Raw genomic sequence first — 72,089 nt, 5'->3', positions numbered from 1 at the left:
CCCTTGTGTTCGAGTGGCGGCGGATTCGGGCTGTGCCGGCCGCCGGCGACGAGGCAAATGGGCCACCGCGCCGCGAGTCCCTCCCCTTTCTTTTCCAGTTGTCTTCTCATCCCCCACAACAATAGAGAGAGAGAGAGAGATCCAGAGACTTTCCGATGCGGCACCCCCGCTGACCCCTTTGCCGGCGTGCACAAGCACCTCGAAGGTGAACGCGGCACCGTCAAACGGCTTGGTGGTGGTGCCCTTTGCCCCGTGGGGTGGTTCTTCTTCCCGCATCCTCGGCATGCCGATGCGATTCGGGATCGAGAGGAACGGCACGGCAACGCCCTCGATGCGGCTATATCTCCCACGTGTCGAGGCACGACTTAGAGGCATAGCCGCATTGAAAGCAATGTCGCAAGTCGGGAAATCATCACACATCCCAAGTACATATATAACATAAAGGGGAATAATATAGTTGGCTTACACTCGCCACGTCACATCAAAGTACATAAATAACATCCATCATACAATCACTCATGGCCCGACTACGGCGCCAAAATAGAAAAGACCCCCAACAAGCGACAAGGCCCTGAATCTAACCCCGAATAGGCATCCCTACTGATCATCAGGAAAAGACACATAATAACGCTGAGAGTCCTCGTTGTACTCCCACTTTAGCTCGAGCGCGCCATCTGGAGCGGTATCATCTGTCCCTGCATCTGGTGTAATAGTAATCTGTGAGCCACAGGGACTCAGCAATCTCGCACCCTCGCGATCAAGACTATTTAAGCTTAATAGGTAGGAAAGGGGTAATGTAAAGTGGAGCTGCAACAAGCGACTAGCATATATGGTGGCTAACTTATTCGCAAAAGAGAGCGAGGAGAGGAGGCAAAGCACGAGCGGAATACTAGAGAGCAACCTGCGCAAACATAACGCCAACGCCGTGTCCACTTCCCAGACTCCGCCGAGGAGAGGCCATCACGGCAATACACTCAGTTGATTCACTTTAATTAATTAAGGTTCAAGTTATCTACAACCGGACATTAACAAATTCCCATCTGCCCATATCCGTGGGCACGGCTTTCGAAAGATCAATCCCTGCAGGGGGTCCCAACTTAGCACATAACAAGCTCTCACGGTCAACGAAGGAATATACCTCCACCCAGGACACACCGATCAGGCTCGGTATCCCGGTACAACAAGATGATTCGACAGGTTAAAACAAGTCCAGCAACACCGCCCGAATGTGCCGACAAATCCCGATAGGAGCTGCACATATCTCTTTCTCAGGGCACACTCAGATTGTCCTAGGTACGGGTAGGCCAGCCCAGAGTTGCCCCTGGTGGCCACCGGCAGCTGACAGTTGGACCAACACTCAGAGGAGCACTGGCCCGGGGGGGGGGGTTAAAATAAGATGACCCTCGGGCTCCGGAAACCCAAGGGAAAAAGAGGCTAGGTGGCAAATGGTAAAACCAATGTTGGGCATTGCTGGAAAAGCTTTAATCAAGGCGAACTATCAAGGGGTTCCCATTATAGCCCAACCGCGTAAGGGACGCAACAATCCGGGAACATAACACCGATATGACGGAAACTAGGGCGGCAAGAGTGGAACAAAACACTAGGCGAGAGGCCGAGCCTTCCACCCTTTACCAAGTATATAGATGAATAAGATAACATAGCAATATAATGATATCCCAACAAGTAAATAAATGTTCCAACAAGGAACGGCTCCAATCTTCACCTGCAACTAACAACGCTATAAGAAGGGCTGAGCAAAGCGGTAACATAGCCAATCAATGGTTTGCTAGGACAAAGGTGGGTTAGAGGCTCAATCATGGCAATTGGGAGGCTGACAAGCAAGTGGTAGGCATCGTAGCATTGGCAAAGCAAAAGAGCGAGCAAACTAGCATAGCAAAGATAGTAGTGATTTCGAGGGTATGGTCATCTTGCCTGCACAGTTGTCAGAGTTGACTGGATCCTCAAAAGCAAACTCAATGGGCTCCTCGTTAGCGAACTCGTCTCCCGGCTCTACCCAACAACACAAACAAGCAACAAGGATACAATCAACCACGTGCAAGGGCAACCGATAATATGCAAAGATGGTATGCTATGCGGGGTGCGATGCGGGATGCAAAATGCAAGACGTGACAGGAAATGCATGAACCTGGCCTCAACTTGGAAAACTAAGTGCGCCACTGGATAGAGGGGAAGAAATCCCCTGAAAACGATATAAAGATCAGGGGAATCGGAGCTACGGTTTGGAAATGGCAAGCGTTTTACGAAACGAGCCGATCTGCGATTTACAGCAAGTAGGCTCCTAAATGCAACGAAATGAACATGCTACGGCCGCCAAACATGAAAACAAATTGCATGGCAGGGATGTACACAAGAAGCTTAACAAATCACTAGGACTGAGACATAGGCAAATTCATACATTAAGGGGTTCAAACAAGCATGGCAAAACTGAATAAGCAAAACAGATTTCAGACTTAGCGAAATTAACGCTAGTCTGGAATTTCAGACCACGATGCTCTCTTCGGAGCAGCAAAACAACATGAAGCCTAACCTGAACATGACAAGTAAGACCATGGCATGGAGCTACTCAACAAGCTTAACAAAACACCCAAAATGACCTGGGGCCAAAAGGGTTCACAAAATACTCTAACAAGCACACGAACATCGATGAAACACAATCAGTTTTTACTTAGTGAAAACTGAGACATGCTGAAATTAAAACTCACGGAGGCATGTAAACGAGCTCGATGCACTCACTACGGTGCAAGTCATGGCAAGGCAAGCATATATCCATTAAGAAGGCACAAAATGCTAGCTAGACATGGCAAGAACAATGGCATAGCATGCATGGATCACTAGCAATAGCTCCGGCAAAATCGCAAAAGAGTTCACGATCTGCCCAAATTAACAACTATGCAAAAGTTGAGCTCGATTGAGTCAACCTAGGATGCTCCAACATAACAAGTAAAGACATGGATGGAGTAAGCAGAACAAGCATAAGAAATAACTCTTACTGATCATCCTCAAAAGAGGCACGGATCACTAGGAAACAAGCTGGACATATAGCATCATGAACTAAAACATCCCACACTTAGTGATTTTCACTAAGTCTCTGAAATCAGCAAACTCATGAACCCTTTTTGCAATCTTGCACAAGACAACACACACATCCTAAAAATGCATGGGTGGCACCTCTGGAAAGAAGACAAAATGCTTAACAATTCATCCCAAAGGGGCACCGGCATATCATGCACACAATAATCATGGCAAAAATGACAAAAGTCAATGTAGAGCTAACGGATCTGCAATTTAACTCACGGTGCCTCCTTATAACAGCATTTTGGGCACCAAGATGACCTCAAATGCAAATGATGCAATGGAATGAAATGATGTACTCGCCGAGACGAAGATTTTGATATATCATATGCCCAAAACGGAGCCACGGATGCGGAGATATGATGCGTCAAAGAATGCATAAAAATACTGAAATTAGGGTTTCGGGGAGAGGGGGTCAACCCCAGATCTAGATCCAGCCGCACTGTAGCAGTGGCGCGACTTCCGAGGATCGACGGCGCCGGAGCCGGTGGAGCTCGCCGGCGTGAGGGGGGAGGAGGCCGGAGTCGGCGGGGTGCGGTTCCCGGCGTGGAGGAGCGCGGTGGCGCCGGCGAGGGGCGCGGTGGCGCCGGGCGACGAGGGGCGGCGAGGGGCGGCGGAGCGTGCGCGGCGGGTGGCGGCCGGTGACATTCCGGCGATGGCTTGCGGCGGCCGGCGTTGACGGATCCGCCGGCTCGGGCAGGGACGAGCAGGCGCGGGCGGCGCGCTGGCAAGCGGGCGGGGCACGGAGGAGTGGGCCTCGGGGGCCGGCGTTGGGCTCCCGGGCCTCGGCGGTGGCTGGCGGCGGAAGCGCCACGTGGCAGGCGGCGATTGGCGGCGGCTGACGAGCGGACGCGTCCGGCCGGTGCGGCGGCGATTTTTAGGGTTTGAGACGAGGGGATCCGGGATTTCGGAAGGGGATCTATATATAGGCATAGAGGGAGCTAGGAGAGTCCAAATGAGGTGCGGTTTTTGCCCACACGATCGTGATCGAACGACCGAGATGATGGAGCAGAGTTTGGTGGGTTTTGGGCCAAATTGGAGGGGTGTTGGGCTGCAACACACACGAGGCCTTTTCGGTACCTCGGTTAACCGTTGGAGTATCAAACGAAGTCCAAATGACCCGAAACTTGACAGGCGGTCTACCGGTAGTAAACCAAGGCCGCATGGCAAGTCTCGGTCCAATCCGGAAATGCTTAATCCCCACCCACGAAAGAAAGCTAGAAATGGCCACCGGAGGAGAACGAAGCGCCGGAATGCAAAACGGACAACGGGGAAAATGCTCGAATGCATGAGATGAACATGTATGCAAATGCAATGCACGTGATGACATGATATGAGATGCACGAAAACGAAAACAACACACGGAGACAAAGACCCGAACCCGAGGAATAAATATAACTTAATGCCGGAAACGGCAAGAGTTGGAGTACAAATTGGGAAAGTTACATATGGGGCGTTACAACACTCCACCACTACGAAAAGATATCGTCCCGAGATCTAGGACTGAAAGAACTCTGGGTTCTTAGGACGGAGGTGATCCTCGCGTTCCCAGGTGGCTTCACGGTCGGAATGGTGTGACCACTTGACTTTGAGAAATTTGATTGACTTGTTGCGAGTTCTGCGTTCAGTCTCTTCAAGGATTGCAACTGGGTGCTCACGGTAGGAGAGATCTTCTTGGAGCTCAATGTCCTCGAAGTTGACGGTGCGCTCAGGCGTCTTGAAGCACTTTCGGAGTTGGGAGACATGGAACACATCATGAACATTGGCAAAGTTTGAAGGAAGCTCGAGTTGATAGGCGAGGTCGCCTCTCTTGCTGACAATCTTGAAAGGCCCGACGTATCTGGGGGCAAGCTTCCCTTTGATACCGAAGTGACGAGTCCCTTTCATAGGAGAGACACGGAGGTAAACATGATCTCCGATCTCGAAAGCCAAATCACGGTGCTTACTATCATAGTAGCTCTTCTGGCGGGATTGGGCTGCTTTGAGGTTATCACGAATGACCTTGCACATTTCCTCTGCCTCTGTGATTAGGTCATTACCCAGCAGATGACGTTCACCGGTTTCAGACTAGTTGAGAGGTGTACGGCACTTCCTACCATACAGAATTTCAAATGGGGCCTTGCCCGAACTTGCTTGAAAACTGTTGTTGTATGAGAATTCAGCATAAGGAAGACAATCCTCCCACTTCATGCCGAAGGAGATAACACAAGCCCTGAGCATATCTTCAAGAATCTGGTTGACATGCTCGACTTGACCGCTTGTTTGAGGATGGAAAGCAGTGCTGAAGCGAATGTTGGTGCCCATGGCCTTCTGAAAAGAATCCCAAAACTTGGAGGTAAAGATGCTGCCACGGTCTGAAGATATCACTTGAGGAATACCGTGCAGAGAGACAATTCGAGAGGTGTAGAGTTCCGCCAATTGAGCTGCAGTGATTGACTCTTTGATAGGCAGGAAATGAGCCACTTTGGTGAGCTTGTCGATGACAACGAATATAGCATCATTGCCACGCTTGGACTTTGGAAACCCAGTCACGAAGTCCATTTCAATGTGGTCAAACTTCCATTCTGGAATGGCAAGAGGTTGGAGGAGACCTGCTGGCCTTTGGTGTTCTGCCTTCACTCTTCTGCAGACATCACATTCATTCACGAATTGAGCGATCTCGCGCTTCATTCGAGTCCACCAATAAGTTTGCTTGAGATCCTGATACATCTTCGTGCTACCAGGGTGGATGGAGAGGAGAGAGTTGTGAGCTTCGTTCATGATCACTTTATGAAGTTCACCTTTGGGCACAAAAATTCGATCCTCAAAGAAGAGAGTGTCCTTGTCATCAAGTCGGTAGCACTTGTACTTGGACTGACTCTTTGCAATGCCAATCTTCACCTTTTTAACCATAGAATCAAGAAGCTGGGCTTGGCGAATCTGGTCTTCCAAGGTAGGAGAGACTTGAAGGTTGGCGAGGAATCCTTGAGGAACAACTTGCAGATTAAGTTTGCAGAAAGCTTCACAAAGCTCGGGTTGATAAGGCTTGAGAATCAGACTGTTGCAATATGCTTTTCTGCTCAAAGCGTCAGCAATCACATTAGCCTTTCCTGGAGTATACTCAATACTCGGATTGTACTCTTGAATCATTTTGACCCATCGAGTCTGCCGGAGGTTGAGATTAGGCTGAGTGAAGATGTACTTGAGACTCTTGTGATTAGTGAAAATGTCCACTTTTCTTCCCAAGAGAAGATGTCTCCAAGTCAACAAAGCGTGCACAACTGCCGCCAACTCGAGATCATGAGTGGGGTAGTTCTTCTCATTAGGCTTCAACTGGCGAGAGGTATAAGCAACAACTTTCTTCTCTTGCATTAGTACAGCACCTAGACCTTGGAGAGAGGCATCACAAAAGACCTCGTACGGCTTGGTTTTATCAGGCGGAGTTAGAACTGGAGCAGTGATCAATTTCTCTTTCAAAGCGTTGAAAGCAATATCACACTCCGGAGACCAAACGTACTTGACGTGCTTCTGAAGAAGATTTGAGAGAGGCTTCGCGATCTTGGAAAAGTTTTCAACGAATCTTCGGCAATAGCTTGCGAGACCAAGGAAACTACGGAGTTGCTTCACGTTCTGAGGAGGTTCCCAATTAACAATTGTAGACACCTTCTCAGGATCCACGGAAATGCCCTTGGCAGAGATGATATGGCCAAGATAAATGTAACGCCCCATATGTAACCTTCCCGTATTGTACTCCAACTCATGCCGTTTCCGGCATTAAGTTATATTTAATTCTCGGGTTCGGGTCTTTGCCTCCGTGTGTTGTTTTCGTTTTCGTGCATCTCATATCATGTCGTCACGTGCATTGCATTCGCATACATGTTCATCTTATGCATTCGAGCATTTTCCACGTTGTCCGTTTTGCATTCCGGCGCTTCGTTCTCCTCCGGTGGCCATTTCTAGCTTTCTTTCGTGTGTGGGGATTAAACATTTCCAGATTGGGCCGAGACTTGCCATGCGGCCTTGGTTTACTACCGGTAGACCGCCTGTCAAGTTTCGGGTCATTTGGACTTCGTTTGATACTCCAACGGTTAACCGAGGGACCGAAAAGGCCTCGTGTGTGTGCAGCCCAACACCCCTCCATGTTGGCCCAAAACCCACCAAACTCAGCTCCATCGTCTCGGTCGTTCGATCACAATCGTGTGGGCGAAAACCGCACCTCATTTGGACTCTCCTAGCTCCCTCTATGCCTATATATACACCCCCCTCCAAAATTTCGCGGATCCCCTTCTCAAACCCTAAAAAAATTGCCTCCGCCGCCATCGGACACGTCCGGACGGAGCCGGACGCGTCCGCCCGCCGCCGCCATCCACTCAGCCGCCGCCACGTGGCCCGGGGGACTGCTTCACCGCCGCCGGCCCGCAGGCCCACGCGGGGCCCCCCGAGGCCCATCGCCACCAACCGCGCCGCCCGGGCCTCCCGCTGCCCGCGCGCCGCCCGGTGCTCCATCGCCGCCACCACACGCCCTCGCCGGCCGGTGTGCCTCCCCGACACCGGCGGCCACCGCCTCTTCTCCCGGGTCGCCGACCTCCTCCTCCGCGCGGACGCAGCTCCGCCGCCGCCTCTTCGGGTCGGATCCGGCGGGGATCCGCGCCCCACCTCGCCGGACTTCGTCCCGGCGATCTCCCCGGCGAACCCCGGCTCCCTCCTTCCTCTCCGTCGTCGTTCGCGTCCGGCGAGCTACAGTGATCGGCGCGGTTGCTACAGTACCCCGAGATCTGGATCTAGATCTCGGTTGACTTTCCCTCCGAACCCTAATTTTTCTTGTTACTTTGACCGCTCATATCTCCTCATCCGTAGCTCCGTTTTGGGCGTATGATATGTCAAAATCTTCGTCTCGACGAGTACATCATTTCATTCCATTGCATCATTTGCATTTGAGGTCATCTTGTTGCCCAAAATGCTGTTGGAAGTAGGCATGTTGAGTTAAATTGCAGATCCGTTAGTTCAACATGCACTTTTGTCATTTTTGCCATGTTTAATCCGTGCATGATATGCCTGTGCCCCTTTGGGATGAATTGTTAAGCATGTTGTCTTCTTTCCAGAGGTGCCTTCCATGTATTTTTAGGATGTGTGTGTTGTCTTGTGCAAGCTTGCGAAGAGGGCTACCTGAGTTTACCGATTTCAGGGACTTAGTGATTTTCACAAAGTCTGGGCCGTTTTAGTTCACGATGCTATATGTCCGGCTTGTTTCCTAGTGATCCGTGCCTCTTTTGAGGATGATCAGTAAGAGTGGTTTGTTATGCTTGTTGTGCTTAATCCATCCATGTCTTTACTTGTTATGTTGGAGCACCATCGTTTGACTCAATCAAGCTCAACTTTTGGATAGTTGCTGTTTTGGGCAGATCGTGAACTCTTTTGCGATTTTGCCGGAGTGATTGCTAGTGTTCCATGCATGCTATGCCATTGTTCTTGCCATGTCTAGCTAGAATTTTGTGCCTTCTTAATGGATATATGCTTGCCTTGCCATGACTTGCAACGTAGTGAGAGCATCGAGCTCGTTTACATGCCTCCGTGAGTTATTATTTCAGCATGTCCCAGTTTTCACTAAGTCTGAAAACTGATTGTGTTTCATCAATGTTCGTGTGCTCGTTAGAGTATTTTGTGAACCCCTTTGGCCCCAGGTCATTTTGGGTGTTTTGATAATCTTGTTGAGTAGCTCCATGCCATGCTCTTACTTGCCATGTTCAGGTTTTCCTTCATGTTGTTTTGCTGCTCCGAAGAGAGCACCGTGGTCTGAAATTTCAGACTAGCGTTAATTTCGCTAAGTCTGAAATCTGTTTTGCTTATTCAGTTTTGCCATACTTGTTTGAAGCCCTTAATGGATGAATTTGCCTATGCCTCAGTCCTGGTGATTTGTTAAGCTTGATGAGTACATCACTGCCATGCAATTTTGTTTCATGTTGGGTGGCTGTAGCATGTTCATTTTGTTGCATTTAGGAGCCTACTTGCTGTAAATCGCAGATCGGTTCGTTTAGTAAAACGCTTGCCATTTCTAAACCGTAGCTCCGATTGCCATGATCTTTATATCGTTTTCAGGGGATTTCTTCCCCTCTATCCAGTGGCACACTTGGTTTTCCAAGTTGAGGCCAGGTTCATGCATTTCCTGTTACATCTTGCATTTTGCATCCCGCATCGCATCCCGCATAGCATATCATCTTTGCATCTTATTGGTTGCCTTTGCACGTGGTTGATTGTTCCTTGTTGCTTGTTTGTGTTGTTGGGTAGAGCCGGGAGACGAGTTCTCTAACGAGGAGCCCGTTGAGTTTGCTTTTGAGGATCCAGTCAATTCTGACAACTGTGCAGGCAAGAAGATCACACCCTTGAAATCACTACTATCTTTGCTATGCTAGTTTGCTCGCTCTTTTGCTTTGCCAATGCTACGATGCCTACCACTTGCTTGTCAGCCTCCCAATTGCCATGATTGAGCCTATAACCCACCTTTGTCCTAGCAAACCATTGATTGGCTATGTTACCGCTTTGCTCAGCCCTTCTTATAGCGTTGATAGTTGCAGGTGAAGATTGGAGCCGTTCCTTGTTGGAACATTTATTTACTTGTTGGGATATCATTATATTGCTATGTTATCTTTATTCATCTATATACTTGGTAAAGGGTGGAAGGCTCGGCCTCTCGCCTAGTGTTTTGTTCCACTCTTGCCGCCCTGGTTTCCGTCATATCGGTGTTATGTTCCCGGATTGTTGCGTCCCTTACGCGGTTGGGCTATAATGGGAACCCCTTGATAGTTCGCCTTGATTAAAGCTTTTCCAGCAATGCCCAACATTGGTTTTACCATTTGTCACCTACCCCCCTTTTTCCCTTGGGTTTCCGGAGCCCGAGGGTCATCTTTATTTTAGCCCCCCCACGGGCCAGTGCTCCTCTGAGTGTTGGTCCGAACCAGGCAGCCTGCAGGGCCACCTCGGGGAAACTCGAGGGTTGGTTTTACTCGTAGCTTGACCTATCCGAGCGTGCCCTGAGAAAGAGATATGTGCAGCTCCTATCGGGATTTGTCGGCACATTCGGGCAGTGTTGCTGGACTAGTTTTGACCTGTCGAATCATCTTGTTGTACCGGGATACCGAGTCTGATCGGTGGGTCCTGGGTGGAGGTCTATTCCTTCGTTGACCGTGAGAGCTTGTTATGGGCTAAGTTGGGACCCCCCTGCAGGGATTGATCTTTCGAAAGCCGTGCCCGCGGTTATGGGTAGATGGGAATTTGTTAATGTCCGGTTGTAGATAACTTGAACTTAAATAATTAAAATGAATCAACTGAGTGTGTTGTCGTGATGGCCTCTTCTCGGCAGAGTCCGGGAAATGGACACGGCGTTGGAGTTATGTTTGCGTAGGCTGCTCTACTTAGTTTTCCGCTCGTGCTTTGCCTTCTCTTCTCGCTCTCCTTTGCGAATAAGTTAGCCACCATATATGCTAGCCGCTTGCTGCAGCCCCACTTACATTACCCCTTTCCTACCTATTAAGCTTAAATAGTCTTGATCGCGAGGGTGCGAGATTGCTGAGTCCTTTGTGGCTCACAGATTACTATTACACCAGATGCAGGGACCGATGATACTCCTCCGGATGGCGCGTTCGAGCTGAAGTGGGAGTACGACGAGGACTCTCAGCGTTACTATGTTTCTTTTCCTGATGATCAGTAGTGGTGCCTATTCGGGGTTCGATTCAGGGTTTAGTCGCTTGTTGGGGGTCTTTTCTATTTTGGCGCCGTAGTCGGGCCATGAGTGTTTGTATGATGGATGTTATTTATGTACTCTGATGTGATGTGGCGAGTGTAAGCCAACTATTATTATGATCCCCCCTTTATATTATATATGTACTTGGGTTGTGTAATGATTCCCGACTTGCGACATTGCTTTCAATGCGCCTATGTCTCTAAGTAGTGCCTCGACACTTGGGAGGCATAGCCGCATCGAGGGCGTTACAATAAAGAACCTCATCGAGCCAAAATTCACACTTGGAGAACTTGGCGTAGAACTGATGTTCCCTGAGCTTGTCAAGAACCAAACGCAAGTGCTTGGCATGATCTTCCTTGTTCTTCGAGAAAACCAGAATGTCGTCGAGATAGACCAAAACGAAGTCATTGGTGTAGGGATTGAAGATGAAGTTCATCATGCAAGAGAACGTCGGAGGAGCGTTGGTGAGGCCAAAAGACATGACAGTGTATTCATATGACCCATAGCTTGTTCTGAACGCCGTCTTGGGAATATCTTGCTCACGAATGCGAATTTGATGATAACCCATACGGAGATCCAGCTTGGAGAATACTTGAGCACCCTTGAGTTGTTCAAACAGCTCATTAATGTTGGGAAGTGGGTATTTGTTCTTGATGGTCTTCTTGTTCAATGGACGATAATCAACACAAAGTCGGTCCGTTCCATCCTTCTTCTTCACAAAAAGAACACCACAACCCCACGGAGAAGTACTAGGCCGAATGAGACCCATTCTTTCTTGAACATCGAGTTGTTTCTTCAACTCCTCCAACTCTTCGGGGCCGAGCTTGTAGGGACGTTTGCACACAGGTTCCGTACCGGGCTCAAGTTCAATCACAAATTCAACCGGCCGGTTTGGAGGCATGCCTGGGAGTTCTTCTGGGAAGACGTCTTGATACTCACAAACAACCGGAATCTGCGAAATAGCATCCAATTCACCCTTCTCATTGAGAGAAAACAACCGGATAGTATTATCCCGAGCAGCAAAGACAATGACATCTTCAGATGAATGAGTCAGTTGAATCTGCCTGGCTGCACAATCAAGCTGAGCTTTATGCTTAGAGAGCCAGTCCATCCCAAGAATAAGATCGATATCAAAATCACCAAGAACCGTTGGAGAAGCCAAGAACTTATAATCGCCCAAAGTGATTGTAACATCCGGAACAATGGAGTTAGCCTGCATACGCTTACCAGGAGAAACAACTGCTAATGGGCTAGGCAGAACTTGTGAAACCAATTCATGCCTAGATGTAAATGGCCTTGAGATGAAACAATGCGAAGCACCCGTGTCAAAAAGAACTTTTGCAGGAATATCATTAACAGGAAGGTTACCCATGATCACATCTGACGAATCCTCTGCCTGAGCTACGTTCATCAAGTTGACCTTGGCGGACTTGGGGTTATGCTTGACCACTGCTGTACTTGCCGATCTGACAGGAGGAGGAGGAGGAAGACGCCTCTGGTTGAAACACTTGTTGGCGTAGTGACCCTTCTGTTGGCACTTGTTGCACATGACCTCTGAGAGCGGACGGTGGTACGGAGCACTCGATCTTGGAGCTTGAGACGAAGTCTTGTTCTGAAAGCCTGGATTGGGTGGGTGGGATGAACCACTGCCACCTTTGCTCTTCTGCTGATACGGCTGACGGAACGGAGGAGGAGGAAGCCAATACTTCTGCTGCTTGGACACTTGAGTAGAGGAAGAAGGCGTAGTGTCTCTGACTCGCTTCCTGGAAGCATCACACCTTAACTGAGCAGCCTCTTGCTTCAGTGCCATGTTGTAGAACTCATCGTATCTCCGCGGCTCGAAGAGGACAAGAGCGAGCTGAATTTCTTCACGGAGACCACCTCTGAACTGATAGATCATGCTCTTCTCATCAGGAACATCCTTCTTGGAAAAATGGGCGAGCTTCTGGAACAACTTGTTGTAGTCATAGACAGACAAAGAGCCTTGCTTCAGATTGCGGAATTCTTCATGTTTGCTTTCAGTCACACTTTGAGGGATGTGATGAGCTCGGAAATCGCGACGGAAATCATCCCAAGTGATCAAACGTCCACCTCTGGAATCCTTGTACTGCTGGAACCACTCTGCGGCCTGATCTTTGAGCTGGAAAGACGCGAACTTGACGAAATCTTCAGGTCTGACGTTGCTGCATTCAAAATGCTTGCCCAGATCGACTAACCAATCATCAACATCGGTAGCCTCAACGCAGTTGCTGAACGTCTTTGGACCATTTGCGAGGAGCTGGTTCAGAGTTGCAAAATGGTTCTGGTTTTTTCCTTGATTCCCTTGACTGCTTTGATTCCGCTCTTGGATGATTTGCATGATCAGCTGTGTATTTGCATTAGTAGCGGCCATCACAGCTTGCCATGCTTCCGGAGGAGGCGGAGGTGGTGGCGGATCTTGATTCTGGTTCTGACTGGTGCTCTTAGCGGGAGCCATCCTGAAGAGGTTGACCACCGTTAGCACATAGGCAGATAAATGAAGCTGAAACCAACGGAATGAAAAATTGCAACATAAAGTCTTCACATTCGAACAAAATGAATGAATGCACTTCTCTTGAAGTGGTCACATATTCCTAAATTGGGAATCCACGAAGAATCAAGTAGAAGAGGTACATCAACGAGGGATGGAATCAACATATGACGTCGAAGCAGAACGAATACCACAACTCGAAATAAAACCAAGGGTTGGCTTGCGGAATAAGCCGGAACAAACATATGATAGAAATTTCGTCCGAAGTTTTTCGTGGTAGGACCTACACGGGCTCGACCGTACAGCACCATCATGTACAAGGCAGTGCACATGACATACGAAGCGTCCCCGAGTCAGCATAGCCAAGGACTCTTTAAGACACAACGAGACCACTGTAAAATCGACCGTGAATAGGCGAACCACTAGACGTCGAACCCCAATTTCATATCACACATCTGTCGGAAGGATATCCTAAGAGCTACTTGAATTCCCACCTATGAAACTCCCGAAACTTTCCGGTTATGCAATCAGGTGTTGGGGATACAGGGGAAGCATAATATCTCACCCAAGCTAGCAAATCTTACATCCAGCTGCATCCATCCTTCAACACATAACCAAAAAACCTTCGGAAACCATCTATCTCAACCTTCGAAAAGCATCTGTTATACAAGTTATGGCGATACTCCCGAACTCCCGCCCCAGTACTGGGTGGCGTCGAGGTTATCTCACCAACGAACTACATAAAGGAGATTTTCGATTTCGCGCACATATCTCAAGTATGCCAGAATTGCAACGATAGAATTATGATGACAACACCTCAGAGCTCAACTCCCCGGGACACTTCCACTAAACCCCTGACAGGAGGCACCAAGACAGTATTCTCATCATAAGCCATCGGAACAAAACCAAGATACTCGCGTGATCCTAAAATAAAAAAAATTAGTGAAATTTGAGAAGAGAAGAGTCAAAACTCTACGTCAGGATGCCTTACCAGAGCGATGAGGAGACTGGGAAGTAAAAAGAATTCCTAAACTCTCCGATATATAATTCCTAAGGACTCAAAACATTTTTCTAGACACAACTCGGCTGCTAAAACGATCAAGCAATGGGGGCTCCTAAGGTCGGCGAAGGCTCTGATTACCAACTTGTAACGCCCTCGATGCGGCTATATCTCCCACGTGTCGAGGCACGACTTAGAGGCATAGCCGCATTGAAAGCAATGTCGCAAGTCGGGAAATCATCACACATCCCAAGTACATATATAACATAAAGGGGAATAATATAGTTGGCTTACACTCGCCACGTCACATCAAAGTACATAAATAACATCCATCATACAATCACTCATGGCCCGACTACGGCGCCAAAATAGAAAAGACCCCCCAACAAGCGACAAGGCCCTGAATCTAACCCCGAATAGGCATCCCTACTGATCATCAGGAAAAGACACATAGTAACACTGAGAGTCCTTGTCGTACTCCCACTTCGGCTCGAGCGCGCCATCTGGAGCGGTATCATCTGTCCCTGCATCTGGTGTAATAGTAATCTGTGAGCCACAGGGACTCGGCAATCTCGCACCCTCGCGATCAAGACTATTTAAGCTTAATAGGTAGGAAAGGGGTAATGTAAAGTGGAGCTGCGGCAAGCGACTAGCATATATGGTGGCTAACTTATTCGCAAAAGAGAGCGAGGAGAGGAGGCAAAGCACGAGCGGAATACTAGAGAGCAACCTGCGCAAACATAACTCCAACGCCGTGTCCACTTCCCGGACTCCGCCAAGGAGAGGCCGTCATGGCAATACACTCAGTTGATTCATTTTAATTAATTAAGGTTCAAATTATCTACAACCGGACATTAACAAATTCCCATCTGCCCATATCCGCGGGCACGGCTTTCGAAAGATCAATCCCTGCAGGGGGGTCCCAACTTAGCCCATAACAAGCTCTCACGGTCAACGAAGGAATAGACCTCCACCCAGGACACACCGATCAGGCTCTGTATCCCGGTACAACAAGATGATTCGACAGGTTAAAACAAGTCCAGCAACACCGCCCGAATGTGCCGACAAATCCCGATAGGAGCTGCACATATCTCTTTCTTAGGGCACACTCAGATTGTCCTAGGTACGGGTAGGCCAGCCCAGAGTTGCCCCTGGTGGCCACCGGCAGCTGACAGTTGGACCAACACTCAGAGGAGCACTGGCCCGGGGGGGTTAAAATAAGATGACCCTCGGGCTCCGGAAACCCAAGGGAAAAAGAGGCTAGGTGGCAAATGGTAAAACCAATGTTGGGCATTGCTGGAAAAGCTTTAATCAAGGCGAACTATCAAGGGGTTCCCATTATAGCCCAACCGCGTGAGGGACGCAACAATCCGGGAACATAACACCGATATGACGGAAACTAGGGGCGGTAAGAGTGGAACAAAACACTAGGCGAGAGGCCGAGCCTTCCACCCTTTACCAAGTATATAGATGAATAAAGATAGCATGGCAATATAATGGTATCCCAACAAGTAAATAAATGTTCCAACAAGGAACGGCTCCAATCTTCACCTGCAACTAACAACGCTATAAGAAGGGCTGAGCAAAGCGGTAACATAGCCAATCAATGGTTTGTTAGGACAAAGGTGGGTTAGAGGCTTAATCATGGCAATTGGGAGGCTGACAAGCAAGTGGTAGGCATCGTAGCATTGGCAAAGCAAAAGAGCGAGCAAACTAGCATAGCAAAGATAGTAGTGATTTCGAGGGTATGATCATCTTGCATGCACAGTTGTCAGAGTTGACTGGATCCTCAAAAGAAAACTCAACGGGCTCCTCGTTAGCGAACTCGTCTCCCGGCTCTACCCAACAACACAAACAAGCAACAAGGATACAATAAACCACGTGCAAGGGCAACCGATAATATGCAAAGATGGTATGCTATGCGGGGTGCGATGCGGGATGCAAAATGCAAGACGTGACAGGAAATGCATGAACCTGGCCTCAACTTGGAAAACCAAGTCTGCCACTGGATAGAGGGGAAGAAATCCCCTGAAAACGATATAAAGATCATGGAAATCGGAGCTACGGTTTGGAAATGGCAAGCGTTTTACGAAACGAGCCGATCTGCGATTTACAGCAAGTAGGCTCCTAAATGCAACGAAATGAACATGCTACAGCCACCAAACATGAAAACAAATTGCATGGCAGGTATGTACACAAGAAGCTTAACAAATCACTAGGACTGATACATAGGCAAATTCATCCATTAAGGGGTTCAAACAAGCATGGCAAAACTGAATAAGCAAAACAGATTTCAGACTTAGCGAAATTAACGCTAGTCTGGAATTTCAGACCACGATGCTCTCTTCGGAGCAGCAAAACAACATGAAGCCTAACCTGAACATGGCAAGTAAGATCATGGCATGGAGCTACTCAACAAGCTTAACAAAACACCCAAAATGACCTGGGGCCAAAAGGGTTCACAAAATACTCTAACAAGCACACGAACATCGATGAAACACAATCAGTTTTCAGACTTAGTGAAAACTGAGACATGCTGAAATTAAAACTCACGGAGGCATGTAAACGAGCTCGATGCACTCACTACGGTGCAAGTCATGGCAATGCAAGCATATATCCATTAAGAAGGCACAAAATGCTAGCTAGACATGGCAAGAACAATGGCATAGCATGCATGGATCACTAGCAATAGCTCCGGCAAAATCGCAAAAGAGTTCACGATCTTCCCAAATTAACAACTATGCAAAAGTTGAGCTCGAGTGAGTCAACCTAGGGTGCTCCAACATAACAAGTAAAGACATGAATGGATTAAGCACAACAAGAATAACAAACCACTCTTACTGATCATCCTCAAAAGAGGCACGGATCACTAGGAAACAAGCTGGACATATAGCATCATGAACTAAAACATCCCAGACTTTGTGATTTTCACTAAGTCCCTGAAATCAGCAAACTCAGGTACCCCTCTTTGCAAGCTTGCACGAGACAACACACATCTTAAAAATGCATGGGTGGCACCTCTGGAAAGAAGACAAAATGCTTAACAATTCATCCCAAAGGGGCACTGGCATATCATGCACACAATAATCATGGCAAAAATGACAAAAGTCAATGTAGAGCTAACGGATCTGCAATTTAACTCACGGTGCCTCCTTCTAACAGCATTTTGGGCACCAAGAGTACCTCAAATGCAAATGATACAATGGAATGAAATGATGTACTCGCTGATACGAAGATTTTGATATATCATATGCCCAAAACGAAGCCACAGATGTGGAGATATGATGCGTCAAAGAATGCATAAAAATACTGAAATTAGGGTTTCGGGGAGAGGGGGTCAACCCCAGATCTAGATCCAGCCGCACTGTAGCAGTGGCGCGACTTCCGAGGATCGACGGCGCCGGAGCCGGTGGAGCTCGCCGGCGTGAGGGGAGGAGGAGGCCGGAGTCGGCGGGGCGCGGTTCCCGGCGTGGAGGAGCGCGGTGGCCGCCGGCGAGGGGCGCGGTGGCGCCGGGCGACGAGGGGCGGCGAGGGGCGGCGGAGCATGCGCGGCGGGTGGCGGCCGGCGACGTTCCGGTGATGGCTTGCGGCGGCCGGCGTCGACGGATCCGCCGGCTCGGGCAGGGACGAGCAGGCGCGGGCGGCGCGCTGGCAAGCGGGTGGCGGCGCGGAGGAGTGGGCCTCGGGGGCCGGCGTTGGGCTCCCGGGCCTCGGCGGCGGCTGGCGGCGGAAGCGCCACATGGCGGGCCGCGATTGGCGGCGGCTGACGAGCGGACGCGTCCGGCCGGATTCGGACGTGTCCGGCCGGTGCGGGGGCGATTTTTAGGGTTTGAGACGAGGGGATCCGGGATTTCGGAAGGGGATCTATATATAGGCATAGAGGGAGCTAGGAGAGTCCAAATGAGGTGCGGTTTTCGCCCACACGATCGTGATCGAGCGACCGAGACGATGGAGCAGAGTTTGGTGGGTTTTGGGCCAAATTGGAGGGGTGTTGGGCTGCAACACACACGAGGCCTTTTCGGTCCCTCGGTTAACCGTTGGAGTATCAAACGAAGTCCAAATGACCCGAAACTTGATAGGCGGTCTACCGGTAGTAAACCAAGGCCGCATGGCAAGTCTCGGTCCAATCCGGAAATGTTTAATCCCCACCCACGAAAGAAAGCTAGAAATGGCCACCGGAGGAGAAGAAGCGCCGGAATGCAAAACGGACAACGGGGAAAATGCTCGAATGCATGAGATGAACATGTATGCAAATGCAATGCACGTGATGACATGATATGAGATGCACGAAAACGAAAACAACACACGAAGACAAAGACCCGAACCCGAGGAATAAATATAACTTAATGCCGGAAACGGCAAGAGTTGGAGTACAAATTGGGAAAGTTACATATAGGGCGTCACACATGTACGGCGGCGCAACATTTCTTTGCCCTGTCTAGGGTTCTAGGGGGAAGGAGGGATCTTTCTTTCTATGTTTGTTCTTTGTACCGAAAATCTTAGCCTAGCATGGCCTGATACCATTGATAGATTCTCTGGATCATGGTAGGCTAGAGACTCCGGTAGACCTACCTTCCTTGGGTGCGGAAGAGCTCGATCCAAAGCCGGCCATGGTGATGTAGAGGCCGGTGATCGCAGAGAGATCGAGAGGAGAGGTGGCAGTGGTGCAGCTTCCCGTGAGCACCGCGCTAACCCTAGATCGGAAGGGATTGTCGGTGAGGTTTGTGGCAGCGATTAACCTCGTAAGTTGTGCCCTGGCCCCCACCCCTATTTATATAGCGCGGGTCATAGGGGCCCATCAACCATGGTTTGGTTGGGCGCCCCCGATCAGGGCGCGAGTCAGGGGCCCGTTCGACCCGTTGGGTTCGAACGGGAAAGAGATCAACCTAACAGTTACAAGTTACAATTGCCAAGATGAATCCGGCCCTCCCCGCAAGTGTCCTCTGGCTTTATATAGGCAGACTAGATCGGCAAATAAGGAAATCTATCCTCCAAGTGCTCCCCACCGACCAGTCTGGTGCAGTTGCAAGACACATATCTCTCGTAATAGCCTATCCGGTATAGTGTGTCTATGTTCATCTCCTCCAAGTTTCTTCTTTGATGCTTAGTGGTGTGGGCCTGAAGGTCCATAGATGTTGTATCCATAAATCTAAGCAAGTCCACTCAGCCTGGTATAGCACTCAGATGTTGTATTCATAATCACTGATAGTTCTAGACACTATAGGACCTCCGATGAAAATTGGAATTTAGATGTGCATTTTCACAGAATTAGGACTAACATATATAGAACCTCTGAAATATGATTACGACCTCTAATTTGCTTTACTCAAATCTAAGCATATATATAAACAATAGAAACATAAATATAAATACAAGTGAGCAAATAAAACGAAAATGAACATATTCATGACTTCAAAAAAATTATGTATCGTAGAAAAAATGTTAATGCATATACCACAAATAAGAAATGTCCATGCACATTTAATAAAATATTGACCCTACACGTGCAAATGTTCCTATAGAGTCATGAACTATCCCGTGCCATAGATAAACATACCTTTTAGAGTAATACTTGGTGACTTTTTCATACATTTTAAAAAAAATATCCATGACTATCAAAAAAATGTTCTCACAAAATAAAAGTTCACATATTTGAAAAGAAGTGTTGACTGTCAAGAATATATTCATGTATTTACCATAAATAAATGGAAGAGTAAAAATGATAAATAGAGTCTTTAAAGATAAGTAAATAATTTAAAATCAAATAACAAACTAAAAAGGTGAAAGTGATAAAGCTTAAGGAAAATAAAATACAAAATAAATATACAAATAAGGTTAAAATAACATAAAAGTGGGAAAAGGAAATTGAAATATAAAACAAATAATGAAAACATAGAAAAAACTTAATAAAGTATAATAAAAAGGGGTGGAGAACTGGAAATAAAATGCGTTCAACCTGTTGAGTTGGGCCCATCATAACAAATGTGTACGTGGCAACTCCATGTTCCTCGCAATAAGCAGGGAATAGAAAAAAAATATTTTTCCTAAATAATAGATTCGTAGGTGCAGTTACATTTCAATAAGAAAAATACATTTACATCCTACAAGCAGTTTCACATATGTACCTAATAACCAATTAAAAGAGAAAATTCTACCGTGCGACATTCATTCACCCCATCCATGAGCATGTTGAGAGGAGCAACACACCATGTCCCCTTTTGCAGATTTTTAGGGACCACCATAATGAAATACCTGACACAGTGAAGGACACGTGCCCATATATCATCATCTATACGTCCAACTCATCGAAGAATTTTTTTTAATGGAGTCATCAAAGAATTCAAATTCAAACATTAGCCAACTCGCCAAAGCATTAATCATATCTGAAAAACGAATAAGAAAAGTAGCATTTCCACTGAGAATATGCAAAATTTGTTTTAAATAAAAGAGTATAGTTGCAAATTCAATTTATAGGAGATGTCTTTCCAGACAGATACTTCGCATATGCAGGCACTTAAAGTAGCAATTTTCCCTTAGGAAAATACACACGAGCTCTTGGGTGCTCCAACCCCCCCCCCCCCCCCCCACCCAATGAATATTAAAATTAAAAAATACCCCGACTTTTAAAAAATACTGAATTTTGGGGATATCAAACATGGTGCGAAAAATATCAGAAAACTTATCCGTGACTTCAAAAAATATCAGAAAACTTATCCGTGACTTCAAAAAAATTATGTATCGTAGAAAAATATCACAAAACTTATCCGTGACGAAAAAAAAGACAGTCTGACATACGATCCAACGAAACAATTTTCTCTATACATAAGATTTTTTTTGTCTTTTTACTGAGAATATATTTCCTGATATTCTTTTCACGAAACTTCACACGGGAGTAAATTAGGCACCCCGGTTTGATATTCCAAAATTTTAGATTTGGTTTGTTTTTTTTAATTAATACACATATCGGGGGTGGAGCACCTGAGTGCTTCAAATCCTCTCCCTTTGCCCTTACTACTACTAGACAACAAGTGATTAAGCATATATACACAATGCTCTTTATTTTTTGAGCGAGTCTTTTCATTGTTCGTTCATTGGCGATTCAACTACCGTTTTTTGTACTACCTTGAGAATGACTAGACGGAAGTTTTCTAGAAAAAAGCATATATACAAAAAAAAAACACTGGTATGTGCCATCCATATAAACAACATTGTATGGAAGCTGCATTCGGTTTTGTTTCTACATCAGCACAGGCAGCTTCAAAAACAGTGGCGGAGCTATGTTGGGGCCAGGGGGGGCTTGTGCTTGCATTGTTGTTTTGTAGATCGAGCTGACGTTGTGGCTTGTAACAATGAGTGCAAAAAGAGGTGGGGTGGCCATGGACACGCCAACTAACAAAGATTTGTAGAGCTTCTGCATCTTTAAATAAGTAATGAAGATTCGAAGAGCCGGTCGGTCATGGGATGGTATGATGTCACAAGAGGTCGAGCAATCTTGTGCCACAAGGAGGCTAATTTTTCAAGTGTGCACGGGTGGAAGCAGATTCTCTCCTTTTCTAGGCAAATTTCCATTTCGTCTGAAACAAATTTAAGTGTACAGGTTTTTTTTTGCTAGGATTAAATATACTTCAGTTCAGTTGTTTGTGCCGGCAGGAGGCTCATTTTTTCAGAGAGCACGCGATTTAGATGATTTGTGACAAGGGTTTGTGTAACATATGCCGGGATTTTGTCAGCAGCCTCCCCACACCTGGGCTGACGAAGGCCTGCGTGACGCCTGAGAGGCCCAAGAGAGAGAGAGAAGGCCATGCCACAGGTTCACTGGGCCTCAGTGGGCATCTTACATGTTCGGCCCAGGGGAACCCGCGAGTGACTGATATAAGCAAGCGTAGCGTGTGTGTTTAGTCATCCTGGCTTGGATCAGAATGAACCGGCAGCGGCTGTAGCGTGTATCTTTTCCCTCAGTACTTCTTCTCCTTTCTCGAGCTCTCCTGTAATCGCCACCATACTCAATTCCTCCATTGATGTATGAAAGAGTAGTAGTGGGTACCTAACACGTGGTATCAAACGCCAGCCTGCCCCTCTTCCCCGCGTTGGAGACGCGCAAGCAGGCAGCCGATTGTCTACGACTCCTGGCCGCCATGGATCCAGCGCTCAAGTCCTACCTCGACAAGATGGTGGAGAACTTGACCAAGGCGAGCGACGACACCCGCGCCGACATCAAGCAGCTCGCGGGCCGCATCGACACCCAGGCGGCGCAAGTCGAAGAGCTCTCCGCGTGGAAGCCCGATCTGGAGGACCGCAACTCCAAACTCCAGGAAGCGGTCGGGGCACTGCAAGCCAAGCGGCTACCGGCAGCAACAACATCCAGGGGTGGATCGCGCGCGGTGGATCTGTCCGATCGGATGCCCGGCGACGAGATCCACGGGCCCGATGGCCACGGCGGTCCTTATCAGCACCGGGGCGGTCCGTCGGCGGGTGGCACCCCGTCGGCGACCTCTCCGACCAATGGTACGCCACAATTCCTACCCCAAGCACGTCTACTTGAGTCAGCACTAGGCCCCTGCCTCGCCCAGGGACAGTGCATGGCGGGCTAGGCCATACAACTCCATCAGTCTCATTTCCCCAGTTCTTCGGCGAGAATCCCAAAATCTGGAGAACTATGTGCGAGCAGTACTTCACGATGTTCCAAGTCCAACCATTCTATTTCATTCCCATGTCTACTCTGCATTTCACTGGCCCCGCGGCGATTTGGTTGCAGTCGGTTCAGCCAAAGATCGGCGAGCTCGATTGGGATGCATTTTGCAATCTGCTTTGTTCTCGTTTTGGGCGAGATCGACATCAGCTGTTGATTGGGCAATTTTATGCGCTTCGCCAGACTAGTTCTGTTTCCGATTACATTGAGCAGTTTGAAAATTTAATGAATCACCTTATCTCTTATTCTGATGTTGTACATCCCTTGTATTTTCTGACGAGGTTCGTGGAGGGCCTGCGGGCAGATATCCGTGCCGTGGTTATGGTTCAGCATCCCAAGGATCTGGACACAGCTTGTGCACTGGCTGTCTTGCAAGAGGAAGTGGCTGAGGGCCACAAAGGGCCGTGGTACAGCCAGCTGGAAGGCTCTGGGTTACCTGGCCGCGCGCGGCAACCAACGCCATTACCGTTGCCGCCACCACCAGCGCGGGCACCAGCCGCACATACTGCAGCGGAGGATCGCCAGGGAACAGATGCAGCTCGAGCCAACAGTGACACGTCTAAACTCACTGCCCTTCACAACTTTGGTCATGCCAAGGGGCTCTGTTTCGAGTGTGGAGAGCGGTGGGGGCATGATCATGTGTGTCCCCCGACAGTCAAGCTGCACGTAATTGAGGAGATGCTCAGTTTGTTCAGCCTGGAGGCGTCCGATGAACATCTAGTTCCGCGTCTAGTAAATGAAGATCAGAACGATGCACAAGAGCAGGTTTGGCAACTGTCTTTGCAAGCAGTGTCGGGTACAGATGCGCCCACATGTCTCCAGCTGCACGGGTGGCTTCACGGGCAAGAAGTATTGATGTTAGTCGACTCGGGTAGCTCTGCATCATTCGTGTCCCAACGGTTGCAGTCCAAGCTGCGAGGAATTCAGGATATGCCGCGTCCCGTGAAAGTGGCAGTAGCAAATGGATCCGAGCTATGGTGCAGCCAAGAAGTGTTGGGGTGTTCTTGGTACTCACAGGGCAAGGTGTTTACCACCAATTTCAGGTTATTGCCATTGGGTTGTTACGATGTCATTTTGGGCATGGACTGGCTGGAATATCACAGCCCTATGCTCATTGACTGGCCAAGGCGTCGCATGCAAATTGAGCATGAAGGTTTTACGGTCATCCTGCAAGGAATCACCTCCTCGGTCAGCAAGTGTGATACATTGAACAACATTCAGCTTGTGAGCATGGAAAAACAATCAGTAGTCGCCTATGCAGTCCACCTCTGTTATGCCCAGGATTCGGAGAACATCACTGACATTCCAACTTTGGATTACGGTCCTTTGATTTGCTGGAAAATAGTGAAATGCTATTGGTCCCATTACGAATTATCCGTGCCAATGTCGATATTGCCCTCGGACCTCCAATATATAAGGGCCCTCACTCTAGCTGAATGGCAGAGCCACCAACCCACCACACACCACAGGAGTTCTCTTCTCCCGTACGATTGTGAGGCCAAGGAGATGGAGGCGAAGAAGAGAGCGGCCGCTGTTGCCACCCTGTGCATGCTCCTCCTCCTCATGCTCCTCCTCCTTACATTGATAGAATATGTTTTCTTTTCACAAAGGGAAAAGGAATCATCTGTTCTGATGATCTTGGCCCTTTTTGCAGATGCTGAGGCTTGTAAGCATTGGTGCTTGGGCGCCAACTAAGCTTGAAGAGCCAAGAGCCGGTCGGTCATGGGATCACAATCAGTCAATAAAATGGCTCTGATTTCTGCACCAGTCAATAAAATGTGTTTCGCTTTGGTGCATCACTTGTGAGAAAATTTGCAAATCTTAAAATAAAGACTGTTATCGATGCATGTGACTAATCCCTGCTAGTTTCATTCGCTACGATTTTTCCTTTATCTGTCCAGATGACAGTAGCAAACTATTTTATCTTCTTGTGATAGGTTAACACGTAAAAGAATACAAACATGAGCAAACTCATCCGATCCTTGACTGAATGTAAACGGAAGTAAAATAATTCGAAATTCATCACTGAGAACCAGAGATAAGCATTCACCAAGAACAAACACACAAAATGGGACATAAGTAGAAAAGTGACGCAGAATATTCCCCACGCCTGAAGCAAAAGAAAACAGTGAACAGATGAACACATACATAATTCAAGCAAGCAAGATCAATTGAAAGGTATTAATTAACTAACCGAAGCAAGCGAACAAGCCACTTCTGCATATCGCCACCAGACACAACTCTGGATACCTGCAAGGCAATCGTAGCGTCAGTCAAACCAATTTGTACAAGGCAGTTATGGAAATTGTTGAATTTAAATCTCAATATTTTGTATGGTTCAAACAGTAAACACTAGCTAAACCATATTGGAAATTGTGTGAGAAGCTCCAATGTGATTTCTCGAGAAAAAAACAATATGTGCATCAGCTTATTAACAGATAGACTTCCTTTAGACCAAACCAGATGTCATTTTTCACTCTACATAGCAAGAAAAAAAAACAATATGTTGACCACTACTTCTGGTTACAAGTAATATGTTGGTAAAAATTGCAATTTGTGATGAAGGCGGTATTAATGGTGAATTTAGTCATACCATTTTGATCATGTGTTTAATATGAAGTGCTACAAATCTACCATGACCAAAATTTAAACTGCCACAAAGCAAAGCTACATACAGTTTAGATCAGACAATGGCCAACGACATATGCAAGTTATAGGCACAATGAGAGATGTGCAAAGAAAATGTGTGAGCAAACTGCATAACACTAGATATATTCATATGTGTAGTGTAGTTACATTTCAGTATAAAAAATTACAACTTCAGTTAATTTCACCGTGTGAGATTCATTCACCACAATTACTAGGTATTTTCGGATGTTAAATTACAAGAAAAAAATATTTACATCTGGCAGTTTCACATAGCTACCAGACAAATCAAAAGAGAAGATTCCACCGTGCGAGATTCATTCACCACATTACCAACCATATCGACTGGAGCAACACAACATGTCCCTGTATCTTGCATAGATTTTTATGACGACCATACACACACACACCACACATTGAAGCACACACGCCCGCTTATACATCATCTGTATGTTTAACTAATCGTCTGTATGATATCTCAACGAAGAAGATGGCCAACTGTCCCAGTACTGTATCGTAGCAAGCTACTGAATAGATGCAAATTTTGTTAAAGGAAAAGAGAATTATGCAAATTCAGTCTATAGGAGATATTTCACATCTCCAGCCACTTAAAGTAGCAATCTGTCCCTTACTACTACTACTGAACAGCAAGTGATTAAATATATGTACAACAATTTCCAGTGGTACGTGTCATCCCATATAAACATCAATTTGTGAAAACCGCATTCGGTTTTCTTTCTAAAACAGCACAGGCAGCTTCAAAATGGCTTGTCTGGGCTTTTTTCTTCTTGCGTGGACTACTCCATTGTAATTACATTCAGAAGCTTGTAAGCTGCCAATGAACTCTGATTGATCTCCCTGCATGCAGCTGTATAGAATCGTATAAACAGGAACTTTGCACCGGTACGCTATCCCTTATATAAAACGCATTGTATAGAATTGCATTCAGTTTTCTTTCTGTATCAACACAGGCAGCTTCACAACTCATAAGGTGAGCACCATGTGGTTGTCTAACCAGTTTAAGATCCATGGTTATTATCAGGTGCACCACTATCACTAGGGGCTAGTAATTAAGTGACAGTAGGCAAAGTCCCATCTCATTCAGAGAAATGAATACTACGGCAAAATTGGCTACAGGACACTCCAACTTGAAACTGTGGTTATTTGATTTGCTGCAAAATAGTGAAATACTAATCTCGGCTCCATTACGAATTATCTGGTGAAATGTCAGTATTGCCCTCAGAACTCCAATATATAAGATCCCACACTCTGGCTGAATGACAGAGCCACCACTCACCACAGGAGTTCTCTTCTCTTCTACACTACGACAGTGAGTGTGAGGCCAAGGAGATGGAGGGGAAGAATAGAGCGGCCGCCATTGCCGCCCTGTGCATGCTCCTTCTCCTCGCGCAGCCAAAGCCATCCCATCAGCAGCCCTCTGGAGTCAACTGCATGTGCTACCAGCACTGCTACCCTGGGTGCAAGGATAGGATCTCGCCGTTGTTCTGCAAGGTCAAGTGTGCTGGTCGCTGCCCCGACGCCATTGATCGCCTTGCCTCCTGCTTGATCGCCTGCGACATGGACTCCATCTGTGACCAGCCAGGGCCGTCAGTCGGTAAGACACTAACCACCTGTCTTGCATCGATAGAATATGTGTTTTTTCACACAAACTGTATGGATGCGTTTGCACTGTTTATGTATGAATTATCATGTACAGTGGTAGAATATTTTCTTTTGTGGGGGATATATTGATAGAATGTGTTCTTTTCACTGAGGGAAAAGGAACCGCCTGTTCTGATGATCTTGGACTATTTTGCAGATGTTGAGGTTTGCAGGAATGTCTGCCACGATATGTGGGTGGCGGGTGGCGCCAACTAACCTTGAAGGGCTGCGAGCAGGTCGGTCATGGGATCATAAAAATATGATGTCGAACAGCTGTGGTTGCTGCATCAGTCAATAAAATGTGCTTCGCTTTGGTGCATCACTTGTGTGAAAATTTGCCAATCTTAAGATTATCGATGCATGTGCAAACCCTGCTTATTTTGATTCATCTACAATATTACTTTTCTCTGTCCAGATGGCAAGAGCAAACTATTTATCTTCTTATTAAGAGGAATAAGTGACATATAAGGTTAACACGTCAAAAAAATACAAACATTAGCAAACTCATTCAAGACTTGCCTGAATGTTAACGAAAGCAAATAATTCAAAATTCATCAGTGAAAACCAAATAAACAATCACCAAGAACAAACGCAGAAAACAGGGCCTAAATAGAAACCTGATGCAGAATAAAAGAAAACAGTGAAATGATGAACTCATACGTAATGAAGGCAAGCAAGATCAATTGAAAGGCACGGAGTACTAACTGATTAACAGAAGCAAGCAAACAAGCGACTTCTGCATCTTGAACACCGGAACGTAACTCTAGATACCTGCAGGGAAATCATGGCATCAGTCAAACCAATCTGTACAAGACATTCATGGAAAGCTGTTAAAGTCATATCTGTTTATTTGTATCGCCCAAACAGTAAAGATTAGCTAAACAATCTTGAAAATTGTGCCAAAAGCTCCGACGTGAAATCACCACAGAATTATAGGTAATCGGTAATAGGTAATTTGAGGCACACCTTTAACTTGGAAGTTTTTGGCAACATCTCGTGCCAATAGAGAGTAAACGATCAATAGGCATATAATGCGTTTATGGAGTAGGAAAGCAGAAAAATCTGGTTTCTAGCTCACCGGCAATACCTTTTAGAAATACACAAGATAGCAAGTTGCTACCAAGTCGAATTTAATACAATTCATACAAGTAGAAGCATCAACTACAGGATCAAAAACAATACTTTGACCACTACTTCCTTCGGTCCAAAACAGATGTCACTTGTTGCCCTACACAGCATCAAAAACAACACTTTGACCACTACTTCCAATGGTATGTAATACTATTTCCGTAAAAAGTATAATTCATGAAGAAAGCAATATTAACGGTGAATCAAAGTCCAATTTGATCATGTGTTAAATATTTAATGCTAAAAACCTACATACCAAAATTTGAGAAATTAGATTGTCACAAAGAAAGCTACATACAGTTTGGATTAAACAATAACCAATGCCATATGCTAGAAATGAGACTTAAGTTAAGAAAATATGAAGAAAACTGCCTAACACTAGATATATTCATTTGTAGTTACATTTCAGTAAAAAGAAATAGAACTTACAAGCAATTTCTCGTATCTACCAGACCAATCAAAAGAGAAGATTCCACTGGCGAGATTCATCCACCCCATTCCCGAGCATGTCGAGAGGAGCAACACAACATGTCCCGTAGCATACATAGTTTCTTAACGACGACAATATAGTCACACACCCAACACGCTGAAGCACACATGCCCGTGTATACATTTGTATGTTTAACTCATCAAAGAATTCAAATTCAAACATTAGCCAACTGAGAAAAGCCTTCAACATATTTCAAAAAAGAAATAAACTATCACAGTGGCATTGCTACTGAACGTATGCAAATTTTGTTGAAGAAAAAGAGAATTGTGCAAATTCAGTTCATAGGGGATGTCTTTCCAGGCACACAGTCCACATTTCCAGGCACTTAAAATAGCAAATCTCTCCCTCACTACTACTAAAGAGCATTGTATGAAAACACTCTTATATTATGGGATTGAGGGAGTAGGTCTACATCAGCACAATTAATCTAGAGGCTGAATTCCGTTTTCTGTCTACATCAAAAAAATCTCCACCTGACAGAGAGTTCACATATCCAGGCACTTAAAATAGCAATCTCTCCCTCACTACATCACTACTACTAATTGAGTCGGCAATTGTATGAAAACTGCTACTCACTGCATTCGGTTTTCTGTCTACATCAGCACAGGTCTCTTCACAGGGAAAATAGAAAGATGGGCAGCATGAGCTTGTCTAATCTGCTTAAGATCCAAGGTTATTTCAGGTGCTCCACTAGGGGCTAGTAATTGGCAGTAGGCACCATCTTGCTGAGGAAATTAAAACCATGGCAAAACTGGCTACAAAACAACCAGACCTGAAATTGTGGGTCATTTGATTTGCTGGAAAATACTAAAGTACTTTGTTGCGTTACACTACAATCTATCCAGGTCAAATGTCGATATTGCCCTCAGAACTCCAATATATAAGAGACTTGACACTCTTAACAGGTTAAGAGAACCACCACTCCACCAGTCACCTGAAAACTTCCACATCAGTTCCCTTTCTCTTCTCTGCTCGGCCGACGAAGGAGAGGAGATGGAGGCGAAGAAGAGGGCGGCCACCATTGCCGCCCTTTGCATGCTCCTCATCATGTCAGTGCCATCCCAGCAGAGGGTGGCCACCATGTCCTTCTGCGACTGTTACCGGCAGTGCTACCCCGGGTGCAGGCAGAGCGTCCCTTGGTGGCTCTGCAACGTCAACTGTGCTGGCAACTGCGACGTCGGCGACAGGGAGGACGCCCTTGCCGCGTGCATCATGGTCTGCAGCACGGACTCCGTCTGCGGCCCACCGGTGATGGCACCAACCTGTAAGACGACGGACCCCTTACTTGCATTGCATTTGCTTCGTTTATAGATGAATTTCTCATGACCATTGATGTCTGCTCTCTTTTTTCTGTTGACATGAAAAAAATCACCATCTGTTCTGATGATCTTGTGCTCGTCTTGATGATTTTGCAGATGCACAAGGTGTTGCGGATTGTATAGCGGAGTGCAACAAGAGGTGGGGGCAATAATTAACGCCAAGTAACCTTCAAAATAAAGAGCTGAAGAAACTGTGGATCATGGGATCATATGATGTTGAACGTCTGTCACAGCTGAACCAATCAATAAAATGTGTTCCCCGTGCGTCGGTGCCACTTGTCTGAATTTTTTTGCAAATCTCAAAGTGGCATATTTATTTCGTAAGAAGTTAACACATGCTACAAGAATTCAAACACGCATCCGAGCCGTCCCTGAATCCCAGTGAAAGCAAGCAACTCACAAAAATAAAAACGCAAGATGTGACATAAGCATAAATCTGACGGGGAATTCTCCCCACCAGATGCAACACAGAAACAGTGAAAATATGAACAGACACAGCATGCAGGCAAGCAAGATCAACCGAAAAGTACTGATTAATACAGCAAACTCATCCAAGCCTTGCCTGAATGTTAACGAAAGCAAAATAATTTGAAATTCATCAGTGAGAACCAGATAAACATTCACCAAGAACAAACGCAGAAAATGGGGCCTAAATAGAAATCCGATGCAGAATCAAAGAAAACAGTGAAAAGATGAACACATACATAATGAAAGCAAGCAAGATCAATTGAAAGGTACCAACTAATCGAAGCAGGCGAACAAGCCACTTCTGCATCTTGGCCGTAACTCTAGATACCTGGAGGGCAATCATGGCATCAGTCAACCAATTTGTACAACACATTCATGGATAGCCATTGAAGTCATATCTGTAGATTTTGAATGGCTCAAGCAGTAAACATTAGCTACACCATGTTGAAAATTGTGCCAAAAGTTCTGGCTTGAAATCACCAAAGTAATTAGACAAGACTCACATTAGAAACAGAGAACAAAGGTAATTTGAGGCACACCTTCAACTTGGGAGTTTTTGGCAATATCTGTTCCAATAGAGGCTAAATGATCAGTGGGCATATAATGCGCTCTTTGGAGTAGGAAAGAAGAAAAATCTGATTACACAATGACAATGTAAAAAAATAACAATGAGAGATATGCTAAGAAAATATGTAAGCAAACTCCCCAACACTAGATATATTCATATGTATAGTTACATTTCAGTAAAAAAAAATACAACTTACAGGCAGTTTCCATATCTACCAGACTAACCAAAAGAGAAGATTCTACTGTGCGAGATTCGTTCACCCCATCCCCATGTCAAGAGGAGCAAAACAACATGTCCCTGTATCATACTTAGTTTGTTAACGACAACGACAATCACACACCCAAGACCCAACACACTGAAGAACACACCCCCATGTATATATCATCTGTATATTTAACTCATCAAATAATTTAAATTCAAACATTAGCCAACACACCGAAGCCTTCACCATATCTCAAAAATTTAAAACTATCCCAGTGGCATTGCTACTGAATAGATGTATTTTTTGTTAAAGAAAAAGAGAATTGTGCAAATTCATATCAAAGGAGGTGTCTTTCCAGGCAAACAAGGAAAATATACAGATGAAAACTGCATTCAGTTTTCTTTCAACATCAACACAGGCCTCTTCACACGGAAAATAGAAAGATGAGTAGCATGCGCTTGTCTAATCGGTTTAAGATCCAAGGTTATTTTCAGGAAATTGAACAACCAAACATGGAAATTGATACAAAACAACCAAACCTGAAATTGTGGATCATTTGATGTGCTAGAAAATACTGAAATACTTTTTCGTGTTACACTAAAAATTATCCAGGTCAAATGTCAATATTGCCCTTGGAACTCCAATATGTAAGAGGCCACACTCTTGACTGAGTAGAAGAGCCACCAGTCACCTGAGAACTCCCACAGCAGTTCCCTTCCTCTTCTCTTGTCATAGCTTGTCCGAGGAAAGGAGAGGAGATGGAAGTGAAGAAGAGGGTGGCCACCATTGCCGCCCTGTGCATCAAGCTCCAGATCATGTCAGTGCCATCCAAGCAGCAGGTGGCCGCCATGTCCTTCTGCGACTGTTACAAGCAGTGCCATGATGGGTGCAGGCACAGCCTCTTGGTGGCTCTGCAACGTCGACTCCGCCGGCAACTGCGACGGCGTCGACAAGAAGGACGCCCACGCCGCATGCATCATGGTCTGCAGTACGGACTCCGTTTTGCGACCAGTCGGTGGGGCCGACCTATAAGACCAACAGACCACCTTACTTGTATAATTGCATTGCATTTGCTCTGTTTGTAGATGAATTTTCCTGAACATCGAGGCAATATGCTCTCTTTTTTCTATTGTTACACAGAAGGATCACCATCTGGTCTGAGGATCTTGTGCTCGTCTTGGCTATTTTGCAGATGCATAAAGTGTTGCGGATTGTATAGCTGAGTGCAATAAGAGGTGGGGCAATAACTAACGCCAAGTGACCTTCAAAATAAAGATCTGAACATGTAGATCATGGGATCATATGATGTTGAATGGCAGTGATTGCCGAAGCAATCAATAAAATGAGTTTCGCGTGTCGGCGCACCACTTGTGTGAAATTTTGCATATCTCAAAGTGGCATGTTTATTTCGTACTCCAAGCCTTAGCAATCTTATCCAAGCCTTTCCTGAATCTCAGGGAAAGCAAAAGAACTCAACACTCAGTAGTAGAACCAGGTAAAAAACAAACACACTAAATGGGGCATCTGACCTAATATAACATGGAACACAATCAAAAGATAACAGTGAAAATATGAGAACACACAAAATGCAAGCAAGATCAGATGAAAGGTACTAATTAATCATAGCAAGCTCATTATGTCTTCATGCCCAGTTGGCCAATTGACTACAGAAATTAGATATAAACCGGGTTGATCAAAATGAGCAACTAATTCCTACAAGTCCATTTCACAGCTGACTAGTGCATCCTAAATAGAGGGCAAATTTTCCTTGTGGGTCGCAGCAAACAAGCCCCTTGCCCCCTTCTGCATCTCAGCCACCAGAACGTAACTCTAGATACCAGCAGGGCAACGACTGCATCAATCAAACTAAATTTGTATCATGCATTCATGGAAAAGCCGTTAAAGTTTTATACCATTGAGCTGATTTTGTATGACTCCGATTGCATATGCAACTAACAATGAGAGGTGCTGAGACAATATTTAAGCAAACGGCCTAAAACTACAATAAGTGTCCACAAATCAGCAATACTTAACTGCAAGTAGAACGATAAACAGTGGTACAACATTTCACGAAGGCATGCTCTTCAAAATTTTGTTACAATAATTAGTTCACTAGGTATCACAATGATCCAAAATAAGCAGCAATATAATCTGAAATGGCATTGTGATAAGCTCATATAAATTTAGTATGCTCAGGTAAAGTTAGTTGTCAGTCACTGGCACGGAGAAGAACATATAAATCACACTACGACCTGATGGATCCATAACCACAAAAAAATAATCAAAGGCAATGTAGGAAGTGGCAAAATTATAACAAAAAGAAAAACATGAAACAGGATGTATTTCATTCTGCTACCACTTAACATGACACCACTATAATCTATGACCGAGTAGGAAAGAAATTTTGAACAGAAGGGGGAAAGGCATAAAGTCATCAGTCATCTGAGGAGCTAGGGGGAGAAAAACAGCACTACTAGAGGGGATTTGGGGAGTACCAAGGAGGAGGTAAACTGAAAGCAATGCAGCTGGATGGAAGGGAGAGGCGAGCGAAGAGCATATCCAGTGGAGGGGCTAAAACATCAGCAAATAAAAGAGAATGTAAGTGGCTGGAGGCATGAGGAAGAGAATGGAGAGCTGCTGAGGAAGGGGTGAGGAAGCAGGCCATGGAGAAAAGAAACACGACGCAGCCTGCCATGGAAGTGTTAAACGATAAGCTTAAGTTGTATTGTAACGTGACAATGTCACGATTGTGTTTGTGTGCGTGTGTATCATCTTGTAATCCAAGGCAGGTGGTTAGAGGCGAGCCTATCTCTTGTAGATAATGTGTATAGCTTGGATGAGGGGCCAAGCCTAAAACCACCTGCCGTATCTTGTACATTGTTGATTATATAAGCACGCACGCGTCCCTGCCAGGAGGCATACGCTTCACACCAAAACCTCTAGATTTTACATGGTAATCAGAGCCTACCTCGGATTCATCCATGGCGAGCTCATCCGCAAATACGTTCCCCTCATCTCCCTTTGCACACATCGCCACAGAGAAGCTCTCGAGAGGGAACAAAGCCCTCTGGCGCGCCACCGTCCTCTCTGCCATCAGGGGGGCGCAGATGGCGGGCTTCCTCGATCTGGAGCAGGAGGTGCCGCCCATGCAGATCGAGGTCACCAGCGACGACGGCAAGACCAAGTCGAAGGCCCCCAACCCTGAGTTCGGCACCTGGTACGCTCGCGATCAGCAGGTTTTCTCTTACCTGTTGACTACGCTACCACGTGAGATGGCTATTCAAGTGGCGACTTGCCACACCGCAGCAGAGTTGTGGAACACCGTGCAGGGGATGCTCACCTCGCATACCCGAGCGCGGTCTGTCAACGTCAGGATCGCACTGGCGAATCTTCAGAAGGGCAACTCCACCATTACAGAGTATGTTGGTAAGATCAGAACCCTTTGTGATGAGTTAGTTGCCTCGGGGAAAAAGGTGGACGAGGAAGATGTGGTTTCGCAGATCCTTGCTGGGCTGGAGGAGGAGTTTGACCCCGTGGTATCTGCCATGTGCTCACGGGTCGAACCTGTGACTGTCCCGGAGCTGTACTCACAGCTGCTGAGCTTCGAGACGCGTATGAATCTTCGCGGGGGAGCCTCCCAATCCTCCGCCAATGCTGTGTCACGTGGGCGCTTCAACAACTCCAACAACAAGCAGAACGGCAACGGCGGCGGCGGTGGTGACCGCGGTCGCGTCTTCAACAACAACAAGCAAGGCGGCGGCGGTGGTGACCGCGGCCGGAACTTCAACAACAAGCCCAACAGCGGTGGCGGCCGTGGCAACCCAGGAGGAAATGGCGGCGGCTTCAACAACAACTCCGCAAAGTTGGGCACGTGGCGTGGAAGTGCTGGAAGCGCTACGACTCCTCTTACCAGGGAGGGGAAGAGCGCTCGGCAAATATTGATGCTCCCCAGTACGGCATAGACACAAACTGGTATATGGACAGTGGTGCAACTGACCATATCACCGGTGACTTGGAGAAGCTCACGGTCCGGGAGAGGTACACCGGCAACGAGCAAATTCACACAGCCAACGGTTCAGGTATGGCGATTAATCATATTGGTCATACAACTATTTATACCCCAGATCGTGATCTTCACCTAAATGATGTTCTTCACGTTCCGGAGGCCACTAAAAGTTTGATCTCCGCAAGTAAACTTGCCCTTGATAATGACACTTTCGTTGAAATTCACCCTCATTTTTTTCTTGTCAAGGATCTGGAAACGAAGAGGGTTCTACTTCGCGGCAGGGGTAGGAGAGGTCTCTATCCTGTCAAACACATCGGGAGAAACGTCACGAAGCATGTGCTAAGTGTCACCAAGCCATCTTCGGACTGGTGGCACCTACGTTTAGGTCACCCATCTTCCACTGTTGTTAGGAAGATCATTAGTGAGAATAAGCTCCCGTGTGCTAGCAATGATGAAAATAAATTTGTATGTGACGCATGCCAAAAGGGCAAAAGTCACCAGCTACCATATCCTCAATCTATGAGTGAATCAAAATTTCCTTTAGAACTTATCTTTTCTGATGTGTGGGGTCCTGCCGTTGAAACTGTAGGAAGAAAGAAATACTATGTGAGTTTTATAGACGATTTCAGTAAATTCACATGGATCTACCTTATCAAACATAAGTCTGAAGTTTTTTAAAAATTTCATGACTTTCAAAATCTTGTTGAAAGACAATTTGATCGCAAAATCCTAGCTCTCCAAACAGATTGGGGAGGGGAGTACGAAAAGTTGAATTCCTTCTTTACCAAAATAGGAATTTCTCATCATGTCTCCTGCCCTCATGCTCATCAGCAAAACGGGTCAGCTGAACGTAAACACCGTCACATCGTTGAAGTTGGTCTATCCTTACTTGCTCAAGCCTCCATGCCCTTGAAATTTTGGGATGAGGCATTTATTGCTGCTACCTATTTAATCAATAGGATGCCAAGCAAAGTCATAAACTTTGAGACTCCACTCACTCGATTGTTTGGTGAAACACCAAATTATTCTTCTCTACGCATATTTGGTTGTGCTTGTTGGCCGAATCTTAGGCCCTACAATACACATAAGCTCCAATTTAGATCCAAACAGTGTGCTTTCCTAGGATACAGTAATCTTCACAAGGGGTACAAATGCCTAGATATATCTACCGGCAGAGTCTATATCTCCAGAGATGTGGTATTTGATGAAAACATCTTTCCCTTTTCCACCTTGCATCCTAATGCGGGTGCACGGTTGAGAGCCGAAATCCTCTTGTTATCACCGGAGCTTTTGAATCCTACTGATAGGGGGGTAATAGTGTTGATCATATGGTTAATGGTGCCACTAATCATATTCATGATGCTGCAGGAAACAGTGAAAAAAATGTGACAGAAAATGGCAATTTGCATCATGATTTTATGCAGCACATCAGTCCAAGTCTGACCAGCGCAGAACACGAGGACGATCTTGCTGCGGCTGCCGATCCCGAGAGATCTGGCGGCGCGGGATCCTGCGCCCCTGTGACAGCAGGCGCTGATTTGTGATCTTCCTCGGCTGGCAGGTCCACTGCTGGCGGCTCTGTGTGCCGCACGTGTCCTGGTGGGTCCGACACAGGTGTGTCGCCTAGCACCGCCGCATCTCCGCGTCATGATGACTCTGGCGGACGGGCCCATGGGCGTGTGTCGCCTGTCCACCAACCTACCTTGTCGCCCGAGCGGGTGCGCGATCCCACGCCCGATCGCACCACAGCCGAGGCGGATCGGTCTGTCTTGTCGCCTGCACAGGCGCGCGCCTCAGTCGAGGAGGATCGGCCCGCTCCCCCGCTTGGTGGATCGTCTGTGGCTGCTGCTCCTGTGCGCCCCAGTACATGGTCCCAAAAAGGTATTTTTAAGCCGTTGGTTCCCAAAGATGGGACGGCCAGGTATGATAAAAATTTTAAATTTGCAAATCTTGTTGTTGCTCAAGAACCTAGAAGTGTGACAGAAGCGCTAGGAGATAAAAAATGGCAGCGTGCTATGGAAATAGAGTATAATGCTCTTATGAACAATAGAACATGGCATTTAGTTTCTCCAAAGTCAGGGAGGAATATTATAGACTGTAAGTGGGTGTACAAAATTAAAAGACACTCGGATGGCACTTTGGATAGATACAAAGCTAGGCTAGTTGCAAAAGGCTTCAAGCAACGTTATGGCATTGATTATGAGGACACATTTAGTCCAGTTGTTAAAGCTGCCACCATTAGACTTGTTTTGTCTATTGCTGTCACCAGGGGATGGAGTCTTCGCCAACTGGATGTTCAGAATGCGTTCTTACATGGCGTTCTCGAGGAGGAGGTTTACATGAAGCAACCACCTAGTTTTGTCGATGAGACTAAACCTCAGTATGTTTGTAAGTTGGACAAAGCTTTGTATGGTCTGAAACAGGCACCCAGAGCTTGGTACTCCAGGTTGAGCACAAAGTTACAGCAACTTGGTTTTCGGCCCTCCAAAGGTGACACCTCCTTGTTCTTCTTTCAGAAAGGGAAGGTGATTATCTATATGCTCATTTATGTAGATGACATAATTGTTGCTAGCTCCTCACCAGAGGCCACCTCAGCTTTACTCAAAAATTTGAAAAATGATTTTGCACTTAAGGATTTGGGAGAGTTACATTATTTCTTAGGTATTGAGGTAAAAAAGATACCTAATGGGATTTTGTTGACTCAAGAGAAATATGCTAATGATATTCTGAGGCGTGTGGGCATGAAGGGGTGTAAACCTTGTAGCACTCCTTTGTCTACTACAGAAAAGTTGTCCTTACATGAAGGGGAACTGTTAAGTCCAGAAGAAGGAACTAAGTATAAAAGTGTTGTTTGGTGCACTTCAATATCTTACTTTGACAAGACCTGATATATCTTTCTCTGTCAATAAGGTCTGTCAATTTTTGCATGCTCCCACTTCCATGCACTGGACAGCTGTTAAAAGAATACTGCGCTATATCCAAGGAAGTGCTGGAATAGGACTGAAAATATGTAAGTCATCATCAACCACAGTAAGTGCCTTTTCTGATGCAGACTGGGCAGGATGTCCTGATGACAGGAGATCTACTGGTGGGTTTGCTGTTTTTCTTGGTTCTAATCTCGTATCTTGGAATGCCAAGAAACAAGCAACTGTTTCTAGATCCAGCACAGAGGCAGAATACAAGTCACTTGCAAATGCAACTGCTGAGGTAATGTGGGTAGAAACCCTACTTGATGAACTAGGAGTTGAAAGGTCACAAGTCTCTTGTCTATGGTGTGATAACCTTGGAGCAACATATCTTTCTGCGAATCCTGTGTTTCATGCAAGAACAAAACACATAGAAATTGACTTTCATTTTGTTCGAGAAAGAGTTGCAAGAAAGCTTTTGGAAATCAGGTTTATACCAACTGGAGATCAGGTTGCTGATGGTTTCACAAAGCCTTTACAAGCTCGACAACTACAAGCCTTCAAGAACAATCTTAACCTTGACATGTTTAGATTGAGGGAGGATGTTAAACGATAGGCTTAAGTTGTATTGTAACGTGACAATGTCACGATTGTGTTTGTGTGCGTGTGTATCACCTTGTAATCCAAGGCAGGTGGTTAGAGGCGAGCTTATCTCTTGTAGATAATGTGTATAGCTTGGATGAGGGGCCAAGCCTAAAACCACCTGCCGTATCTTGTACATTGTTGATTATATAAGCACGCACGCGTCCCTGCCAGGAGGCATACGCTTCACACCAAAACCTCTAGATTTTACAGGAAGCATGTTGGGAAGTGGCCAGGTGGGGAACAATTAAGCAAAAGATTGTAGAGAAAAGCTTACAACCCTCTCTTGCAATTTAGTACATGAGAAATGGCAGTAAAAAGGGGAAAAATACATGGTTTTGACAGAACAGTTCAGAACTTCAGATACCTCGGCATACATTCAGAAGATAAGCTTTCCTGCTCAACCAGTACATCATACTATCATATCTTGATCAGCTCCACCATGTCCACCACCAATGCTTGTTTCTGCAATTATAAGAAGTCAAACAACCAATAACATTCTAATGGAAAGCTAAATAGATACAACATTAGGAAGATATTTACATAACTCACAACTGTAATCTGGAACAAGAAAAACCCAGTTCTGATACAGCATTAGGAAGACAAACAAAACCAAACAGCCAGTCAAATTTAGAGAATATTCACATGCGGTTGTTTTCACCATGACAAAAACCTGCACCACAGCACTACCAATATACAATTCTTGAATATGTCAAAAGGCAAACAATGAAATTTAGTTCAACTGTTACATAACCAGTAACAGATGTAAATCCAGATCATAACCATCAAATAAAGCTACCACGCAAGCATCACAACAGAAGAACTGCAGAACTAATTGAGGTTCTGGTGAATATCTAGAGTTAACATCATATAACCCAATTGAGACATTGTAGAATAGGCTAAGCTTCTTTTAATATCTCTCTGAGCAAGAGCTAAAGTAGCTCCTAAGAATAGTGTTATTGTACCTACTAAAGAAATAAAACTCATTATCAAAGGTAAAGATATGAAAAGAGGAAGAAGTCGAGCTAGAAGAAAAATTCCTGCGCTATATGTTGAAGAGGTCATCAAGCAGCAAAAGAAACAAGTAATATGACGCTACTTAAGATGTTTAGCTTAACACAAAAGGATGTGAACGGCATATTCCATCAATAATTATCGAAAATCAACATAGATTTGTTATAACCAGAGTTTGAAGACATAGTTTTACCTGCAGCATAGACACTTTCTAATGGATAACAGATAGCACAGTTGTTGTTTTCAGGAAGTTTACTGAACTGCAATGACTCAAGCTGGACCATGAAGATACCGGAAACTGTCCGCAAGAAAGCCACATTATTTTCCTCGGCATACGCTATCCTCTGTATGTGCTTTATCTCTAAATTCAGGGAAAGTAGCTTGTCCAGTCTAATAGTTCTTCCCAGCACCCACGAAGCAACACCATCACAACCAGCATTCCTCTTCCATAATTTGGCGGTGAAGCCTTTCTTGCAGAGTAAACCCAGCCCGCCACCCTCTGCTCGCATAAGTGTCAGAAAGTCCCTGTAATGACCATAGGCAAGCATACACAGTGGCACCTGTATCAAAGCTAGGCTCTGCCTATTCAAATCAACCTCAAGAATTACAGTTATACCACCGTCAGAGAGCAGCAAGTAAAGGGAATCCCCGATCAACACAGCAGGCATGCCTTGACAACCCACGGCCGCGCGTTGAACTGATTGTCAGAAGCCACTGCATGGTCAACCCACGTAGCTCACTCGGAACGTGCTCTAGCGCACGATCCCTCCTCCAGCGCACGATCGCCTTGTACAAACCGTGCACTCTCATGCACCTGTAACTCATATATACGAGTCCAATACAGCAGCAGGACGGCAAGGTGCCTAGTTCATTCTTCCTCCTTATCAGACGCCGGTTCCATCCCCTGTCTGTAACCACGAAATTCCGGAAAAATATCGCACGAAATTTCAAATCAAATTTTGAATTCAAATTTTTTTGAAGTAGATATAGATAGGTTTATCAGTCCTAAATATCACTAATGCTTCTCTTGCCTAGTGGCTATTCGGCAGCAGCTACCACCTGTGTAGAAGTCCCGAGTTCGAACCCTGGTCGCCCCACAATTTAGCAATGTTTTTTAACTTTTGCATCCTCAAAAAGAAAAATAAAAAGCGTATGGCCGGATTCGAACTCGCGTCTAGCAGCTTACAAAAGGTTGGCTTTACCACTAGGCCGCGAGTAGCTCTACGGTTGGATAAGAGATGGCCTGTATTTAACTATGCTGTGAGCGTTTGAATTCAAAATTTTCAAATTATTCGAGATTTTTTGCTCGGTATGCGTAGTTCTCGAGGGGGGCGGTAAACGCGCGAGATCTCGGAATTTCGCTCGGTACCCCCCTCGCCGGCGTCTACATCAACCAGCATGTGCCCATCACACTCACCCTCAACCCCCCCCCCCAACTTCTCTCAGTGGCGAACTCTCTTCGAGGTCATGTTCCAGAAGTACGCAATCACCGACCACATCACCGGCCCGGCTCGCCCCGGCGACGCCGCCTGGGTACAGGACTCAAGATGGCAATGGGGCCCCGAAACCCGCGTCCCCGTGGGTTTTTACCCTATTAAGGGACGGGGATGGGCATCTTTTCATCCCCGCGAGGCTGTTGTTGGGCACATTATACAACCCGACACGTTTCGTGGGTTTACACCCATTTCGATAGTCCCCGAACCCGAAACCCGGCAATACCCGCGAAATTACATTATTTTTTTTACCACCGTAGTCATCTTACCCCTGAAATCTTAGAGGCGCTGATGTGTTCACAAGATTGGATAAGAAACAAATATAAAGGTGTGTCTTTCTTTACATATCAACATAAAGTTTATCATTATCATGCTGCAATATTTCATAAGATGTTCATTACTACTTATTTGATTCTCATAGATGCTGACAATGAATAAGGACAACGCTTTTGGAGTTTTCTTCAAGACATTCAAGAGGGAATGCAGGTGAAGTACAGGTACTTGCAAATTTCATATACTAATCTGCATATTTTTCTCATGTTTAACTTTAGCTTGAGCGAATTTTGATCTTCCCTAGGACTTGGCACTTTGATTTTGCATTGGAAGATTTGAAGATGGTCGTTTGGAGGCTTGGAGATGTGAAAGATGCCATGATGATTCCAACTTTAAAGTGATTTGTGAACTATAAGTTCTATTTTAGAGCTTATATAGCTGTTGAACCATCTACTATTGTTTTTTGTTGAAATTTACTCAAGTTAGGCAGCTGAAATGTTCTTGTTTTGCTTTTGAAATGTTATTCTTTGTTGCCACTATGTTTGTTTAAATATTTTGATTTTATTGCGGGTTCCCCGTGGGTTCCCCGAAACCCGATGGGTTTAGGGGACGGGCAAAAAACTAGCCCCGCACACGGTGATGGGGATGGGGACGGGTTTGCAATTTTCTCGTGGGGATGGGTTTGGGAAGGCAAAACCCGATGGGTTTCGTCCCCGTTGCCATCTTGATACAGGACGACGCCCACATCCTCTCCTGGCTGTACATGCGCGTGAGCCCGGAGATCTTCCGCCTCGTTCACCAGCGCGGCGCCACGGCCGCGGAGATATGGGGTGCGGTCCTCTCGCTGTTCATGGAGAACGCAGAGCACCAAGTCGTCCTCCTCGCCACGGAGTTCCGACGCATCGAGCAGGGCGGCGCGTCTGTCATTGACTACTTCGGGCGCCTCAAGGAGTGCGCCGACCGGCTCGCTGACCTCGGCGAGATCGTGCCGGACCGCGACCAAGTTCTCAACATGTTTCGCGGCCTTCACCCTCGTCTCCGGTACGCCATCCCCATCCTCACGATGCAGACGCCATTCCCTACCTTCCTCCGCTGCCGCGCCTTTCTGCTTCTAGAAGAGAGCCTCCTGAACCCCGACTTCACCCACGAGACGGCGCTTCACACCGCTCGCGCTCCTCCTCCACCGAGCTCCAACATCAGCAACAACAACCGCCGCAACGGCTCCAGCGGGGGTGGCGGCCGCAACCGCGGCAAAGGGAAGGCGGTGGACAACTCCGGTGGCTCGCCGCACGGCGGGGCATCCTCTATCCGCGCAGGGGCGGAGCTAGGGGGGACGACCAGGGGCCTGCCCCCCCCCCCCCAATGATCAACAATTTTAGTAGAAGCAACTAGTAATTATCAACAAGATTCGATCAATATAAGTACTCGGCCCCCCTATACTCGAATCCTGGCTCCGCCACTGCATCCGCGGCCCCGCGCCGCCTGCACCGGTCAGCACCACGCCCTGGACCGGCATGGTGCACGCCTGGCCGATGTCGTGGCGTCCTCATGCACCGGGCGCTGGTGTCCTTGGGCCGCGGCCAGGCGGGCCCGCGCCATTCACCGGTGCCGCCACACACTACGGCGCGCCCTACCCCGTTGCCGCTGGCGCCCCTCCGTCACAGTGGCACCCTGGCGCCATCCCTGTCCCCGTCCACCCGCCATACAGTGCACCGATCGGGCCCGGCGCGGCCGCGCCCAGCCCAGCTTGGGATCAGTCCGCTCTGGTGCATGCCCTCAACAACCTGCACGTCCAGCAACAGCAGCCGCCCGCGCCATCCGTCGAATGGTACCTGGACTCGGGCGCATCCACACACATGGCCTTCTCCTCTGGTATGCTCTCCTCATCTCACCCTTACACCTCCTCTGGCATTTTAGTTGGTGATGGAACCTCGCTTGCAGTTACGCACACAAGCCAAGCCACACTTCCCACCACCACAGCTCCCTTAGCTCTCAATGACATTCTCGTTTCCCCTCACCTAATCAAAAACCTCATATCTGTCAAGAAACTTGCTCGTGAAAACCCTGTTAACGTCGAGTTTGACGATTTTGGTTGTTCTGTCAAGGATCGAAGGATGAGGCGGGTGATCCTCCGATGTAACGACTCCGGCGACGAGTTCTACCCCGTGTCCCAGCCCACCCAGCACCATGCTCTCACCGCGGTCACCACTGACGTCTGGCACCAGCGGCTTGGTCATCCGGGGCACGACTCCCTCGCCCATCTGCTTCGCTCCTCGGCCATCGCAGCTCATGGCGCTCCATCGTCCTCCTGTAAAGCTTGTCAATTAGGAAAACACGTTCGTTTCCCGTTTAGCAGCTCCGATCATGTTTCGTACTTTCCATTTCAATTAGTGCATTGTGATGTATGGACTTCTCCTGTAATCAGCATGTCAGGCTATCAGTATTACCTTGTGCTTCTCATCATGATTACAGCCACTTTGCCTGGACCTTTCCCCTACGACACAAATCTGACGTTCTGCTCACCATCAAACACTTACACACGTTTGTACGATGCCATTTCCACCTAAACATCCTGACTATGCAAACAGATAATGGGCGTGAGTTTGACAACAACGCATCCCGCGCCTTCTTTTTCTCCGAAGGCATTCAGCTCCGCCTATCTTGCCCATACACCTCGCCACAGAATGGCCGAGCGGAACGTATACTACGTACACTCAACGACATCATTCGCTCCCTCCTCGTCCATGCGTCTATGCCGTACACCTTCTGGGTCGAGGCCCTCAACACAGCCACCTTTCTCTTAAACCGTCGCCCCTGCCGCGCACGGCATAACCACACACCCTTCTACCTGCTCTATGGCGTGCTTCCCGCGTACTCCGCCGTTCGGGTGTTCGGCTGTCTCTGCTACCCAAACCTTACCGCCACCAGCACTCACAAGCTCATGCCACGCTCTCATCCATGCGTGTTCCTCGGTTACTCTCTGGAGCATAAAGGCTACCGCTGCTTAAACCGCAGCACTGGCCGTGTCATCGTCTCCCGGCACGTGGTGTTCGACGAAACCCTCTTCCCTTTCTCAGACGATGGCGTGCCATGCACGCCCCCGTCCTCCGCCGTCGACGATGTTGGGAACGTAGTAATTTCAAAAAAATTCCTACGCACACGCAAGATCATGGTGATGCATAGCAACGAGAGGGGAGAGTGTTGTCTATGTACCCTCGTAGACCGAAGCGGAAGCGTTGACGCAACGTAGAGGAAGTAGTCGTATGTCTTCCCGATCCGACTGATCCAAGCACAGTTACTCCGGCACCTCCGAGTTCTTAGCACACGTACAGCTCGATGACGCTCCCCGGGATCCGATCCAGCAAAGCTTCGGGGATGAGTTCCGTCAGCACAACGGCGTGGTGACGATGATGATGTTCTACCGACGCAGGGCTTCGCCTAAGCACTACAACGATATGACCGAGGTGGAATATGGTGGAAGGGGGCACCGCACATGGCTAAGGAACGATCACGAGGATCAACTTGTGTGTCCTAGGGTGCCCCCTTGCCTCCGTATATAAAGGATCCAAGGGGGGGTTGCGGCCGGCCCTATGGAGGCGCGCAGGAGGAGTCCTACTCCTACCGGGAGTAGGACTCCCCTCCCTATTCCCTGTCCAATTAGGAGAGGTGGGGGAAGAGAAGGAAAGAGGGGGGCGCCGCCCCTCCCTCCTTGTCCAATTCGGACTAGGGGGAGAGGGGGCGCGCGGCCTGCCCTGGCAGCCCCTTCCTCTTCTCCACTTTAGGCCCATGAGGCCCATTAACCCCCCGGGGGGTTCCGGTAACCCCCCGGTGCTCCGGTTTTATCCGAAACTTCACCGGAACGCTTCCGGTGTCCGAATATAGTCATCCAACATATCAATCTTTATGTCTCGACCATTTCGAGACTCCTCGTCATGTCCGTGATCACATCCGGGACTCCGAACTAACTTCGGTACATCAAAATGTATAAACTCATAATAACTGTCATCGTAACGTTAAGCGTGCGGACCCTACGGTTCGAGAACAATGTAGACATGACCGAGACAAATCTCCGGTCAATAACCAATAGCGGGACCTGGATGCCCATATTGGCTCCTACATATTCTACGAAGATCTTTATCGGTCAGACCGCATAACAACATACGTTGTTCCCTTTGTCATCGGTATGTTACTTGCCCGAGATTCGATCGTCGGTATCCAATACCTAGTTCAATCTCGTTACCGGCAAGTCTCTTTACTCGTTCCGTAATACATCATCTCGCAACTAACTCATTAGTTGTAATGCTTGCAAGGCTTATGTGATGTGCATTACCGAGAGGGCCCAGAGATACCTCTCCGACAATCGGAGTGACAAATCCTAATCTCGAAATACGCCAACCCAACATCTACCTTTGGAGACATCTGTAGAGCACCTTTATAATCACCCATTTACGTTGTGACGTTTGGTAGCACACAAAGTGTTCCTCCGGCAAACGGGAGTTGCATAATCTCATAGTCATAGGAACATGTATAAGTCATGAAGAAAGCAATAGCAACATACTAAACGATCGGGTGCTAAGCTAATGGAATGGGTCATGTCAATCAGATCATTCAACTAATGATGTGATCTCATTAATCAAATAACAACTCTTTGTTCATGGTTAGGAAACATAACCATCTTTGATTAACGAGCTAGTCAAGTAGAGGCATACTAGTGACACTCTGTTTGTCTATGTATTCACACATGTATTATGTTTCCGGTTAATACAATTCTAGCATGAATAATAAACATTTATCATGATGTAAGGAAATAAATAATAACTTTATTATTGCCTCTAGGGCATATTTCCTTCAGTCTCCCACTTGCACTAGAGTCAATAATCTAGATTACACTATAATGATTCTAACACCCATGGAGCCTTGGTGCTGATCATGTTTTGCTCGTGGAAGAGGCTTAGTCAATGGGTCTGCAACATTCAGATCCGTATGTATCTTGCAAATCTCTATGTCTCCCACCTGGACTAGATCCCGGATGGAATTGAAGCGTCTCTTGATGTGCTTGGTTCTCTTGTGAAATCTGGATTCCTTTGCCAAGGCAATTGCACCAGTATTGTCACAAAAGATTTTCATTGGACCCGATGCACTAGGTATGACACCTAGATCGGATATGAACTCCTTCATCCAGACTCCTTCGTTTGCTGCTTCCGAAGTAGCTATGTACTCCGCTTCACATGTAGATCCCGCCACAACGCTTTGTTTAGAACTGCACCAACTGACAGCTCCACCGTTTAATGTAAACACGTATCCGGTTTGCGATTTAGAATCGTCCGGATCAGTGTCAAAGCTTGCATCAACGTAACCGTTTACGATGAGCTCTTTGTCACCTCCATATACGAGAAACATATCCTTAGTCCTTTTCAGGTACTTCAGGATGTTCTTGACCGCTGTCCAGTGATCCACTCCTGGATTACTTTGGTACCTCCCTGCTAGACTTATAGCAAGGCACACATCAGGTCTGGTACACAGCATTGCATACATGATAGAGCCTATGGCTGAAGCATAGGGAACATCTTTCATTTTCTCTCTATCTTCTGCAGTGGTCGGGCATTGAGTCTGACTCAACTTCACACCTTGTAACACAGGCAAGAACCCTTTCTTTGCTTGATCCATTTTGAACTTCTTCAAAATCTTGTCAAGGTATGTGCTTTGTGAAAGTCCAATTAAGCGTCTTGATCTATCTCTATAGATCTTTATGCCTAATATGTAAGCAGCTTCACCGAGGTCTTTCATTGAAAAACTCTTATTCAAGTATCCCTTTATGCTATCCAGAAATTCTATATCATTTCCAATCAGTAATATGTCATCCACATATAATATCAGAAATGCTACAGAGCTCCCACTCACTTTCTTGTAAATACAGGCTTCTCCGAAAGTCTGTATAAAACCAAATGCTTTGATCACACTATCAAAGCGTTTATTCCAACTCCGAGAGGCTTGCACCAGTCCATAAATGGATCGCTGGAGCTTGCACACTTTGTTAGCTCCCTTTGGATCGACAAAACCTTCCGGTTGCATCATATACAACTCTTCTTCCAGAAATCCATTCAGGAATGCAGTTTTGACATCCATCTGCCAAATTTCATAATCATAAAATGCGGCAATTGCTAACATGATTCGGACAGACTTAAGCATCGCTACGGGTGAGAAGGTCTCATCGTAGTCAACCCCTTGAACTTGTCGAAAACCTTTTGCGACAAGTCGAGCTTTGTAGACAGTAACATTACCGTCAGCGTCAGTCTTCTTCTTGAAGATCCATTTATTCTCAATTGCTTGCCGACCATCGGGCAAGTCAACCAAAGTCCAGACTTTGTTCTCATACATGGATCCCATCTCAGATTTCATGGCTTCAAGCCATTTTGCGGAATCTGGGCTCACCATCGCTTCTTCATAGTTCGTAGGTTCATCATGATCTAGTAGCATGACTTCCAGAACAGGATTACCGTACCACTCTGGCGCGGATCTCACTCTGGTTGATCTACGAGGTTCAGTAGTATCTTGTTCTGAAGTTTCATGATCATTATCATTAGCTTCCTCACTAATTGGTGTAGGTGTCGCAGAAACAGGTTTCTGTGATGTACTACTTTCCAATAAGGGAGCAGGTACAGTTACCTCGTCAAGTTCTACTTTCCTCCCACTCACTTCTTTCGAGAGAAACTCCTTCTCTAGAAAGGATCCATTCTTAGCAACGAATGTCTTGCCTTCGGATCTGTGATAGAAGGTGTACCCAACAGTCTCCTTTGGGTATCCTATGAAGACACATTTCTCCGATTTGGGTTCGAGCTTATCAGGTTGAAGCTTTTTCACATAAGCATCGCAGCCCCAAACTTTAAGAAATGATAACTTTGGTTTCTTGCCAAACCATAGTTCATAAGGCGTCGTCTCAACGGATTTTGATGGTGCCCTATTTAACGTGAATGCGGCCGTCTCTAAAGCATAACCCCAAAACGATAGCGGTAAATCAGTAAGAGACATCATAGATCGCACCATATCTAGTAAAGTACGATTACGACGTTCGGACACACCATTACGCTGTGGTGTTCCGGGTGGCGTGAGTTGCGAAACTATTCCGCATTGTTTCAAATGTACACCAAACTCGTAACTCAAATATTCTCCTCCACGATCAGATCGTAGAAACTTTATTTTCTTGTTACGATGATTTTCAACTTCACTCTGAAATTCTTTGAACTTTTCAAATGTTTCAGACTTGTGTTTCATTAAGTAGATATACCCATATCTGCTTAAGTCATCTGTGAAGGTGAGAAAATAACGATATCCGCCACGAGCCTCAATATTCATCGGACCACATACATCGGTATGTATGATTTCCAACAAATCTGTTGCTCTCTCCATAGTACCGGAGAACGGTGTTTTAGTCATCTTGCCCATGAGGCACGGTTCGCAAGTACCAAGTGATTCATAATCAAGTGGTTCCAAAAGTCCATCAGTATGGAGTTTCTTCATGCGTTTTATACCGATATGACCTAAACGGCAGTGCCACAAATAAGTTGCACTATCATTATCAACTCTGCATCTTTTGGCTTCAACATTATGAATATGTGTGTTACTACTATCGAGATTCATCAAAAATAGACCACTCTTCAAAGGTGCATGACCATAAAAGATATTACTCATATAAATAGAACAACCATTATTCTCTGATTTAAATGAATAACCGTCTCGCATCAAACAAGATCCAGATATAATGTTCATGCTCAACGCTGGCACCAAATAACAATTATTTAGGTCTAATACTAATCCCGAAGGTAGATGTAGAGGTAGCGTGCCGACCGCGATCACATCGACTTTGGAACCATTTCCCACGCGCATCGTCACCTCGTCCTTTGCCAGTGTTCGCTTAATCCGTAGTCCCTGTTTCGAGTTGCAAATATTAGCAACAGAACCAGTATCAAATACCCAGGTGCTACTGCGAGCTCTAGTAAGGTACACATCAATAACATGTATATCACATATACCTTTGTTCACCTTGCCATCCTTCTTATCCGCCAAATACTTGGGGCAGTTCCGCTTCCAGTGACCAGTCTGCTTGCAGTAGAAGCACTCAGTTTCAGGCTTAGGTCCAGACTTGGGTTTCTTCTCTTGAGCAGCAACTTGCTTGCCGTTCTTCTTGAAGTTCCCCTTCTTCTTCCCTTTGCCCTTTTTCTTGAAACTAGTGGTCTTGTTGACCATCAACACTTGATGCTCCTTTTGATTTCTACCTCCGCAGCTTTCAGCATTGCGAAGAGCTCGGGAATAGTCTTATTCATCCCTTGCATATTATAGTTCATCACGAAGCTCTTGTAGCTTGGTGGCAGTGATTGGAGAATTCTGTCAATGACGCAATCATCTGGAAGATTAACTCCCATCTGAATCAAGTGATTATTATACCCAGACATTTTGAGTATATGCTCACTGACAGAACTGTTCTCCTCCATCTTGCAGCTATAGAACTTATTGGAGACTTCATATCTCTCAATCCGGGCATTTGCTTGAAATATTAACTTCAACTCCTGGAACATCTCATATGCTCCATGACGTTCAAAACGTCGTTGAAGTCCCGATTCTAAGCCGTAAAGCATGGCACACTGAACTATCGAGTAGTCATCAGCTTTGCTCTGCCAGACGTTCATAACATCTGGTGTTGCTCCAGCAGCAGGCCTGGCACCCAGCGGTGCTTCCAGGACGTAATTCTTCTGTGCAGCAATGAGGATAATCCTCAAGTTACGGACCCAGTCCGTGTAATCGCTACCATCATCTTTCAACTTTGCTTTCTCAAGGAACACATTAAAATTCAACGGAACAACAGCACGGGCCATCTATCTACAATCAAACATACATAAGCAAGATACTATCAGGTACTAAGTTCATGATAAATTTAAGTTCAATTAATCAAATTACTTAAGAACTCCCACTTAGATAGACATCCCTCTAATCCTCTAAGTGATCACGTGATCCAAATCAACTAAACCATAACCGATCATCACGTGAAATGGAGTAGTTTTCAATGGTGAACATCGCTATGTTGATCATATCTACTATATGATTCACGCTCGATCTTTCGATCTCAGTGTTCCGAGGCCATATCTGCATATGCTAGGCTCGTCAAGTTTAACCTGAGTATTCTGCGTGTGCAAAACTGGCTTGCACCCGTTGTAGATGGACGTAGAGCTTATCACACCCGATCATCACGTGGTGTCTGGGCACGACGAACTTTGGCAACGGTGCATACTCAGGGAGAACACTTTTATCTTGATAATTTAGTGAGAGATCATCTTATAATGCTACCGTCAATCAAAGCAAGATAAGATGCATAAAAGATAAACATCACATGAGATCAATATAAGTGATATGATATGGCCATCATCATCTTGTGCTTGTGATCTCCATCTCCGAAGCACCGTCATGATCACCATCGTCACCGGCGCGACACCTTGATCTCCATCGTAGCATCGTTGTCGTCTCGCCAATCTTATGCTTCCACGACTATTGCTACCGCTTAGTGATAAAGTAAAGCATTACAGCGCGATTGCATTGCATACGATAAAGCGACAACCATATGGCTCCTGCCAGTTGCCAATAACTTGGTTACAAAAGATGATCATCTCATACAATAAAATTTAGCATCATGTCTTGACCATATCACATCACAACATGCCCTTTAAAAACAAGTTAGACGTCCTCTACTTTGTTGTTGCATGTTTTACGTGGCTGCTACGGGCTTAAGCAAGAACCAATCTTACCTACGCATCAAAACCACAACGATAGTTTGTCAAGTTGATGCCGTTTTAACCTTCACAAGGACCGGGCGTAGCCACACTCGGTTCAACTAAAGTTGGAGAAACGGTCACCCGCAAGCCACCTTTGTGCAAAGCACATCGGGAGAACCGGTCTCGCGTAAGCGTACGCGTAATGTCGGTCCGGGCCGCTTCATCCAACAATACCGCCGAACCAAAGTATGACATGCTGGTAGGCAGTATGACTTATATCGCCCACAACTCACTTGTGTTCTACTCGTGCATATAACATCAAACCATAAAACCTAGGCTCTGATACCACTGTTGGGGAACGTAGTAATTTCAAAAAAATTCCTACGCACACGCAAGATTATGGTGATGCATAGCAACGAGAGGGGAGATTATTGTCTACGTACCCTCGTAGACCAAAGCGGAAGCGTTGACGCAATGTAGAGGAAGTAGTCGTACGTCTTCCCGATCCGACCAATCCAAGCACCGTTACTCCGGCACCTCCGAGTTCTTAGCACACGTACAGCTCGATGACGCTCCCCGGGCTCCGATCCAGCAAAGCTTCGGGGATGAGTTCCGTCAGCACAACAGCGTGGTGACGATGATGATGTTCTACCGACGCAGGGCTTCGTCTAAGCACTACAACGATATGACCGAGGTGGAATATGGTGGAAGGGGGCACCGCACACGGCTAAGGAACGATCACGAGGATCAACTTGTGTGTCCTAGGGTGCCCCCTTGCCTCCGTATATAAATGATCCATGGTGGGGGGGGGGTTGCGGCTGGCCCTATGGAGGCGCGCAGGAGGAGTCCTACTCCTACCGGGAGTAGGACTCCCCTCCCTATTCCTTGTCCAATTAGGAGAGGTGGGAGAAGAGAAGGAAAGAGGGGGGCGCCGCCCCTCCCTCCTTGTCCAATTCGGACTAGGGGTTGAGGGGGCGCGCGGCCTGCCCTGGCAGCCCCTTCCTCTTCTCCACTTTAGGCCCATGAGGCCCATTAACCCCCCGGGGGGTTCCGGTAACCCCCCGGTGCTCCGGTTTTATCCGAAACTTCACCGGAACACTTCTGGTGTCCGAATATAGTCATCCAATATATCAATCTTTATGTCTCGACCATTTCGAGACTCCTCGTCATGTCCGTGATCACATCCGGGACTCCGAACTAACTTCGGTACATCAAAATGTATAAACTCATAATAACTGTCATCGTAACGTTAAGCGTGCGGACCCTATGGTTCGAGAACAATGTAGACATGACCGAGACACGTCTCCGGTTAATAACCAATAGCGGGACCTGGATGCCCATATTGGCTCCTACATATTCTACGAAGATCTTTATCGGTTAGACTGCATAACAACATACGTTGTTCCCTTTGTCATTGGTATGTTACTTGCCCGAGATTCGATCGTCGGTATCCAATACCTAGTTCAATCTCGTTACCGGCAAGTCTCTTTACTCGTTCCGTAATACATCATCTCGCAACTAACTCATTAGTTGTAATGCTTGCAAGGCTTATGTGATGTGCATTACCAAGAGGGCCCAGAGATACCTCTCCAACAATCGGAGTGACAAATTCTAATCTCGAAATACGCCAACCCAACATCTACCTTTGGAGACACCTGTAGAGCACCTTTCTAATCACCCATTTACGTTGTGACGTTTGGTAGCACACAAAGTGTTCCTCCGGCAAACGGGAGTTGCATAATCTCATAGTCATAGGAACATGTATAAGTCATGAAGAAAGCAATAGCAACATACTAAACGATCGGGTGCTAAGCTAATGGAATGGGTCATGTCAATCAGATCATTCAACTAATGATGTGATCTCGTTAATCAAATAACAACTCTTTGTTCATGGTTAGGAAACATAACCATCTTTGATTAACAAGCTAGTCAAGTAGAGGCATACTAGTGACACTCTGTTTGTCTATGTATTCACACATGTATTATGTTTCCGGTTAATACAATTCTAGCATGAATAATAAACATTTATCATGATGTAAGGAAATAAATAATAACTTTATTATTGCCTCTAGGGCATATTTCCTTCAGACGATGACCATTCATCGCCGTACCCCTTCCCTGCCTACATCCTGTGCCAGCCCCGTTCCACTCGGCCGCATCCTCCCAACGCCGCGTCCACCCTCGATGCAACACGCCCTGCCCCTACTCCTATAGACGACCCGCCAAACCCTAGCCCGTCTACCCCCACTCGTCAACCACCTACACCTCCCGTCACCACACCTCCACCCTCCTCCCCGCGCCAACCCCTCGCTGCTCCACCTGCAGCTCCGGCCAGTCGCTCCACCCGCAGCGTCGTCCCCACGCATCCCATGGTTACTCGTGGCAAACTCGGCAAATTCCACCCTAACCCTAAATATACCGATGCAAACCTCGCTACGACCACCACCAACACAGACATCTCACCACTACCTAAGAGTGTGCATGCTGCGATGCGGGATCCACACTGGCTTAATGCTATGCAGGAGGAGTACAGGGCGTTGATGGCGAACCAGACGTGGTCTCTCGTGCCCCGATCGCCGGGCACCAACATCGTCTCCGGCAAATGGCTCTTCCACCACAAGTTTAAGTCCAACGGCTCGCTGGAACAGTACAAAGCATGCTAGGTGGTGCGCGGCTTCTCGCAGCGCCCCGGCGTCGACTTCGATGACACCTTCTCACCGGTGGTTAAGTCCGCCACCATCCGCGTCGTGCTCGCCCTTGCCGCCGCCGGGGATTGGCCCGTCCATCAAATGGACGTGAACAACGCATTCCTTCAAGGCTAACTCACCGAATGCGTCTACTGCCAGCAACCTGTTGGCTTTGTCGACGCGAGCCGACCTGATCATGTTTGCCTGCTCGACCGGTCGCTCTACGGCCTGCGGCAGGCGCCCCGCGCTTGGTTCGACCAATTCGCCGCTTTCCTCCGGACGATCGGGTTCGTGGCAGCTCGGGTGGATCCCTCCCTCTTCGTGCTACATCATGGTGATCAGGTGGCGTATCTTCTTCTGTACGTGGACGACATTGTTCTCACGGCCTCGACGTCCGCACTGCTGCAACGCCTTCAGCGCCAGCGCTTCGCCGAGTTCTCCATGAAAGATCTCGGGCCTCTCCAGTTCTTCCTCGGCATCCAGGTCACCCGCGACCACACAGGCTTCTTCCTCTTCTAGAGCAAGTATGCCGTCGAGCTGCTCGACCGCGCCAACATGACGGCATGCAAGCCCGTGAGCACGCCCACAGCAAGCTCTCTGGCGATGCCGGACCACCGGTGAACGACCCCTCCGACTACCGCAACATAGTGGGGGTGTTGTAGTACCTGGCACTGGTCAAGCGCATCCTGCGCTACGTCCGCAGCTCCTCCACGCATGGGCTGCACATCAGTCGCTCGTCCGCTCTCGACCTGGTCGCCTACTCCGACGCCGACTGGGCCGGGTGCCCGGACACGCGGCGCTCGATGTCGGGCTACGCTATCTTCCTCGGCGACTCCCTCATCTCTTGGTCGTCGAAACGACAGCCCGCCGTCTCACGGTCCAGCGCGGAGGCAGAGTACCGCGCCGTCGCCAATGCTGTCGCGGAATGCTGCTGGCTTCGTCAACTCCTCGGTGAACTCCACGCCCCATTGCACAAAGCCACCATGGTCTACTATGATAACATCTCCTCGGTCTACATGGCGGGTAACCCGGTTCACCACCGACGCGCAAAACACATTGAGCTCGACATACATTTTGTGCGTGAGAAGGTTGCCCTGGGCGAGCTGCATGTTCTTCATGTCCCAACGACACAGCAATTAGCGGACGTCATGACGAAAGGTCTGCCAACACCGGCATTCCAAGAGTTTCGATCCAGCTTGTGCATCCGCCCTCCGGACGCTTCAGCTGCGGCGGGGTGTCAGAAGCCACTGCATGGTCAACCCACGTAGCTCACTCGGGACGTGCTCTAGCGCACGATCGCCGTGTACAAACCACGCACTCTCATGCGCCTGTAACTCATATATACGAGTCCAATACAGCAGCAGGACGGCAAGGTGCCTAGCTCATTCTTCCTCCTCTCGCTTACACTGATGTTGGCATGAGATCACTCCATACACCAGTCTCCGAGGAGTAAATACAGGCGACCACTTATTTCTGTTGGTAGCTTACCAATACCACCTGGAAGTGGTGGGCGTCTCCAGTAGCCCGGGGCACCGCCCCGTCCACCTGAGCTGTGTAGGTGTCGAACACCGGTGGCGCGACAAGCCTGTGATGGTCGCGGGTGACGGGGTTCCACACCAGGAACTTGGTTCGCGATGAGCGGGCACGAGCAGGAGTCCATGGCGGCAGCTGAGGATTCTGGCACGGCTGTCATACAGATGCAAGGAGAAGCGTCCGGCGGGGATACGATTGGGGGCCGCCATGGTAGGCATGTAGGTGAGGTCTGGAAGCTCATCGCGCAAGAAATCGAGGAGGGGAGGGCTGCGGCGGTGGTGTCGGCGGTAGCGGCGGAGGAAGCCGCGGTCGGAGATGAGGCGGCGCCAGCACTTGCAGACGGCGGAGGCGTGGGGGAGGAAGGACGGCTGCGGCGGGAGGCGGAGGAGGATCTCGGAGAGCAGATCCTCGTCTTCCAGAGGCGGGCGGGAGCGGGGGCGGCGGTGGATGGCGGCCGCCATGGCGGTGGCGCTCATGGAGGCGGCGGCGGCGACGGAGTCTAGGGTGGGGTGCGGCTGTCGTGATTCTAACTCTGACAGTGATGTAGGGGGGTATGTATGGAGAGGCTAGATCTTAGCTATGGAGGAGTTGTAAGCACACGAGGATTACGAGTTCAGGTCCTTTTCGGAGGAAGTAGCAGCCCTACGTCTTGGTGCCCGGAGGCGGTCGACTGAATTATGTGTGTGTGTATAACAGGGGTGCCAACCCTTGATACTGAGGAGGGGGTGGCTTATATAGAGTTCGCCAGGCCCCTCCAGCCCTCAGTAATGCAGGGTTTAAAGTACATTAAGAATGGGATTTACTGGTAACGCCCCTAATAAAGTGCTATGATGACCATAAAAGCTACTTAATGACCGACCGTTTGCGTGCGGAGTGACTTTAGATCTCCTGGCAGTCGAGTGGTTGGCTTTGTGGTCGAGTGATAGCTTCGTCATCGAGTGTCTTGAATCCGTCGAGTGGGATACCTCCAAGTTGATTGAAAGGTGACTTCTTCTAGGGATGTCCTTGAGTAGGGCACTTAGGACAGGTCCATGCCCCTACCCTAGGTACGTAGCTTCATCATTAGCCCCCGAATTGATCAAGGTTTGAGTGGGGAAGGAGTTGGGGATCTTTCCGACTGGTTCTTCATGTTATATGAACGTCTTGTTTTGGATCAATTGTCATGGATGACGTCGTCAACTTCTTTCAGTCGCCTTGATCCATTCTTGGCCTCTTGTCGGGTGAATTTCTTTACTTGTGAAGTTCCGAGTGATGGTGCGAAAGGGATCTTCTGTTTGACGAGTTGTTCTGCGGCCCGCGGATTTTGCGGGATTTGAATTTCGGGAAGCGCGCGGGACGGGGGCGGCCGCAGTAATCGGATGGGATAGGACGGAAGCTCCTCGCTCCCCACGCCACCTTTTTCGCCACGTACCGCGCGCACGCCTGTTGCGGGATTTGATGGGATTGCCTGGGCCTACCAGTCAGCCACTCGGAGGCGACCTCTTATAAGTTGCCGGCTCGGGGCCCTTGAATAGTGCACCTCCACTTTTCCCTCTTCCTTCACAAGATCCTCCGCCACCTCCGCTCTCACCTTGGTGCCGTAGGCCTGTTCGAGCTTCGCCGGCGACGATGGTGAAGGAGAAGACGTCAGCTCTGGAGCGCGCGAAGAAGGCGGCGGTGCAGGGGAAGGGGAAGAAGTCCGCTCGGGGCGGATCTTCCTCGAGGACTGCTCTGCCCAAGGATTGGATCCAGGGCGACTGGATGCCATCAGCGATTCGGCAGGATGATCTTGATGATCTGGTCAAGGGGGGTTCATTCCCCATGAATCTGCGCGTCTTCCGGGGAAAGAAGTCGAACCCCAGCCTCGTGATGGTGAGTGCGTCCTCCTCACCACCCATATCGATCGCGGATTCTCTCTGCCTCCTCATCCTTTTTTCCGAAGCTTCTTGAACTTCTTCGGAGCGCAGCTCCATCACTTTACTCCCAATTCTATTGTGTATCTTGCTGCTTTCGTTTCCTTGTGTGAAAACTTCTTGGGTTGCCGCCCCCATTGGGGACTCTTCAAGCACATCTTCACTTGCCGCTCTCAGTCGGTCAAGAAGGCCAAGTCGAGTGACGAACGGATGCAGGTGATTCAGCTATGCGGGGGCCTGGCGATCCAAATGAGGGGAAAAAGTTCCTTTCCATCTATCACTTTTCCCGAGTCAGTCCGTGGGTGGCAATCGACTTGGTTTTACTGTGAAGACCAGGTGACCCCGGGACAGTCGACTGGGCTTCCCCCTTTTTCTTAGAATCAAGCACAAAAACCCGCCTCTCTGAAAGTGACGCCGGAGGAAAAGGCGCAAGTCAAGGTGCTGGTCGGTCGAGTGGTTCAGCTTGTCCGCGAGGGTGTTGTAACACCCTCGATGCGGCTATATCTCCCACGTGTCGAAGCACGACTTAGAGGCATAACCGCATTGAAAGCAATGTCGCAAGTGAGGTAATCTTCACACAACCCATGTAATACACAAGGGAAAGAGATACATAGTTGGCTTACAATCGCCACTTCACACAAATACAGGAATAAAGCATTACATCATCCAGATACAATCAAGGTCCGTCTACGGAACCAAAAATAAAAGAAGAACCCCAAATGCGACAAAGGTCCCCGATCGACCCCAACCGGGCTCCACTACTGATCAACTAGAACGAAACAACATAAAGGACAAGATCTTCATCGAGCTCCTCCTGAGCTTGGTTGTGTCATCTGCACGAACTCATCGGCACCTGCAATCTGGTTTTGGAAGTATCTGTGAGCCACGGGGACTCAGCAATCTCGCACCCTCGCGATCAAGACTATTTAAGCTTATGGGTAAGGTAAAAGTATGAGGTGGAGCTGCAGCAAGCGGCTAGCATATATGGTGGCTAACATACGCAAATGAGAGCGAGAAGAGAAGGCAAAGCACGGTCGTACAACTATGATCAAGAAGTGATCCTAAAACAACCTACGTCAAGCATAACTCCAACAACCGTGTTCACTTCCCGGACTCCGCCGGAAAGAGACCATCACGGTTACACACACAGTTGATTCATTTTAATTAAGGTCAACTTCAGGTTTTCTACAACCGGACGTTAACAAATTCCCATCTGCCCATAACCGCGGGCACGACTTTCGAAAGTTCAAATCCCTGCAGGGGTGTCCCAACTTAGCCCATGACAAGCTCTCACGGTCAACGAAGGAATAGACCTCCACCCGAGACATTCCGATCAGACTCGGTATCCCAGTACAACAAGACATTTCGACAGGGTAAAACTAAACCAGCAACACCGCCCGAATGTGCCGACAAATCCCGATAGGAGCTGCACATATCTCTTTCTCAGGGCACACTCGGATGAGACATCCTACGAGTAAAACCAACCCTCAAGTTGCCCCGAGGTGGCCCCGCAGTCTACTCGGTCGAACCAACACTCAAAGGAGCACTGGCCCGGGGGGGTTAAAATAAAGATGACCCTTGAGTCTACAGAACCCAAGGGAAAGAAAAGGCTAGGTGGCGAATGGTAAAATCAATGTTGGGCATTGCTGGAAGAGCTTTACTTAAGGCGAACTGTCAAGGGGTTCCCATTATAGCCCAACCGCGTAAGGGACACAAAATCCGGGAACATAACACCGATATGACGGAAACTAGGGTGGCAAGAGTGGAACAAAACACCAGGCATAAGGCCGAGCCTTCCACCCTTTACCAAGTATATAGATGCATTAATTAAATAAGATATATTGTGATATCCCAACAAAATATCCATGTTCCAAACATGGAACAAGCTCCAATCTTCACCTGCAACTAACAACGCTATAAGAGGGGCTGAGCAAAGCGGTAACATAGCCAAACAACGGTTTGCTAGGACAAGGTGGGTTAGAGGCTTGGTTCAACAATATGGGAGGTATGATAAGCAAGTGGTAGGTATCATAGCATAGGCATAGCAAAAGAGCGAGCAACTAGCATAGCAAAGATAGTAGTGATTTCGAGGGTATGATCATCTTGCCTGAAATCCCGCAAGGAAGAAGAACGAGTCCATGAAGAAGACAAACGGACGCGGTCGAACGGGTCCTCACAAACGCGACGTTATCGGAACCAACCCGAAGAAGCAAACACCGGAAAGGAGCAAACAACATAATAAACAACCATCACATAATCATGGCATGATGCACAATCGAGTATGATGCATGTCCGGTTTAATGAAGCATGGCATGGCAAAGGGCACAAACAAAACTACAAATTAAGTGGAGCTCAATATGCAACGAGTTGCATATTGACGAAACACCACGATAAGTTATTTAATTTGATCCCGTTTATGTACCCAACAATATTAAATGTTGTTTAAACATGGCAAGAGGTGAAGCATAACAAAACTATACCATTTAAACCATTTAAATGGGGCTGGATATAACAGACAACAAATCCGGTAAATCCCCATATGCATTAGTAATTTGGTGCAACGACAATCTAAACATTTTAAGTGTTGTTATCATGATGCGGATGACATGAACAAGTTTATGCAATTTTTTTATGAAAATGTTGTCATGAGCATATTATGAAGCATTTGTCCCCGAGGTGGAAGAAAGGGGTGCCACGGCAACGAATCCGAAAATGATGCCACGGCAACATATCGGTTCCGGTAGCTCATGGAGATACCGGTGCAAAAGGAAGTGTGACGCGAGCGTGTCGTGCAAGATGGTGGGGTGATCCCGGTAACCGGGTTCCCACGGGTTAGCGGCAGAAGAGGATGACCGAGAAAGTGACAACTCGGACACGGTGCAAACATAGGGTGCAACTCAAGCATCACACATGCATTCATTCACGGATGTCGTCTTGGGGTTATACCTTTGAAGCGTGCATTATTGGAACGGATCGAGTTCGGTGGTAGGGGTAGTAGACGTTCTCGGGACGGTCGTAGTGGAAGTAGTAGTACACGGGTCATAGTGGGAAGTAGCGGTGCTATTGGTCATCGGCGACGGTAGTGGAAGTAGAGGTACACGACATCTTGTCGAAAATCACGGCAGCGGTAGTTGTACACATGATGTATTCGAACTTGACGAAACCAATGTCCTCGAGGGTAGTTTTGGTACATGGGGTCTTCGGACTTGACGGTCTCGGATCTTGCGACGGTAGTGGTACACGGCAACCGTAGTCGAACTTGAAGGGTCGTAGACGTCGTGGCACTTGGTGTAACATAGGTCTCCGGGGTTGTTGGGTACACGTTCACATTGTAGCCATACACGTCGAGGTTCTTATCGGAACCTCGTCAATGTTCGAGATCCACCTTGACGTTCCGAAGAGGTACTTGGCGTCATGGTACTTGGGTCTTGGCGGTTCGTCGTGTAGTCGTACATGTATCGTAAAGGAACTTGGTCTTGCGAAGAGGTACTTGATGGTAGTGGTACTTGACGCGTTCGTGGGTCGTTCATGTCATGGTACTTGGCAAAATCCTCGGAGAAGGTTCTTGATGGTCCGGGTACGGTTCTTGATGTCTCACCCTTGCTGATCCAAAACAAACGCGAGACGGAAGGCCTCTGGTGGGCAGCAGCAAGGCAGGGACGGGAGGATCCGACCCAACGCGGCCGGATCTGGCGATCTCCGGCGACGAACGTAGCAGGGCGGCGACGTGATGCTTGACAGCAAGGACTTGAAGTGAGGAGGAGGCCACGGCAGGAGGTCGGCGACGTGGACTTGGGACGCCGGCGACGGGCGACGTCTACGGGCGCAGAGGACGACGGCTGCAGGCGCGGGTGCTCGAGGAGAGGCCGAGGGCGGCTGGAACCGACCAGAGGTGACGCCCTACGGCGCGGGGACGAGGTAGGCGGCGGCTCGGTCTGCGGCTCTCGGATGCTCGGGTGTGGGCGGAGCCGGCGTGAGGAAGAGGAGCCTGGCATGGCTCCCGCTTGAGGTGGCCTTCCTGGAGGAGCTCGGCGGCAGCTGTCGCAGGCCGGCGCGGCGGAGGAAAAGGAGGCCCGCGTGAAGGGAGAGCGACGGGGAGGCATGGGCGAGGAGATCCATGGATCGGGACGGGGGTGCTGCGCTACTCTCTCCCTCTCTCTCTCTGACGGCGCACGCACAGGAGGAAGGGATCGATGGGGGGGGAGATGGGGATCGATGCAGGGAGGCTAGGGTTACAGCGGGGAGCGACTGGGCTAGAGGTCGGGAAGCAAGATGGACCTTGGGGCCGGCCCAGGTAGAGGGAAGTGGCCAGAGGCCTGCTGGCTGGATGGGCTTCGCTTGAGCTAGGCTCTCTCTTTCTCTACTCTCCTCTCTTAACCAAAAAGAGAAAAGAAAAATAGAAAGAGAGGGTATGGATGGAATTTGGGCATGGGAGTAATTTCCACGGACTCGCAAAAATGCGCATGTTCCAAGAAAATGGAGTGGGCATTTTTGAAAGTTTTAAATTCAAACTCATTTGATTTAAAATCAAATGGTTTGAATAGGAAGTGAGGGTTAGGAAGGTCCAAAAATGTTCGGATTTTTGGAGGAACCTTGGTAAATGGGAAGAGAATTTTTGGCAAGGTTTTGAAGTCAAGCTTGAACTAGAAAAGGCATGGGGAATATGCAAGAGTGTTTATGGGTGATTCCGAAAATGGAATATTATTTATATAGCTCCCTAAAATATTGGGACAATATGTTTTAAAGAGTAATCACCATAGTGAATATCCCTCGATTTAAATGGATCAAAGATCCATACGGTTTATTTATTTGAGTTGCAAAAATTAATGATATGATGGCATGATGACATGATGCAATGCAAAAATAAAAGGAGCAAGCAAAATGAAACACACGGAGAAACTCGAAAACCCTGGAAGGCAACTGAAGCTCCGGTCTTGGGGCGTTACAAGTGTGACTGGCATGGACTTGCTGGAAGTCTTCCTTCGGAGGCGTATCCAACCGCTTCAGGCTCGTGACCACCCGATGTGGCTGTACTCGGGTCTCGAAGACACCACTCGGATTCACCCAGAGGAGGTCACTGACGAGATGTTGGAAGGGTGGCTGTCGAGTATCACAGGGAACAAGGACAACCCCCGAGGTGCCAGGAGGATTCCTCCACTCGACCAATCATACGAAGTGGATCAGGTCTGACTTTGCGTTTCCGACTGAGATCTTGCTTTCATTATTTGTTCTCTTTGGATCAGTCGATTGACTTTTGTCTTGTTTGGTGTCCTCTAGGCCACTACTGAGATGTACTCGACACCCAATGGAGGACAGGAGCAGGCCGAGGAAGGAGAGGTGAGCGGAGGCGAAAGTGGAGACGAGAGAGAAGAGTGGGAATCTGACGGCGAAGGAGAGGGGGATGAGGACAACGACTCCAGTGAAGAAGAGGAGGAAGAAGTCGAACCTCCTCGCTCGGAACGGCGATCCAAGCTTACACACGACCCTGCGCGGGAACGTGGTAAGGCGACTGTCCCTGTTGGGCAGTCGTCGAAGCGCCTTCGGACCTCATCTCCAGCACCGACAGAAAAAACTCCCAAGCATCCACGCGCGACGCCGTCCAAGCCGCCCAAGGCTCTGCCCAAGATGAAGATGACTGTCCCCACCATTTCTGGGTAATAGTAGAATTTGGTTTCCTTTGTCGAACATGACGGACTCTTGGTCGACTCGTTGAATAAGCCGACTGACTTTCGAAATTTGCAGTGCTGCCACCTCGGAGATCTCCGCCAAGGACGATGATCAAGAGATGGAAGACGCTGTTACCTCCAACCCTGGTACGATTATTGATGCTCTGGTTTTAGTCGACTAACGATTTCTTATAATTCCGGTCGATTGGGTTTTTCTTGTAGCTCCTCCTCATGTCATCGACCTCCCTGATGATGAAGACGAAGTGCCACTGAGGGCGAGAAGGAACAGGAGAGCGCCGGCTGGCCAGACCCCACAAACTACTTCGGCGCCTGAGGCCGTAGCTCGAGAGGGTGGTGACACCACTCGGGCTTCTCTGACCTTCGCTGTTCCTCTGACGAGTGGCCGGCCTTCGACGTCGACTGAAAATCCGCCTTCGCTTTTTGCCACACACCACGTCCCTAAGGACCAAGCGGGTGTCGCTAAGGAGGCTATACGCCAGGCGGGGATCATGATGGAGCAAGTGAAGGTGGTTCGGGAAGCCAGCCAAGCAGCTTATGACGCGAGTTCAGCTCTTCAGAGCAACGTCCAGGTCAGTCGATTCACCGCTTGTTCTGTTAGGATATGCTATCTGAAGAATATCTTTTCCGAAGATCTTTATATCTGTACACCCACTGGGTGTGAGTGGGGGCACGCTGAGTGCACCCACTGGGTGTAGTCCCCGAGACTACGGTGGACTGCTGGCAGTCGACTGTAGTCTTTATATTGTGTTGCTTTAGTTGAACTTCTTCACTCGGTCTGGTCAGGCCATGTCGAATGGAACTGTACACGGTCGACTGCGGGCAGTCGATTTTTTTTGGTTGAACCAGTGGTGGCACGCTGAGTGCACCCACTAGGTGTAGTCCCCGAGACTGCTGTCGAATGTTTTTGATTCGGCTGTAGTCTTAGAAACGCCATCATTGTCTCTTGGTTACTCGGAAGCAACTTATCTTGGACGTCTGTTGACTGATTTTTTGCAGAAATCCTGCGAACTTGTGGCTCGCTACACTGAGTTGGAGAACAAACAGATCCAGCTCAACCTTGACTTGAAGCTTGCTCAGGAGAACTTGCAGAAGGCGAGGGACGAAGCAAAAGGTATGGCTGGTGAGCTTTTGTCGACTGTCCTTTCTTTCTGGCCGTCCTCGATGTTGATCTCACTTGCTGTTTCGCAGACAAAGTGGAGGAGGCTCTGAAGAAGAAGGATCAAGACCTTGCCGAAGCTCAGAACGAGGCCCTGAACAAAACGAAGCTTGCTGAAGAAAAATTGGCTTCGGTCGGTACTCTTGAAAAGGAAAACTCCAGGTTGAAAAGTGCTCTCAACGTGGCTAATCAAGAGGTCAGCCGTCTGAAGAAAGACAAGATGACTCTGAGTGACCAGGCAGGTGAACTGGCGGGGAAGAGGAACGATCTGGAGGTTTATCTTGGTGGACTCGCTAAGAAGCTGTTCGTCATGCTCGAGGGTAATTACTCCGGTCTGACTGACTTGCAGTTACCAAACCTGCGTAGAGCCACTGACTTATCCTTGAATTGTGTTAACAGAATTCTGCCAGAACTTCGAAGAGGAGACCAGTCAAGTGGAGACAGGCTTGGACCCCATCAATTCTCCAGTGAAGGACGAGGCTGCTATGAACGTGCTCCGACTGGAATCTCGTGTTGCCGGAGTTGTGGAGTATCTTGCTCGGTTGAAGGTTGCGATGTCGCGGATCGACACGTTGCTCTGGCCTAGGATGACGCTTCAGAATGACCTCGAGTCCCTGATGACTCGACTGAATGAAGTCCCAGGTCGAGTGGTGGAATGGAAGAAATATTCTGCTAGATGTGGCGCTGACGTCGCTTTGTCTCTGGTCCGCGTCCACTGCAAGGAGGTTCGAGAAGAAAAGTTGACCGCCATCCAAGTTGCCAATACCAGGAAGCACAACTTTCAAGACTTCATGGAGACTTGCATTGCTGCTGCCACTCGCATTGCAGACGGGATCGACTTGGACGAGTTCGTCGCCCCTTCCAGTCCTCCGCCTAAGGAATAAAAACTTTTATGCTTCACTTTAAATTTGCCTCGGAATGCCGAGTGGATTTTGTAACCGTTAAAATCTGTCGAGCTGGAGGCTCGAGTAATTTGATCTGCGATCTAGGACCTTTGGATCTTATCTGAACTTGATTTATCGTTGAATATCTTCATGAATTATCTGTCGAGTGGAACTTGTTCTTCACTCGAAATAACTTTGTATTTGTGGTGCAGCTCCTAAGGAGAAGGTAGCAGTCGATTTGCACCTGTCGTCCTTGCGGATTGGGATGCGTTCCATACTTAGGCGAGCACTGGGCTGCAGCTAAGCCCCCGAGTGGGAGGTCTGCTCTCCACTCGATAGGATTTTAAAAACTTAGGCGAGTACTCGACTGCAGCTAAACCTCCGAGTGGGAGGTCTGCTCTCCACTCGGTAGGATTTTTTCAAACTTAGGCGAGTACTGGACTGCAGCTAAGCCTCCGAGTGGGAGGTCTGCTCTCCACTCGATAGGGTTTTTTCAAACTTAGGCGAGTACTGGACTGCAGCTAAGCCCCCGAGTGGGAGTCTGGCTCGCCAGTCGGTAGGATTTTAAAAACTTAGGCGAGTACTGGACTGCAGCTAAGCCTCCGAGTGGGAGGTCTGCTCTACTCAGTAGGATTTTTAAACACTTAGGCGAGCACTGGGCTGCAGCTAAGCCCCCGAGTGAGAGTCTAGCTCGCCACTCGGTAGGATTTTCTAAACACTTAGGCGAGCACTGGACTGCAGCTAAGCCTCCGAGTGAGAGTCTGTGAAAGTGCGTTATATCGACTAGAGGGGGGGTGAATAGGCGATTTTTATGAAAGTCTTCAAAACGTGAAGGTTATGAAGACAAACAGTACAGATATGCCTATCAATTAAGCAGCGGAAGTTAGATTACAATAGGCAAGCCATGGTCAAGTATTCAATAGAGTGAAAGCACAATGACAAGTAGCTGCAGTGTAATAAGGATCAGGTAGGAAGAAGTTATGAAGTCAAACAAATCATACAGTTATGTTGTGAAGACAGAAGATAAAGCAAGCATGCAATGGCTTCACAATGTGTAACAGTAAGTAAAAGGAAGTGAAGATGAAACCAGTGACACGCTAAAGACAATGATTTGTTGGACCAGTTCCAGTTGCTGTGACAACTGTACGTCTGGTTGGAGTGGCTAGGTATTTAAACCAAAGGACACACAGTCCCGGACACCCAGTCCTGAACACGCAGCTCAGGACACCCAGTCCTCACCGTTTTCTCCTTGAGCTAAGGTCACACAGACCCCGCCCAATCACTCTGGTAAGTCTTCAAGGTAGACTCCCAAACCTTCACAGACTTTGTTCACCGGCAGTCCACAATTTCTCTTGGATGCTTAGAACGTGACGCCTAACCGGCTGGAGGATGCACAGTCCTCAAGTGTAATAAGTCTTCAGATCACTCAGACAAGAAGACTTAAGTGATGCCCAATTTACTCTGGCTCTGGGTGGTTAGGGCTTTTCTCCTTGCTAGGAATTTTCTCTCAAAGGCTTCGAGGCGGGTTTCTCTCAAACGACAAAAGTCATGCACTGAAATCTGAGCAGCCAACCATTTATGGTTGTAGGGGGTGGACTATTTATAGCCACTAGGCAACCCGACCTGATTTGTCCGAAATGGCCCTGGGTCACTAAGGAACTGACACGTGTACCAACGGTCAGATTTCAAACTCACACGACAACTTTACTTGGGCTACAAGTAAAGCTGACTTGTCCGACTCTGGACAAGATTTGCTCTCATAGTCTTCGCTCGAAGATATAGGGTTTGAATTAGGCATCACTTCAGTCATTCTGACTGGTTCTCTTGGAACGCACTTAATAGTACGGTGGTTCCTATGACTCAACACAAATGAAATAAAACTACAAAGGATCTAAGTCTTCGAGTTCCATAGGCTTCACGTGGTGTCTTCTCTTGTCATAGTCTTCAATGTGAATATCTTCATATACCACCATTGTCTTCAATGTCTTCGTACATTTTTAGGGGTCATCTCTGGTAGTAAAACCGAATCAATGAGGAACTTCTACCTATGTTATCCTGCAATTCTCACAAACACATTAGTCCCTCAACTAGGTTTGTCGTCAATACTCCAAAACCAACTAGGGGTGGCACTAGATGCACTTACAATCTCCCCCTTTTTGGTGATTGATGACAAACTAGTTGAAGTTTTCAACGGGGAATATAATTTGTGAAATTGTAAAGGAATTGTCTTCATAAGCTGCAAGGGCTCCCCCTGAAGATGTGCATATAAGTAATTTGCTTCTGGAACGCAAATGCACATGGCAGGTTGTACTTGTGGAGATCCACTTCAACTTATGATGACAATCCACTATGCATGTGAAAGTATATGAAGAGAATGACATGCATAATGAAAAATGGACGTCTGCGGAATGATCTAAGTGCGGAATTTATCGTCATACATGCGGAATTTATCTTCGCACAACATAGTGGCAAACAAGTAGCAGACGACCATCGAGTTTAAGTGTTACGACTCAAAGAACCAAATGTAGAAAAACGAGAGTTGCAAGCACGAAGCAAAATGTAGCAAAATATAAAGGCACCCCCGCCCACAGTGACCCGCTTGAAGACTATAAACATCATATGCTTCTCCCCCTTTTGCCAGTGATGACCAAAAAGGTTTGAAGACATAGAGTTTTCTACGCGTTCCCAGGCGCAGCAGGGTCGGTGGAGGTGTTCGGCGGTGCAGACGAGCTTGGTGCAGATTCGACATGCGCTGAAGGAGGTGGAGGTGATGTAGCGTTGTCTTCTTCTTTGATAATCCGTGCAGTCACTGTGGCAGTAGAGGAAGAGAACTCTGAATCTTCAAGTGATGGAGTTCTGCGTAGCATAGCCCTTCGAGGAGGCGTGGAGTCAAATTTGAAGCGCTCTGTGAAGCCATCCTCTTGAAGTTCAACTTCAGGACACATCATCGTGAGTCCTTTCCAAGTGCGGCGACAGGTTTCGTGTGCAACAAATGCATTCTTGGTTGCAAGATTTCTGATACGATTGACGTCCTCCATGATGCTTTGCATCTGCCTCTTGAGCCAGTCGTGATGCCGATCTTGCTTTTGGTGAAGAGCCACAAGAAGCTCTCGGTCATTGAGGGCACGAGCGCGCTTCTTGGGTCGCTGAGCAGCTGGGCTGTCGGTGGCTTCAGTAGATGCAGGTGCACGTGTGGTGCCAGCCAACGGATACACTCTGGAGATGGCTTCAATACCTTCAACATTCTGAGTGAAGCTCTGGTGTTCTGCATTCTGAAGACTTAATGGTTGCTTGGCAGGCTCAGGATATATAGCTTCAGCAGAGGTTTCCACATCTGGCAAGAAGATCCGATGGTTGCGGGCTGAGGGCTGATATGAAATCGCAGAGTGAAGCTTGATCAGCCTCATAACCCAAGGAGCATAAAACTTCAAGCCAAATAAATCTGAGCCGGATGCCGCAAGCTGGCGTATGAAGAAGTCCTGCGCATTGAAGCATTTGCCATGAAGGATGTAGAATATGAGAGTCTTCATTGCACCCTCAATCTTGGCATGTGGAGAGTGTCCCTTAATGGGCCAGAGAGTCCGCCTGATGATGTGATATATGGTTCTGGGCAGGTACTCTAGGTCTTCAACGAAGAACTCAGTTGGATAGGGTGCATCATGGGGCAATGGCTTCATCATTGAGAGCATCTGACTCATATTTGGTTTAGGCCTCTGGAATATGCTCTCAATTGCTTCAGCATATAGTTGACAGCCTTCCTCGAAGAATTCGCCAGGAGTGGGCAGGCCGGTAAGCTCAATGATATCAAATGCATTGGCTTCATGATGGACATTGCCGGTCATCCACTCCAGGACCCAAGTCTTCGGATCTCTGTTGTAGCCTTTGATATGAAGGGTGGCATAGAATTGAAGCAGAAGCTCTTCATTCCAGTGCTCTTCGTCTGTGATAAATGGCAGCAAACCCACTTGCTTGAAGCAATCCAGTGCTTCTTCCAGGCCGGGCAGACCAGCAACAGCTTCAACCTCAAGGCGCTTGTGCGGGAAGATGCGACCTTGGTTGTATAGGATGCATGAATAATAGCTGCATTGTGGATAGCTCCAGAACCTATCTAATACAATCCGTTCCCTTGAATAAGGGTTCTTAGAGCTGTTGAAGAACGTATTATCTGCCCTGAAGCTATTGACGTTAAAGGAGCCAGGAGCTGATGCAGGACCTGGGAACCTTGGCAGTCGTGGGATCGGCTTCTGGACCTAAGGCATGTGCGCCACATGATAGTTGAATTGGGGACCGGCAGCAGACTCAGGCACAGAAGTGTTAGGAGCAGTAGCTTCAGTGTCTTCTGAAGCTGTTGTTGGGGAGGGCTCCACATGGGCTTCAATGTTGGTGGTGGCAGCCTCAATATTTTCCGCCTCCACTTGACGAGCTGGAGGGTCAGACTCAGGCACGTTCTCCTGGAGAACGGCTTCTTGTTGGAGCGGGGGAGTTGGAGCTTGTGGTATTTCTTCATGCTCTTCGGTTGATGCAGCCGGAATGTCTTCAGCAGAGTGTTGAGGCCTTGGACCTTTGCGAAGCCTGCGGAATGCAGACGACGCCTGTGGAGTTGCAGTGGGCTGGGCCTCATTGTCTTCCTCTTGTGGGCGATCTTCCCACGATGCATCTTGTGCAATTGGCATCAATGGACGACCAATGCTGATGAGTTCACTTGTTTCAAGTTGAGGACAGGCTGCATCATCTTGCACATTGTCCTGATGACCAATGTCTTCAGCAGCGATGGGGTCGGCTGCTGGGATGTCTTCAGCTTCAGGAGCCTCTGTGGGAGCAGGCTCATGAACTGTCAGCTGACGATCTGCGTCAGGATAGATGACAGAGAGAGGTTCAACTATCAAGGGCTCTGTGGGAGCAGCCCGAGCTTTCTTGGTCTTGCGCTTCTTCTTGGTGGGGTCAGAAGGAGAGGCTTCAGAGTGTTTCCTCTTCCTCGCTTCAGCCTCTGTAGTCCGTGTCTTTTTGAGTTCTGAAGCGGTTGACCGGCTCTTTGGCTTCGAGCCAGTCGTAGCAATGGGAAAGACAATCGGAGCAGCTTCTTGTCTTGGTGCCTCTGGTTCAGGCACAGCAGGCTTCTTCTTCTTCGCGGCCATCCTAGGGTCGATGCCGGGACGCCCAAGTGCCTTGCGCTTCTTGGCCTCATTGTACGCCTGCACACAGCGATCAGCGAGAGTCTTCATTCGCTCCCGCGAACCTTGAGCTTCTGCACGCTTTTTCAGAAAGTTCTCCTTTAGCTCATGCAACATGATCTTGAAGTTCTTCACTTCTTGCACGGTGAACTTGGCCATGTGCTTCTTGAACTGAGCCTTTTCAAAATCAATTTTCTGCTTCAGTTCAACAATGCACTGGGCAATTGCAAGTTCTGAAGCAATAGCACCTTGGAAGGCGACGCTTAGGCCTATGGGCAGCTGCAGATCATCAAAGCTGACGTTTGGTGAGGCAAACATTCGTCGATGAAGTCGTGGATGATGGCGACATCAAACAGAGGCAGATTGTTGAAGATTTCAGCCTCTTCCTTGCTCTTGATGAGCTGCTCAAGAGCGTCATCTCCAAGATCTTCATCGCTTGACAGATCAATGGTTTTGCTACGCAGAATGGCAGCAGCTGTGAGCTCTTTGCCTGTGTGTGGCTGAGGCTTCTTGGCTTCCTGGGGCTTGGAGACTCGTGATAAGTTTTCAGACTGCACACTGGCTTCGGGAGGTGCAGTTGCCAATGGCTTCGCCCTTGAGATTTTGGGTGAAGGGGCCTGCTTTGAAGCTTTTGGCTTCTTCGATTGCTTTGGCTTCGGTGTAGCAGGTGCTTCTTCTGATTCAGAGTCAGCTGGTGGCTCATTCACTGCAGTCCCTTGGACTAAGATGCGGGTGATGAGGCCCTCAAGGTTGGCGTATGGTCCGATGATATTCTGGTCTGCCTCGCGTGTGCCATCTGCCCTTGGTGCGGAGGGACCAGGGTTGAAGTCTAAGCCCAATTTCTTCTTGTTTTGCTTCGCTGATCTCTGGGCAAACTGGAAGTTGTGCTTGAACAGATTGTCGTCACGACACCAGAGTAGTGACGACGGATGTGCTTCAGCTGGCTGTGGCCCACGAACCATGCACGGGTAGAAGCCTTGAGCAATGGCCTCATCTCTGGACCTGGGCACAAGATTTTTGTATAGTACGTCTCCCCATGGTCTCTTGATGGCGCTTTTCTCAGCGTACTCCTTGGTGACGAAGCGGTATTAGAACCATTGCTCCGCCCAATAGCGTCGAATCCATTGGATTCGTGTCTTGCGCTGATTATAATCCTCTTCAGGATCTGTCTTGTACAGCTCTGAGAGGTCATCGGGCAGATCTCTTGATGTTTCCCCTCGACGCTTTCTGCCACCCTTCCTTGCTGGTTTTTCTGCAGCCATGAACTTTAACCTGGATGGCTTCAATACATTCAAAGGCTTCAAAGGCTTTCTCTTGCTGGTCAAACAAGAACTGGCTTCAGGTGAGTTGATGTGATGCTGTAAGAATTCTGCAAATGAATGCAGACTATGAGAACCAAGGGATTCTCCCACGGACATGTACCTGTGACAGCATTAAGGTGCGAGGGAAGGGGAAGAGGTCATATGCATTCTCAAAAGATTTTGAAGATAAAT

The 72,089-nt window shown here is 47.7% G+C and overlaps 1 protein-coding gene, 2 long non-coding RNA genes and 1 pseudogene across 3 annotated transcripts; 3 read left to right on the top strand and 1 right to left on the bottom strand.

The window, feature by feature from the left end:
• Positions 1 to 27,132: 27,132 nt before the first annotated feature.
• On the top strand, positions 27,133 to 27,635 carry LOC123130155 (uncharacterized). The gene is made up of 2 exons (XR_006463746.1): positions 27,133 to 27,269; positions 27,474 to 27,635. It is a non-coding gene; the product is annotated as an uncharacterized lncRNA (long non-coding RNA).
• Positions 27,636 to 29,858: 2,223 nt separating this feature from the next.
• LOC123130154 (uncharacterized) lies at positions 29,859 to 30,537 on the top strand. Its single transcript, XM_044550103.1, has 2 exons — positions 29,859 to 30,198; positions 30,350 to 30,537. Exons 1-2 carry the CDS (start codon positions 29,928 to 29,930, stop codon positions 30,403 to 30,405), a joined length of 327 nt encoding a protein of 108 aa, XP_044406038.1. The 5' UTR covers positions 29,859 to 29,927; the 3' UTR covers positions 30,406 to 30,537.
• A 2,009-nt stretch (positions 30,538 to 32,546) lies between these two features.
• LOC123130153 (uncharacterized) lies at positions 32,547 to 40,399 on the bottom strand. The gene is made up of 3 exons (XR_006463744.1): positions 40,253 to 40,399; positions 39,413 to 39,510; positions 32,547 to 32,937 (listed from the first exon to the last, which is right to left on the bottom strand). It is a non-coding gene; the product is annotated as an uncharacterized lncRNA (long non-coding RNA).
• LOC123132797 (uncharacterized) lies at positions 34,962 to 35,100 on the top strand (annotated as a pseudogene).
• Positions 40,400 to 72,089: the final 31,690 nt, after the last annotated feature.

This window comes from Triticum aestivum, chromosome 6A, assembly GCF_018294505.1.
Source record: "Triticum aestivum cultivar Chinese Spring chromosome 6A, IWGSC CS RefSeq v2.1, whole genome shotgun sequence".
NCBI classification, from domain to species: domain Eukaryota; kingdom Viridiplantae; phylum Streptophyta; class Magnoliopsida; order Poales; family Poaceae; genus Triticum; species Triticum aestivum.
The sequence above is the reverse complement of the archived record's forward strand: the minus strand, read 5'-3'. Positions and strand labels throughout refer to the sequence as shown.

What these genes read in the sequence shown, in the direction of transcription:
- LOC123130154 (XM_044550103.1), top strand. Translation starts at nt 29,928, where the DNA reads ATGGAGGCGAAGAAGAGGGCGGCCACCATTGCCGCCCTTTGCATGCTC. An exon ending in ACCGGTGATGGCACCAACCT is followed by an intron (nt 30,199 to 30,349) that starts GTAAGACGACGG and finishes ATGATTTTGCAG; the next exon opens with ATGCACAAGGTGTTGCGGAT.